The sequence below is a fragment of the Dreissena polymorpha genome, chromosome 7 (assembly GCF_020536995.1).
Source record: "Dreissena polymorpha isolate Duluth1 chromosome 7, UMN_Dpol_1.0, whole genome shotgun sequence".
In the NCBI taxonomy this organism is placed as follows: Eukaryota; Metazoa; Mollusca; class Bivalvia; order Myida; family Dreissenidae; genus Dreissena; species Dreissena polymorpha.
The window spans coordinates 51919794-51991882 of record NC_068361.1 but is presented as its reverse complement, the minus strand read 5'-3'; the positions used below and the strand labels follow the sequence as shown (position 1 = coordinate 51991882).

Sequence of the window (72089 nt, the reverse complement as noted above, 5' to 3'; positions counted from 1 at the left end):
GTCGCATAATTTGTTTAAAATAACAAGGGCTGTTTGTAAAACATGCATGCCCCCCATATGGGCTGTCAGTTGTAGTGGCAACCATTGTATGGATATGTTTTTTGTCAATGTGACCTTGACCTAGTGACCTGAAAATCAATAGGGGTCATCTGCCAGTCATGATCAATATACATAAGAAGTTTCATGATCCTAGGCCTTATTTTTTTTAGATATCATCAGGAAACCATTTCAATGTTTCAAGTCACTTAGACCTTGACCTTTGACTTTGTGACCTGAAAATTAGTAGGGCTCATCTGCCAGTCATGATCAATGTACCTATGAAGTTTCATGATCCTAGGCCTAAGCGTTCTTGAGTTATCATCCGGAAACCATTTTACTATTTCGTGTCATCGTGACCTTGACCTTTGACCTAGTGACCTGAAAATCAATAGGGGTCATCTGCCAGTCATGATCAATATACATATGAAGTTTCATGATCCTAGGCCTTATTTTTCTTGAGTTATCATCAGGAAACCATTTCACTGTTTCAAGTCACTAAGACCTTGACCTTTGACCTTGTGACCTGAAAATAAGTAGGGCTCATCTGCCAGTCATGATCAATGTACCTATGAAGTTTCATGATACTAGGCCTAAGCGTTCTTGAGTTATCATCCGGAAACCATTTTACAATTTCGGGTCATCGTGATCTTAACCTTTGACCTAGTGACCTGAAAATCAATAGGGGTTATCTGCGAGTCATGATGCAATGTATCTATGAAGTTTAATGATCCTAGTATCATGCCCTGCCCATGTTAAACAGTGTCACCTCTGCAAGAAGTGGAACCATTTCGCATCCGCATGCCGATCTAGGAATGTCAACGACATTAACAGTGCCGATCGAAGTGAAGATGTACAAAGTGATGATGTACATAGTTATGATGTGCTTTGTGATAGTGTTTATGTGGATAGTATTGAATCCAAAATTGTTGATGGACAAGTTTTTGCAGAAATTGGGGTAGGTCCTAAACAACAAATCATCAAGTTCAAGATTGACACTGGATCTCAGGTAAATATATTGCCATTTTCTCACTATCAAAGCATTGGTACCAAGGGAAATCTAAAAAGTTCAAATCTCCGGTTATCAACATACAATGGCACCCCGTTCAAGACTGAAGGCACTGTTAACTTACATTGCATACACGCACGTAATGGTCATTCTGAGAATGTTGAATTCCATGTAATGCATACGCAATCACAGCCTGAGCAAAAATACTACGTCATGAAGACGCTGCAGAAAGTGGACTATTTTATTGATTCATATACAATCTCCTCCGCGACACGTACAATGCAATCATTGTTTATTGATTCTTTTCTATAAAAGCACCGTTCGAAACTATTGAATTTAACACGATATAAATATCATGTTTCCATTTGTGAATGAATATAATTGGACAACTCAAACCTCTTGCATAAATTATACAACTCTTTCTCGCGCGGATACGCGTAGTAAGCGGGTATTGGGCTCCTAGAAGCTAAGCCGTATCGACCTGAATTTTTAACTAACCACCTTAAACGGTCGCTAAGCGACGATCTAAAAACCACAATCACGTCTGAAATTGAAATTGTGTATACCTCGCAATTAATGTTGCTATATATTTTCTTGTATGAAAAGTTAAATAATTGACGTATTTATATATAATACTATATTTATAGGTACCCCTATATACCTTAATTGGTGTTAATATCGGATATAAAAGGGTATGGCGATACATGTATTTAAACATGTATATATATATAATCAATCAATTTTGAATTATCTATTTTTAGAACTTTCCGCTGTCATGTCCAATATTGCATGTACAACCATATCTGTGTTTACAAGCCCCTGATGAAGACGAAAAGTCGAAAGCGCTAGGGCATATGTATAAAATATGTAATTAGCACTGTTTGAACAGCATATTTCTCCAATCTATTATTACTGCTTTCTGTTCTTGCATCCGTTTTTGGATCCAGTGTTTTAGAAAGATTCATTCGCTGGCATTTAATATTTTTTCTCAACCATATATATATATATAAATAAATATATATATATATATATATATATATATATATATATATATATATATATATATATATATATATATATATATAACGCTTCAATCTTTAAAACTGTATAAATGTACCGATGTGATTATGAGGGTCGTCGCGCATGCAGAATTATTGCAAAGGAAAATTCACTTAAGGGGTGTTGCTGCAGTTTTGTTGATTTTTTTTCCATCTAATAGATTTTGTTCAATTTTTTTTCAAGTACTACATACAAAAAATAAATGAAAAATGAAATAAAAACATAAGGTCAACGGCCTTGTTTTGATTTTATTCACCATTATATAACATTTTTTTTCATTAAAACTGAAAAATCTCTAATTGCATAAAAATGATTAATAACCTATGAAATTGGCAACATGTAGATATAATATAAGCTGAGATACATCATAAACCATTTAATTAAACCACAAACTTCCAAAAAAATGGAGAACACAAGTTAAATTTAAAGAAATTTATTATTTATTTTTTTATGTCACCCCCCAAAACGTCAATTTTTTACTATTTTAACCACAAAAATTAAATTAAAAGAGTTATATCTAATAACTTTCTGCGAAACTGCTCAAATACTTTCATCTACGTATTGTAATTATAAAACAAAAATAAAAAAGGGAGTCACCGCACTTGAAACAGAGATTGTGTTGTTGAACTATCCCTACCGTCTATGTCAAATTTCATAAAATGTAGCAATTTGGCTAAACCCAAGTACCGGTGCATAGAATGCTAGAAATATACATGAACCTTAGACATTGTTTATAATCTTAACTGGGATCTCAACAGCTTACCAAAAAAAATAATACAATATTAAGTCGCAAACATAAGACAATACGGTATCAAACTCGATAACTTACAGGGACTTGTTTATAGGTTTCGGCATGTTTTGAAGTTAGTGATAAATGCTTTGGAATTGATAAATGTAAACAACAGATCTAAAGAGCTCCAGTATAAAACAAGAATTAAGTAAAGAAAGAAAAAGAAAGCCGAACCTGGGATCGAACCACTGACCGTTGTTTTATGATCCCACTCTGCATTGCGTACACACCGAACGTAGTGACGTCACCATCTATGTATAGAATGACCCACTCTGTAATATGTGATGATTCTGATAACAAAAATATTAGGTTTTGATGATAGCGAATCGGTGTTGCTATAAATGTATCCTCGGTTAAATAAACTGCCGCAACACCCTTAAAGATGAATCGAGTTTACCGCCGCCAGTAAAATAAGGGCCTTTGGATGACTGTACCGGTGGCCGTCCGATATCCTGACGATAATATATGTTTCCCGGAAAAGGAACTTTTTGGAAAAAAAAACGCTTATCTGCAGGTACAAATAAAGCTGACCCATTTATAATCCTTTCTAAGTTACACACCGTATAACTATTTATTATTTAAAGTAAGCTATCTTTGTTTAATTGGTTGATATAATGGACCAGCGTTGTTTGTAACCGGGTGATACGTGGGGTTTCTAAAATCTTGCTTTTCATGTATCAGTCTATTGAACATTGCTTAGTGCCTTTCGTTGCATTATTTGTCGCCACGATCTTATTCAACATTGGGCAATGTTATAACAGTATATAACCTACGTCCGATCAAGTAAAAAAATACCATCGACGATCTGACAGTGTGCGTCCAAACTTAACAATCTATATCAATAGGTGTGTGTTAACGTTTAAAAGATTCGTTAAACTTCGACTGGAGCCATCGAAATATCATTCAGCGATTCTTTTTATATAATAATTTTATGATACATACGCTTTCAAGCCTAGGGTTAGGTCATAGGACTACAGTTAACGCAGATTTGAAATCACAAAATGTGTGTGTAAAATATTCCTTTTTTGACGATGCTGGAACAGCAGCGTCCAAGGTTTGAAAACCAGTAAAAAAAATCTTCACAATGGCGACCTATGTAAAAGACCGAGCCAGTCCGATTGAGATAACTCGATTTTTCAGTTACTTGCCTTGGCATTCGCCACTGCGTAGGAGATTGCTCGTTGATTTTCATTGATAACATTCTCCTAGCAGAGTTGTCGTTCGTGTTGATAAAGGTAAATATTCATAGAACAGCATATCCTGGGGAAACAGATTCAATAAGTGTATCAGAACGTTAATTTCAAATAAGTAATTTTACATCCATTTTATTTGTATGGACCAATGAAACAACTATATATTTTCTCTATTTTGTTTGATATTTGTTCTCGATTTAGTAAATAAATTGCGAATAAAAAAATGTAAAATTAACTTTTTACGTGATCACAAAACTAAAGAATGCGAACGATTTCGAACCTGCAAATTGAAAACGCTGCACTGCTATGATATATATAGATAAAACAACATTTTTTTCGCGTAAATGTCCGTCCCGCTAGCGCAGTGGTAAGGACGTTCGCTTTTTCACCTTTACGACACCGGTTCGATTACCGCTCCCGGCGCAACGTTATATTTTGTATGTTTTGTGGTCACCATTTCGGCCAGGTGTTTTTTTTTCCGGATACTCTCATCCCCCCCCCCGCAGCATTTGACCATATATAAAATAAAAAAGTATTTCAGTATAAAACAAATAGCTGGAAATTGCAGCTATCATTCAAAATTCGTCCCAACTGTCGTCAATCTAATCTTATTAGGTAGGAGTGCTGGAAACACTCCGGGTCCCAACATTATGCAGCCTCAGCGCGGAGGTAACTCATTACCTTGGAAAAACACACACTGGGTGCAGCCTAGGCGCCCATAGACTCAAACAAGGCAACAAACTCAAGTGCGGGCACAATCATTTAAAATTTACATATTGAATACGATATTCTAACAGAAATTACACAAACACCTAAGTGTACATACCATGTTTGATATTTCGTTCGATTGTTAGATTTCAGCATATACATGTATAAGGTCATTTCGCTTTTAGTTAACTTATCCATATGTTCGTGGGCGAACTCGGATAGTCAAGTGCTCATACGATTGAGCTCACATGGTCCGGCTATGTGCTCATACCTACTTTCGAGAATCATCATGAAGGTATTGCCATACTTAATGAACAAGAATGTGACCCGCCTCCCAGTTTCGCTCAATGGGTCAAGTTACCCATGGGTACTACTTCCCCGTACCCCTAAACTTTGTTTCGTACCAAAAATGTTTCGTACGCAAATTTTTTCCATACCAAATTTTTTTTCGTACCCAAAATTTTCGTACCCAAATTTTTTATCGTACCCAAGTGGTCGTATCAACATACACAATTGTAGGTGATATAGATAAACTTAAATTGATGTTTTATATCCATCCTCTTCAATAGCATCGTCACACCAGTACTGCCAGTACTTTGATTAATCATATATAATCAGTTCGACACAATGCTTCATTGTGTGAATAAGCTGATAATTGCTGTATTAAATACAATTGACAGTGCCCATCGTTGCACCACTACTTAATTTTTTATTTGAGCTAGTGGCACGATAAACCTTTCTAAGATGTGATCAGGTAGTTTATCAAGGTGTGAAACTTGATCGGGTTGATCAATTGTTGTTGGGATATTGAAATGAATGGATGTGCAGTTCGCCTGATTAGGTAAATATAAATGTTTATTGCTAATTACTTATTTGCGTGTGCTTTGCAATTGTGACAGTGCTTGTTTGTGTGATTAGTGTTATAAAGTTTGGTTGAGGAAACTGAAAAAAATACACATGTATGACGTAAAACGAAGAAAACACGAAAAAAAATTTTTTGACTAAAATACCGCTAAAGGTATTGACACAATGAGTATATTACCGAATTTAAGCAGAACATAAACACAGCATTTATATTTTTGTTGTTTTCACATGAAAGCGATAGCCATTTAACAATGCACGTGTGCGCCCAAATGTGCTATGAATACTTTTACGGAATACACTCCTTTTGAACTTTCAAAACTGACAGTTTTTATCGTAAATAAAAGATTGTCGCGCTGCCACTAATTTGGAAAAATTAAAACACATTGTGATCTGGAACACTTTAAAACTTTAATCAATTGATTTCGACAAAACATATTGGCGTCATGTCCTTTGTCTGTATTTAATATACGCAACGAGTGTCATCTCTAACATCTTTTTCGAACAGCTGTCCGTTTATTTGGATACAGACAGGAACTCGCGATGGGATCGGATACACCACTGCTGTAAATACAAAGATAAGTGATATCATATCTTTTTAAAATTGACGTTAGACAGGTATAATTAAAAAGCCAATTGCGATTTGCGATTGTCGTTGAGTTCCTATGGTAAGCAGTACTGCTGTTGGTACGCAGAAAGACAACACTGTCCATTCGACTTGATTTCTAGAGCTAGGACGTTTTAATGTTGTTGACGCTCTGTCTGTGTGTATGTCTGCTCAAACTCTGGCAAGGCTCCTCAGTTTTACTGCGAGGGACACACTATTTTGCCCGCTAGCGTAAACACTGACGCGGGTCGACGGTGCTGGTACAGCGAGTCCGAGTCGTGCGAGTCAGCGTAAGCAGTGTTAAAACGCCTTAGCTCTAAAAGTCTACTCGATAACGTTTTCGTTCTGTTATCAATCAGCAATACGGTTAACTTAAGGCAGTAACTAAGGTCTTACATCATCTTATCCCCTTTTTCAGTGCAGCTGTTTAGCGTAAATTCTGACATTTTCTTGTAAATGGACGTAATCTAATATAACTACCGGTTTATATGCTTATACGAGTTTATTTTATTTATCTGTTATCCCCTAAATATCATCGTTGATTAAAATGATACTAAAAGTGTATATTTTCAATAAAGAAGTGTTTTATTTATTTTCATTTCAGTTACTAGTTCGTGTCAGATGGGACTTGTTCACGATTCGGTTCCACTGCTGGAGAAGGACGGCGCATCGTTTACGGATGCCATGAAGAGATCTTCAATTTAGCCGGTGGTGTTGGTGCTGGTGGTGATGATGGTGGTGGTTATGGTCGTGATGGTGGTGGTGTTGATGGTGGTGGTGATATTGGAGGTGATGGTTTCGGTGATGGTGGTGGTTTGGTGACGGTGGTTGTGATGATGATGCTGATGATGGTGGTCGTGATTATAATGATGTTGATGGTGGTGGCGATGGTGGAAGTGGTTGTGGAAATGATGATGTTGCTGGTGTTGGTAGTTATGGTGTTGGTGATGATGGTGGTGATGAAGGTGGTGATGAAGGTGGTTGTGAAGGTGATGGTTGATGGTGGTGACGGTCATGATGGTGTTTGTAATGATCAACGCGGGAAAATCAGTTTCCACTAGGTCGCTTCCGGGGGATAACTTTTGAATATCCGAAAGGGTTCCACAAAAGTTCATACCCACTTGCCGTGGATATAGCGCACACTATGCTAAATAGGCTGTACGTGCGCCCCCCCCCCACCCCCTGACGCTGACCCTTATTTAAACCCAGGGAATAAACTATGTCAGCCCGACAAGCAGCCGACGGGAGATCAGCGTGCACAAGTCGCTTCCAGGGGGGAACTCTTATTTGTCCGAAACGGGCCCTTAAAGGTGCATATCCACTCGCCGTATATATAGCGCGTAAGAAACGCTTTATAGGCTGTATGTACGCCCCCATGAAGCTCACCCTGAATAAAACCCTGGGTCGAAACTACGTCAGCCCGAAAGGCAGTCAACTACGGATCAGCGTGCACTTGGTCACTCCCGGTGATAACTCGTGTGTGTCCGAAAGGGGCCCTTACAGGTGCATACCCACTCGCCGTAGATATAGCGCATAATATGCTAAATAGGCTGTTAAACGTCTCCCGGACAACGACCCTAATTAAAACACGGGCTAAATAAGGTCAGCCTGATAGGAAGCTGACCGGATTTCTGCCTTCACTAGGTCGATTCCGGGGGAAAACTCTTGTTTGTCCGAAAAAGACACTTAAAGATGCATACCCACTCGTCGTAGATATATCGCATAATGCGCTAAATAGGCTGTATGTACATCCCACTGACGACGACCCTTATTAAAAATCCGAGCGAAACTAGGTCAGCCCGACACGCAGCCAACGGGAGATATGATTGCAATAGGTCGCTACCGGGGGATAACTCTTGTGTGTTCGAAGGGGGTCCTTAAAGGTACATACCCACTTGTTGTCGATATATCGCACACTACGCTTGATATGCTGTATCAACGCGTCCCTGACGCCGACCCTAATTAAAACCCCGCGCCGAAACTAGGTCAGCCCGACACGCTGCCGACGGGGATAATTCTTGTTTGTTCGAAGAGGGCCCTTAAAGGTGCGTACCAACTTGTCGTTGATATATCTAATACGCTAAAAATGCTTCATGTAGGTTCCTCTGATGCCGACCATAATTAAAACTCCGTGCCGAAAGAAGGTAATCACGACAGGCAGCCGCCGGGAGATCAGCGTGCACTAGGTTGCGTCCTCTTGTTTTTTCCGGAAGGGGTCCTTAAAGTTGCATATCGACTTGCCGTAGATATTGTGTATACTGCGCTTAATAGGCTTGATGAACATCCTCTGACGACAACCCTAACTAAAACCCTGGGCCGAAACTAGAACAGCCCGACAGGCAGCCGAATGTAAACAGCGTGCGCTATGTACTTCCTTGGGATAACTCTTGTTTGTTCGAAAGGGGCACTTAACGGTTCATATAAACTGGTTTTGTAAATATTGAAAATGGCTCGCTAAATAGGCTTACACTTAATGAATGGCTTAACATATTCAATAAGATTGCAAAAAAAGCTAAATAGACTGCATAGGCTGATTAGGTTTTTTTCTAAATAGCCTAAATATGATGTTTGTTTTAACCTTTTTGATACACTTGTTGAAAGGCTGCTTAATAAGCTTGATATGCTAAATAGGATGTATTTTATAACAGACATGTACTAAACTTGCTTACTTCGCTTACTAGGCGAAAAATACTGGTACATATGCTTTTAGGATTTATTTTTTCAAAATATGTACTTAACCTCCCAAAGAGGCTGAAAAGGCTACTAAATAAATTAAATAGGCTAATTATCATGTATATTCCAACATATATGTACTGAACGTGTTAAATAGGCTAACTAGGCTAAAAGGTTGCTAAAAAGACTAAATAGGATGCATGGTTCAATCTATGTACTAAACTTGCCAAAAAGGCTAACTTCACAGACGTTGTTAACGTTTATAAATACGTGTTGAAAGTGGTTATTAGCTCACCTGATCTCTCAGGTGAGCTTTTGTGACCGGTCTTTGTTCGTCGTATGTCCGTCCGTCCGTCCGTCCGTTAACATTTGCTCGTAAACACTCTAGAGGCCACATTTCTTGTCCCATCTTCATGAAACTTGGTCAGAAGCTTTGCCCCAATGAAATCTCGGCCGAGTTCGAAACTGGGCTGTGCCGGGTCAAAAACTAGGTCACTAGGTAAAAAAAACATTGTAAACACTGTAGAAGTCACATTTCATGCCCAATCTTCATGTAACTTTGTCAAAATGTTTGTTTTAATGATATCTTGGTTGAGTTCAAAAGTGGTTCCGATCCGTTGAAAAACATGGCCGCCAGTGGGCGGGGCAGTTTTCCTTATTTGGCTAAAGAGAAACCTTGTAAACACTCTAGAAGTCACAATGTTTGCCCAATCATCATGAAAGTTGGTCAAAACATTGGTTCACTTGATGTCTCGAACGAGTTCGAAAATGATCGAGATCGGTGAAAAAACATGGCCGCCAGTGGGCGGGGCATTTTTCTTTATATGTATATAGTGAAAACATGTGAACACAGTAGAAGTCACATTTTTGGCCCAATGGTCATGAAATTTGCTCAGAACATTTGTTTACTTGATACGAGAGTTGAGTTTAAAAATGGTTCCGGTCAGTTGAATAACATGGCTGCTGGGAGGGGGGAAGTTTTCTCATTATGCCCCCCCCCCTTTCGAAGAAGAGGGGGTATATTGTTTTGCTCATGTTGGTCCGTCTGTCCACCAGATGGTTTCCGGATGAAAACTCAATAGCGCTTATGCCAAAGATCATGAAACTTCATAGGTACATTGATCATGACTTGCAGATGATCCCTATTGATTTTCAGGTCAAAGGTCAAGGTCACGATGACCCGAAATAGTAAAATGGTTTCCGGATAATAACTTAAAAACGCTTATGCCTAGGATCATGAAACTTCATAGAAACATTGATCACAAATCGCAGATAACCCCTATTGATTTTCAGGTAACTAGGTCAAAGGTCAAGGTCACGGTGATCCAAAGCAGTAAAATGGTTTCCGGATGATAACTCAAGAACGCTTATGCCTATGATCATGAAACTTCATAGATACATTGATCATGACTCGCAGATAACCTCTATTGATTTATTGATTTTTAGGTCACTAGGTCAAAGGTCAAGGTCACGATGACCCGAAATAGTAAAATGGTTTCTGGATGATAACTCAAGAACGCTTAGGCCTAGTATCATGAAACTTCATAGGTACATTGATCATGACTCGCAGATGACCCCTATTGATTTTCAGGTCACTAGGTCAAAGGTCAATGTCACGGTGACCCGAAATAGTATAATGGTTTCCAGATGATAACTCAAGAACGCTTATGCCTAGGATCATGAAACTTCAAAGGTACATTGATCATGACTCGAAGATGACCCCAATTGATTTTTAGGTCACTAGGTCAAAGGTCAAGGTCAAGATGACCTGAAATAGTAAAATGGTTTCTGGATGATTACTCAAGAACGCTTATGCCTAGGATCATGAAACTTCATAGGTACAATGATCATGACTCGCAGATGACCCCTATTGATTTTCAGGTCACTAGGTCAAAGGTCAAGGTCAAGGTGACCTGAAATAGTAAAATGGTTTCTGGATGATAACTCAAGAACGCTTATGCCTAGTTTCATGAAACTTCATAGGTATATTGATCATGACTCGCAGATGACCCTTATTGATTTTCAGGTCACTAGTGTAAAGGTCAAGGTAACAGTGCCAAAAACGTATTCACACAATGTCTGTCAAGGTCACGGTTAGTTCACTTAGAAAAATGGTTTCCGGATGATAACTCAAGAATGCTTACGCCTACGACCATGAAACTTCATAGGAACATTGATCATGACTCGCAGATGAAATAATGATGAAACTTGACCAGGATGTTTATCTGGACAATATCTAGGTCAAGTTTGACATTTGGTAAAGATTGAATGAACAGACTCCTCTCAGGTGAGCGAACTCGGGCCATCTTGGCCCTCTTGTTTTGGATATTTTTTTAAGATAAATTTGTTTACAGTTATATTTACGTCGAAAAATATATTATTAGTTTCAAAATTTCAGTAGAATATCGATTATTCAGCCATGTGCACCACCGTACAAATAACCATTTAATCAGTTAGTTATAAATATTATTTGGTACAGATTGATTCAGAATTAATCACGATTATTTTTCTTTGCGAAAATTGTAAACTTAACCGTTTCAGAATGAGCGTACCTTTACCTATCGGTATTTGATTAAATTTGCGCTGCACTCTGTATCAGGTGAATGGTTTTTAACATCTTACGGAGGATTCCGGAGATTGCTGATGTATCAAGATTTACTCGCCCTGCTGTGACTGCAAGTGTACCTCACCATTGCCCCTGTGTAATTTATTTCATGCTGGCGCGGTGACTTATTTACCTGACCCCAATTGTCACAATAACGGCATACGGATAATGTGGTTTTGTCCGGATTGGAATTGTCCATCTGAAACATGAAGTTTTCTGTTATTGTTTTAATTTATTCATTTGCTACATGTGTTGTTAAACGTTTGCAAAACTTATCGAGTGTGGTCATTCGCGTACTAAAAAGTTCTAGTTTGCAATTGTTGGCAATCGTTGCACAAAATTAAACCTCCTTTGATCTCAAAATCGACACTTTAACACGATTTAAAAAAAACCGGGTATGCGTGTAATCAATCAAGTGGTAAAGGACATTTGATTAATAAAGCATCAACATTTTAACCAAAAGTATGGTCGTTTACATCGTCGAATGAAAATTTGTCTTTAAATGATCTCAGGAAGTATAGTTCCTCGGGATACAAACAATATAGAAAGCGGAAATATCCCGATAGAAAGCGGGAATATCCGTGCATTCGGTGCAAAATTCCCTTTTTAAAGTTTAAAGTCCGATGTAGAAAGCATCGATAAATACCAATTTACCGGGGTACTCGATATTTCTGTCAAAGTATCAGTGGTCGTTCGCATTTGCTGCCAAGTGATATTTTTGTCCCCTCACATTAAGTCAAAGTGTTCGAGAACCCGGTACCATGATCTCTGGTGTAGGGCAAACGTGGTCTTCGTGTTTGCAGAGCAGACTTCTTACATCAAATAGAGTCAATTTAGTGTATGAAAGTTAAGGCCGGCTCCAGAATGTTACTTTTTGTTGGGTGGAGTTTGAAGTCAATGAAACTTTTGTCCCGTCCTGTTATTGTATACGTCTTTTTATTTTTTTGCGTGCATGCATACATTACTAGTAATTCATTTTGCACAGAAACTAAACGAATATTGCCATTCATATTTTGTTTCAGAACTGCGTCATCATTTCTGTCAGTTCTATCATCAACTACACTGACTATTAAAAAGAAAAGACTTGAACTTCTTTATATAAAAAAAGTTTAATACGCGGGATATCATAATTTGAAAATTCAATGTAAACAAAAAAAATTACCACTTAAAACGGTTCCGGATTAAACTCGGCACCGGCCATAAAGAGGAAAATACCAATATAGCCGAAAACGTCAACCACCCGAAGTGTGTCTAGGTCCAAAATAGACCCAGACCTTGCCGTAAAACACCCGATTCTAGCTCGGTACGTTTCGATGTCCACCATGATAAGAGTATCGAAATGTACAGTGCGACGCTTTGTATAATATACGGATTGTCCAAATCATTTTTGCTGAGCCATTTTGGCATCAATTGAAGATATTAAATTTAAATAAGTATCTGCCTCAACATGAACCACTTGTACTTAATGATGGTCTTTGTTTGTGAATATCATAGTGCCTAAAATTCATTAAATTGCCTCAATTTCTTATATAGATTTTATTCTTTGACATATTTTTTTCTTTTTTCCATTGTAATCTCAACATTGTTCTGCAAATTTTAGCCGAGGCAACTGCCTCGTTGTGCCTCAGCGTGGCTACGACGCTGCTTTTAAATGTTGTTATTGATATTATATTCAGCCGTCTTTCTCAATGCAGTTGCTAGCAAAAGTCCAAGATGTTTGCTATATATACAGGAAGACTTTGTGATTTGATTGTCATTACTTAATAACTCATTATTTTCGTGATTTGTTTTTCCAGTAAGAAGTACTAACAAGCTCCAGTTTTCTTCGGCTGTAGTTTGTTTCTTTTGAAGTTTGAAGAATCTTCTGCCATACTTTAAACGATTTCGGCGTCTCCCGGGGATTTGGCATTTAAAGTAATATCATACTCACACACATTGCATTTAATTGTTCATATCGAGCACCCGAGATATGCAGACTCCAAACGGTGTATAAGTGGTACATAAAGTTGTTTGTTGTTCCGTACTGAGCATCCCAGCCTTCCCTGACGCTGTGAGATTTCGAAATAACACCGTACTTTTAAACACGGACTCTAGATTACAATATACACTCCGTGTTTTAAATAAATGCACCCAAAGCGTTTTTATCCCACTTTTACAGCGAAATCGGTTGATTAAAGCCCCGTTGATTAAATTTCATCTATAATCAACGGCAAGGCTATAATCAATGGCACGAAATGACGTCATCAACTGCCGAACCGGGACTACTTTTTCCCACGCACCTCGTCACCTGTGTTTGCCAAGTGCATCAATAATAAAAACAATCTCAAATGTTTGTCAATCTTAATGACCTTAAAACAAAGGAAAGTAGCAAAAAAAACGTGTTTTTTGTCATTTATTTTTATTGAAACCTCAAGTATTAGGTAAATTTAACACTATGCAAATAGGTTCTGTTGTTGTTGCTCCCCTTTGAAGAAGTCAGTGCGAGATGCTCCCCTTTGACCGTAGAAAACAATCGTCTGGACCAAGAAATCCTGTGTTAATTTACAAGCTGTACTCGGATATGCATCCATCTGATTTTTCTTCAAAGCATCTTTTCTACCTGGCAATACGCACAAATGACACTGCATCCCGGTGATTCTTGCGTCAACAATTGGGTGTCAACAAGTTAGGTCAGATGCTGAAGGCCATGGCAAAAGACTCCGGCTTTCTCAAGCATAAGAGAATAACGAACCACTCAGTTCGCAAATTCCTGGTCCAAAAATTTCGAAATACAAATATCCACCCACTGAAACCATGGCAATAACAGGGCACAAAAATGTCCAGTCCTTAACCAATTATTCCAACATATCTGTTGAACAGCTGCAAAAGTGTTCATTCTTGCTCAGTCCAGTAAATGTAACAATCCAACAGTTCCTCTTGTACACCTTCACGCACCGAAACTATGGCCGAAATGCAGCCTAGACAACCACTGTCTACCGTCGAACAAGTTGATCTTGATGTTCGCGCCCACCCAGTCACTTCACGGTTCACCAGCGTTCGAACAACTTTGCCTCACAATTCTTTGGTGCCACTTTCAACATTCAAAATGTTAATGTATATAATTAGCTTAAATCCAAGTAATCTTTGTTATTTCGTCACGAAATAACCACATATTATAACAAAGAAGCAAATAATGTGCACCTCGTGATCGACTCGATAGTTTGATATCGAAAGTGAATTGTGTGTGGTGTTAGGCTACGTTGTAAACAAATGTAGTTCCTTGTATATAACAACTTAATGTCATATTGATATCATAAAACTTAAAGATTTGCAATTCAATATGATTAAAATTGTAATTAATAACGCTCGACACTTTGTTACAGAACGATATTCTGATTTAAAAAAATGATTATTTGGTCAGCGGTTAATTTTGGAACGCGGAGTAATACACTGACCTTGGTTACACTACATTCATTATCAAAGTACGACAAACACTCGTGAAAACTTATTTTGTTTAAATAAAAAAAGTTTACTGAATAAAAAGTGGGATAAATAGAATAATAGGTCAGTGTTGATTATAGATCAGGTTTATCATGCTCGGCACGAAAACGAAAAAGCACTCGCCAAGGCTCGTGCTTTTTGTTTTCTAAGCCTCGCATGATAAACCTGATCTATAATCAACACTAACCTATTATTCTCTATATCTTTGAACGTAGCCCCTATGATATACACTTAAATGTTGCAGGCACACATTGGACACAGGAAATAGCCACGCAAGCAAAGGTGCGATAACATTTAGAGTCTAAGTGCTTTTAAACCAGAAGAGAACATGAAGTATTTAAAAATAGAACACGGAGGAATGCAACGAATGCCAGTCAACTCGTACCTAAGTCAACCCGTACCCTAGTCAACTCGTACCCGATTTGGTCAACTCGTACTTTAGTCATGTTTCAGATTGGTCAACTCGTACCTTTTTAATATTTGTTCTTTATGGAAACAAATTGCGATGGGTGTTTGCATGCGTTAGATGTTTTTTATGTTTATTGCAGGTACGAGTTTACCAATTAGTTATATTTTGGCATAGACTAACATAATTTGTATGTTGTTGTTTTTTTTACCAGGGTACGATATGACTAATTAAAGTAATTACCTAAGTATATATATATATATATTATTCTTATTAATATGTCCAATAAACAAAGATTATATTATCTAAGAAATATATAGAAGTCACTAATCTTTCAAAATATATATTTATTAACAACTATCATTATCGATGTTAAAAGGAAAAATCTTACGGTATGAAACAGTAAAATATTTGTTAACTTTTTCCATTGCATGATTTTTATAAATATTACCAAATTGCAAAATAATAATTATCATTCATGTCGTTACACTTGTGTATTAGTTAATAAATGTAGTTGTTGTTGTTGTTGTTGTTAATATATATGCCTCAAATTACGGTTCGTCTCAAAATTGAGTCCATGATTTAATCAATTAATCAACACCTAAAATACTTATTAACACATTACTTGACACGGGTCGTTAATATCTAAAACGATTTAATCTGCACCTTTGTAAAAATGAAGAACACCTTTGAATCCAAACTAACAACTAACCAATCAATTAAAAAAGATTGGGATTATTGTGTAAAACAAACGGATTTAATGAGTATTTAGATGTTTTAGCATTCTTCAATAAAGTAATAAGATTTCCATGTAAATTTGAAACAACGGTCATAATGTTCGAATAATTTGAACATTAAAATAAAAAGAATGCAAGTTATTGTCTCTTGTGTTTTTATTTAGGCATTTATACAACACACAAATAACATATACTACATTCACATTTAACATATTTAGAATCTTTATAACAGAAATTCCTTAATTCGTGAATATTATTATATTTAAATTTCCTTAAAGAAACGTTTTGAGCTTTTGACAAATCGTATATCATACAAATATCGGTTTAGTTTGAAACAATGCATAGCTTCCCATGTTCTTCCCAACAAACCGTGATGTAATATCGTATATGAAATTAACCCATGTATGCCTAGTGGACTCTCCCATCCTAATTAATTGGATCAATTTATTTCCAAAAAAGGGGTGTCTAGTATATTTATTTCTATATTTAGAATATTTCTTACAGAAATTCCTTAAAGCATACAGCGCAGACCGTGATGAGACGCCACATCATGCGGCGTCTCATCTGGGTCTTCGCTGTTTTTCTAGACGCTAGGCATAAATGGGTTAAATCTGGATTTATTCCGATAATCCTTAACGTATCTTTTGGCAAGTGCATTTCGCCATTGCAAAGTATGATACATTAGTATATTGTATATTTAATTATAAAACAAAACAAATTATTCGTTCAGCAATCAAACCTTATACTGAACGACGCGCGCCTAGGGGCTAGGTCCATAGTATGTCATCGATTACTTCAAGTTAACGAGTTGTGTTAAATAAACGGAGGAGACGCGAACATTATAATCAAGCGAACACATTGGGTGTTTGCTTACACAGATATAAAATGGCAATATGTGATAAGATGGGGATTGCCGGTGAATTAAACATACTTCATCTTCAGGTTGTCAAGTTATTTTCTGTCCGTCTGCTAAGAATGTTTGCTATGGTCACGATGCGAAATGGTTCCACGAGCGGTACGCATATCTTGTAAGGCCATGACTCGTTTTATATTATGAATATTTCTATTTTGTTCAATTCAAAGACATATCGAGATTAGTTTTTATTGTGATGAAATAACCAAAAAATCCATGATGATTCTGTGTCCACAGCCCAGCATACAGATTACTTCCCACCCGACCTGAAAGAAAATGAAAACTACATTAATTTTTTTGCGCAAACTCCATAAATAAAACTATATCTGAAATTGATTTTAAAATAACCTACCATACACAATACCAGCCTACAATGCAAATATTTCAAAAAGCATTTTTCAGTGATTAAAAAAATACACATCTACTCTTGTATGATATTAATTTACGCAAATAATATGTCTATTTAAAAACGTTTAAGAAAAACAAATCTGACTGGAATGTAGGCGTTGGTCTTTTGACAGGTTAATTAGATAAGTACTTCACTTACGGTGCGGAGAAATTTCCAAATACAAAAGTAGTCCGTCCCGATCCCCCTCCGTTGTTTGATGTCAGCAGCGGTATTAGGAAAAGCAGCAAAATAATAGGTAATCCTGAAAATAAAATTAAGGTCCATTTTGCCTTCAACATTTTGGGTTCAATATTGCATATCTCTACATATGTAGATGTTACATTGAAAAACGGTATGTTTGTACTAAATTAAGATCGCTGATCAAAACTAACGCCAATGACCAGTTGACAAGTCAGTTGACATTTGCGTAAAATGAAGTTTTATTTGAAAGTTTTCCTTCATGAAACACATGTAAATTGTCATTAAGGTCGGAGACTACATGAGAAATGAGGCAGTTCGCGGTAAACCATCATCACCAGGAGAGAAGCCGGTAAAAGGATGGCCGCAGAACAGTGAGATTTGATTCGCTTCGATTTCTTTTTATCATAACGCATGACCTTTCTTTTGTATTGTTTAAGTCAATTGGCCTGGAATGCTCTTTAAGAATAGGTATGGTTATGAAGGTCTCTATGCCAAAACTTTCACATTTTTTGTTTACTTCATTGCTTTTAAATTGATTGACAAATAATTGTTAATTCCTAGGAAAATAATCACATTGATGTAATAATAATCACCTTTTTCAGTGTAACTTATTCGCCGAGGATATGGCTTGTAAATACATCATTTTTATATAATATTATACAGAGAATATTTATTATGGAGCGTGTCTGCGCGCATGTGTGTGTTTTTGTGTTTGAAATTTTGTCATGGCCTATATTAATACATGAACATCGTTCCGAACTTATCCCTTTCATAACGGCAACCTATTACAAGATAGTTTGCCATAATTCTTCTAGGTACCTAGCAATAGCCCCGACCCTTTGACATGGCCTCTGTTACAACATGAACATCGTTACGAACTAATCCCTTTCACAACGGCAACCTATTACAAGATAGTTTGCCATAATGCTTCTACGTACCGAGCAATAGCCCCGACCCCGCACCGAACTCTACTTGGGCGGAGGTAAACACGATCATTACAAACAGACCAAACAGGACGACGAAAACTTTTGTTGGAATCTGTAAAAATAAAATGACAACATTGAGTTTATGTAAAAAGCGAAAGTCAAATGATTTAATAACGACAACGAAAATTTGTTTTAAAGCGAAGCTTAACTGATTAAATGACGAAAAAAATTTTGATTTCGAAGCAAAACTGAATGAGTGGAATGACGTTAATGAATTTGCTTTCAATATGATATAACTGACCGACGACAAGGGATTTAGTATCAACGCGAATCTGAAATGATTGAGACCGACACTGTATTTGGTTTTAACGCAGCAAATTTGGTAAAAGATGTATTACAAGGAGTCCGAAATGATACAATGGTGACATTGTGTTTGGTTTCAAAGCTAATATAAAATGATTTAACGACGACAACGAATTTGGTTGCACAGCAAATATAAAATAATTGAACGACAACAATAAATTTAGTTTCAAAACGAACCTGAAAAGATTTAATAGGGATTGAATGGAGACGTGGCGTTTTGTTTTAAAGCAGCACATTTTACAATCAATGAATGGCAATTTAAATTTTAGTTTCTGAGAGAATCTAAAAGGCCTATATCTGAAAAATTCTTAGCTGTTACAATATAAATAAAATTATATAAATGGTTCAACAGAGCATTTTTGCTACAAAGTATGACATTAAAGTTTCGAAGCTGCCATATAATGATAGAGTGAATGTGCACAGCAAGTTACAAATTGAACAATGCGAGATGATTGCATGACTTGAAATATAAACATGATACTGAAATATTAGCAAAACAATATTGTAATTTCAATCAAAATATTAAAAACAGAAGAAAACAGGTAATGTATCACTGATTCGTTCTACACCACAAGACGTAATGGTACGAATAGATTTTGTCATAAACAGCTCGAGGGTTGTGGCGATTCTGCAATAAACAACTTTTTTAACCATCCTATATTATTCTTATTAAGAGAAATCTGGGTTTAATGCATGTGCGTAATGTGTCGTCCCAGATTAGCCTGTGCAGTCCGCACAGGCTAATTAGGGACGACACTTTCCGCCTTAACTAGATTTTCGTGTAGAAGAGACTTCCTTAAAACGAAAAATATCATAAAAGCGGAAAGTGCATTATGCCCAGTTTTCTCAGAGCGCGACTCATATGTAAGCGATTGTACGCGGTTACGGAAACAATAAAATATCATGTTTTTGTTGTTTTTTTTTCGATTGCATAACAAGCCTATGGCTTATATGAAACGCTCTCGAGTCCGTTTCCTTGGTGTCTATGGGGGAGATCTTAAGAACGCTCCCGCAGTGGGGATCGAACCCGTGACCCGTGATCGCTAGGTGGACACCATATCCACTACGCCACGGCGACCCCTGAATAATATATGTCGACAGTACGTCGCTAGACTAAAAAAAAAGTAAACTCGTCTTATAATTAGTATTTTGTCGTATTTTTCCGTATTCTGCAATGCATCATACAATACTTCACAGCTATAAAGTAAATATGTGTATATTTTTACCATTATAAAGTCCACCTTAAGTCCAATAACATGCGTGAGTCTAGCGTTCTATGTTCCCGAACGAAATCTTAAACCGCTAACATTAATAAAACTGAAACGTCTGTGGTCATATATACTGCTTTTGTGGCTCTTACGTCATATATACGATATATATATATATATTCATTACCCATACGACGGTTGCAAAAGCGATTGCATAAGAAGTCATTAAAAGGCCAGAAGGCTCTTCACGTAGTTCACGCTTTCACTTCCGCATCCATAAACACGTCGAGTTTTGCCGTAGCTTTTTAAGCGCCAAATCGCCCTTTTTAATGCTAAAAGTAATGAATATGACGAATTCTTACAAGAATTCGATCGTATTGAAAATCAGACCAGCTCCTATCCGAAACTTGATAAACCTTTTTCATAAGAAGAAGTGATCAAGCGTCTTAATTATAAAAAAGCGGCCTCACATGACAATATTATTTACGAATATGTCAAAGAAACAATCGATTTTATAGCCAGACCTTTAAAATATATTATTTTACTACATTTAAGATACTAAACTATTTAAAAAAAGTTGGTCGTCCGGAGTGATTCTACCAATATTTAAACGCGGAGATGTTTCCGACCCTTACAATTACAGGGGCATCACGATTAGAAGAATTTTTACAATTATTTGGAGAAATAAACATTTGTGAATACGAATGTTATAAATGGATGTGTCTGAAATAACAATGTTAAGAATCTTATCTTCGTGAAATATTTTAAATAAATTACTTAAAAAATTTAAGTAAATTACGTAATGCACAGTTTCATCGTATAATTATAGTATAAATTTTTTATCGTATAATTATACAAATCTTTTCTGTGTATGTTATGAGATATATACAACAACAACAACAACAACAACATTAATTCATTAATAAAGCTTATACGAGTATAAATGCAAAGGAGTTTTGGCTCTTAAACTCTGCACTTTTTTCGTTTATTATTTTATGAAATTTCATTTGAATCCCTATACTACTTTTTTAACCCATTTATAGCAAGTGGACTTTCCCATCGTTCTAAATTGGAGCAGTTTATTTCCAAAATTAGGGATGTCAAGTATATTTATTTCTATATTTAGAATATTTCTTACAGACGTTCCGCATCATGCGGCGTCTCATCTGGGTCTACGCTGTTTGCCAAGGCATTTTTCTAGACGCTAGGCATAATTTGGTTAATTATGATCTACAAAATACAATTACAATATTTTATTGGAGTACTTTTATAATACAAACGCAGTATGCCGAGGACAATCAATGCAAAAACATCGAAGAAGAAAATTTCATGGACCCACATTTTACCCCAAATATCTTTAATTGGTTAAGTCATCATGCGGTGTGTACAATCAAACAATTCATCAAAGAAAATGCCGACAACTACCGCGCGTGTCATTTAAGATGCACGACAAACAAATTGTTTAACAAATCGCCGACGGTCCTGTTGTCATAAAGGTCAACATTTTATCAAACAAAACGCCGACAAACACGCCGTTTATAATTATACACGTGTGAAAAATAATGAACTTGTCTACTTTTGAAAAAAATATCATATTTTTTGTATATCCTTTATCTACATTCATATCAAAAACATATACAAAAACGCTCTATGTATTGGATCTCCAGAGGGAGGAAATTATTAAAACTTCACACATTTACTCTTTTATTAAATATTTCGGCCAAAGGCCTTCTTCAGTAAACGATTATTAAGACAACTTTACATAGCGTTTTCTTCTGTCGATCATAACGGAAGTAAATACAAAAATAAAAACAAATGACGTAACGTTACCCGACGTGAACGTGACTTTACGCGCCAATATTCGGAAGTCGCTACATATTATGAGTTATACGCTGTGTATATATTATTATATAGATATTTTACACATATACCCACATATACGCATTTACACACATATATATACACATACATATACATAGATACATATACATATATACTATACACACACATATATATATATATATATATATATATATATATATATATATATATATATATATATATATATATATATATATATATATATATATATATAAACACACCTATACATATACTCACATACATATACACAAACATACATACATACATACATACATACATACATACATACATACATACATACATATATATATATATACATATACATGTTCACAATATACATATACATAACATATATAATGTCTATAAAATAAACATAAATACTATTATTTATTATAAGCATTATATGTTGTCTATTAATGTTGCCGACTGGAACACACTGTCTTTTACATTACATCCGAACGGTTTCATAGTTTTAAGTCTCTTTATCCACAACGCTTCTCTAATTACACGCTCTTGGCGTCCAGCGATATTTAGCGTCTCCAGGACCGAGAAGTACATATTGTCATCGCAGTGGCTCGAATCGAAGTGGGTAGTGATGGGCTTTTCTTTATGCAGGCGGACGTCTCGCAAGTGTTCACTCATGCGCTCACGTCTTTGATATATATAAATAATTTTTAGGAGGGTACGAGTTGACCAATTCGGGTACGAGTTGACTAGTGGGGGTACGAGTTGACCAAAAATCGGGTACGAGTTGACCAAATCGGGTACGAGTTGACCGAAGGTACGATTTGACTTAGGTACGAGTTGACTAGCTTCGAATGCAACATTTAAGTGTGATGTAACCTCTTGTGAAACAATCCAGTGGCCACGATTTCATGCCACTTAATGAACTTACGTTTTTTTGGGGTTAGTCTTCGTTAAAGTTGAATGACATCGCTCAAAATGGTTAGGACATTAATTTCATCGGCAATCAAAGGGGCTGAATGCTCAAAATACGAGGTACGAGTGATAATTTTCGCATTATTTACCGGTTTGTTTACATTCCTAATTCGTCACATACTCTTTCGTACCATTTCACTTTTTCCGTTTAGTGTTAAATTGAATGCTGAATGTAGAGATGAATAGACCATAAAATATGTCGTTTTGCATCACAAGTACAAAAAACAAGTTTTAACAGAATTCAAATTAAATAATTCCGCTTTGAGCTCCTCAAAAAGAAAGATTTTATTTATTATGCTTATTATGGTGGACGAACCAGTTATCGAACACCTAAGAATTTACGTTAAATTACATTAAAATTGAAACACTTAAAATGACAAAAACATTTTGTTTTAACAAATGACTAACAGTTCAATCATTGAATGATTTATCTGTAAAGTTTTCCAGCAAACTACCTTCAAGAATTTATAACAATGATTCCCTGATTATTGTCACCTCTAGCAGACAAAACAAAATGGCGGCCGATGTAAACATGACCTATTACCCGACACTTCATAAATACTACTCCAGTATATACAAAGTCACATGACTATCACGTGACCCGGACTCGGCGAAAAAATCTGCGTCTGCTGCAATCAAAATTGCAAACGGAAATATGCTTTTTGGTGTGTAAATGCACGTTTTGATAAATGCATTCAAAAAGTAATAGCAAAAAACACACAAACGGTGTAAATAACAATAAATGCATTCCTTTAACCTGTTTTCGGCGCATTTGTTTCAAGCTAAGTATGCAAGTAGCTCATGGACTTCATGTGCGACCATTTGTTTATCAATGTGACGTCATGCGCACTTTTGAGCATGTGCATACAGAACCAAAACAAAACGTCCGATAATAGGTGCTGTTCGATAACAGGTACTTACACGATAAGTTATTTAAAGGGGCCTTTTCACAGATTTTGGCATATTTTAAAGTTAGTCATTAAATACTTTATATTGATAAATGTAAACATTGGAGCTTAAAAGCTCCAGTAAAAAATCAAGAATAAAATTAAAAAAAAGGAAAAAATGTAGCCGCCACCAGGGCTCGAACCAGTGACCCCAGGAGTCCTGGAGTTAGGCTGGAGTAAAAACGCATTAGCCCTCTCGGCTATTCCGCCAAGTGTACTTCGTGGAAGTATTTTATACGTTTTATAAGCAATCTTCGTAGTTTCGTAAATTTAAACGACAACAACAGAACTCTCCAAATTATTTAATCGTTTCGCGTTGCAACGCTTAATAATTTTTAGGTTTTCAAATCTTCAAAATATACATATAATGGCTATATTAGACTATGGTAAATGTTCAGTAATTCACAAATATCATAACTAAAACAAAAATTTGCGAAGCTGAAACAACTTTTTTCAATTTTGTCAATTTACCAAACCGTGAAAAGATCCCTTTAATGTACATTATTCATGGGTTTCAATGGGTCAAAACAAGTGTTTTTTCATTAATTATCAACCCTTAAAAATTGGTTAAAGCAAATGTTTTCTATAATAATATTAATAAGAACACTTATTTATATTTATGGTCAAGGTGGTGTTAGTGGATGAGGTGTCCGCCTAGCGATTGGGAGTTTGTAGGTTTGCTCCCTATTCGGGGAGCATTATCTCCTCCATAGACACCAAGTACTGGTGCTTCCCAGGAAACAGACTTGAAAATGTCCATATCTGCCTAAAAGGGTGCATGGCAGGATACATAGATAGATACATATATTGACCCATTTCAGGAGTCAAAATAAACCTCAATATGGCCATGATTAATTAGAATAGACTCCATTTCTCTTGATTCAAATATTACATTTTCATTGTTTATAATTGGAGATAGATATTTAACAATGCTTTATTCGCCATGAATAAGAGTTGAATTTGGTCAGCAAAAACATAGACAATATCAAAATTTCACTTTACATGCAGAGTGCCATTGAATCAATCAAAAGAAATCTTAATACATGTATGTTAACATTACAATAATTGCTTAAATATCTTCATGTCGAAATTCATCATGATTGAGTACATACAGCATATTCATGCAGTGTTTTAAAGTTGAAAAATCACATACATTTATTGCCATAATTCAGCCTCCTTTTGGAAGTAAAAGAAACAGTATGTCGACATAAAAAGATGCTTTTTGTATGCATCTGTATTTTAATTTCAAAAATAAAAATGAACAAAACAAAATTATTGTCAACAAATCCAAAAAAAAAATCAATAGTGCTGATGTTGATTTCAATTGAGTGTATTTTTGCCTAAATAATTTAGTAGATAGAAGTGTTTTCTAATGTTCCTCCTTGACCATGTTTTTTGCAAGACTTGTTATATATCAAAATGAATACAAAGTCTGGTTTCATGATTCTGACTCTGTCAACAAAAATGAAATTGGCTGCAATATTTGGTCAACAAAAATAAAATTGGCTGCAATTTTTGTTTCTGTAAGTTATTAAAAATAGTAAGTTAATTAACTAGGTTTATCTGAGACTTTAAGTATTATAACATTGCTGACATCTGTGATGTAAAAAATAACATTTTAACCTTTAAGACTAAAATTCTTTGGGTTTTGGAATTAACATTTGCAATCACACATTGTTTTTGAGATGTTTTTTATTTTCTAATGATACATCAGAGATTTCTAGTAAGTGGAAAACGTAGCAGGAAAAAAGCGGGATCTCTGACAGTGTCCTTACTAACAAATTGATATTAATAATCCACTTTTTGCTTGATTATCACAAGTGGCACTGGCTTCAGTTGCATGTTAAATCAGTGTTCTGCCTTGGATGCGACCTTGTGTCATTGGCACACAAAAAAGATTTGTCCCCACCGGTTGACCGTATATGGGTCCGCGGGCCCACAGGAATTAAGAATAAAAACTAATAGATTCAATGTGTAAGTCGGTAAAAAAATAGAGTGAATGCCTAACTAGAACTAATTACAGGGTTTTTTATCTGATTTTGGGGAAAGGGCAGGGCACGAATTTAACTTTTCTTTCTACTAGCAAAACATTGCGAGCAGCTAAAATACCAGCTCGCAAAATCAAAAACATTCTCGAAATTTTGCTGGAAACATAAATTAAAGCAAGTTTGGACATTTCTACTATTAAAACTAAATAAAATATGACCTCAACCACAAGTTTTGGTGTTATATATGAAGTTCTTTTTCCCACTTTTTCACTATTTTAGTGGAAGAATTTAATTTCCGTTTTTTTCTCTCAACTCAACGGTTAACTTTGTTTTATATTTCGTATTGTTATTCCAATCTGTGGGCAAAAAGAAACTAGTTATTTTTCGCTTTGACGACATGACTGTTCAGGTTTTTTGTCTTTTATAGTGAACATGTGTGGATAATCGACTGTTTCATTATCTTTGTACCAATTCCATTCACATATATGTACTATAAGTATACCAGTCTACATACAAGGTGCGAGCTTCCGCATATGGGTATTCGGACGTTCTATTAATTGACCTGCGGTTTAGCATTCACAACGTCGAGCGCATTTAGCAATATGACTCTTTTTTTCACTATTTCACGCGCAAAAAAATTCCAGTGGCTTAAAACTTAACTCGCAATCGGTATTTTTCTCTCGCATTTTGCGAGTGTGCGAGTGTTAATATCGAGCCCTGAAGGGCCTGGCCTTTTTTGAGGGGAAAATAATCTTACGAAACGCTGGATTTTGGGGAAAAAATTGAGCGAAACGCCGGAGTTTGGGGAAAATAAAGAAGTCTTAAATAATCAATTTAACATATTTTACTGTTTTTAAAACAAATACAAGGCAACAGATAATTTAATTATGAAATATTTTTCTATTTTCTACGCTGGATCAGGTTGACTTATATATTAAAAGGTTAAAAAAAAAGGTTTTTTTTGGGAGTGGAAAATGAAATCTAGGAGAAAATTTACCAGCTGAGGGAAAAAAAATCCCAGGGAAAAGGGCCGATTGTCAGCGGGTCACAAAGAAGGACAAAAAAAGCCTGAATTATTTCATTGAATGTGACGTCATTTCGCAGCCAATGGTTAATTTACTTTCATAGCGCTTTCTTTCATATGTAAGTTGAGATTATAACAACCAATCAGATGTCAAGAAAATTTCCACAGCTATCAAAATGGCGGAAAGTGATCGGTCGAAGAAAACAAAATCGATTTTGATGTTTTTTCCTCTGTAAAGTTGAATTAGAAAATATGATGATAATAATAACACCCCAACTAGTCAAAATATCGTTCAGCCATGACGAAAAAAAGTCTGCCCCTTAACGTGAAAGCAAACTGGCTTCGACAATTTTCTTTGTTACTGTTTGACAACAAAACTACATGCCGTTTGTGCATTAAGCACTAAAAAAAGAAAACGCCTTTAAATTACTATCGGTAATTCTAATTTGAAAGGGAATTCCAAGCCGATGAAGACAGATTTAGAAGTAGACATTACATACCTGTAACTGTTCAAAATTTTTATAAAAGGTTGACAATTTTTCGACAGTTTAAAAAAGTTTTAAAACATTCAAGTTTGAATTAGAACGTTACATCCATTCCTGTGGGCTGACTGTAGGAAGAAATCAAGCCCGTTCAAGAGTGCATTTAAGAGGTTATTAGTTTCTGAAAATTTAATTCTGCTACAAATATATTCCTGTGTTCCAAGATCTTTCCCTTTTGTCCCCACTTTTTTAGCTTACCTGAGCACAATGTGGCAGTGCTCATGGTAAGCTTTTGTCATCGCTTTTTGTCCATCGAGCGTCATGCTGCGTCAACATTTGCCTTGTTAACTCTCTAGAGGCCACATTTATTGTCTAATCTTCATGAAATTTGGTCAGAAGATTGGTCTCAATGATATCTTGGATGAGTTCGAAAATGGTAACGTTTGCTTGAAAAACATGGCTGCCAAGGGGCGGGGCATTTTTCCTTATATGGCCATAGTAAAATCTTGTTAACTCTCTAGAGGCCACATTTATTTCTGATCTTCATGAAACTTGGTCCGAAGATTCATCTCAGTGATATCTTGGACGAGTTTGAAAATGATGTCGGTTGGTTGAAAAACATGGCCCCCAGGGGGCAAGGCATTTTTCCTTATATGGCTATGGTGAAACCTTGTTATTACTATAGAGGCTACATTCATTGTCCAATCTTCATGAAATTTGGTCAGAAGATTGGTTTAATTATGATATCTTGGATGAGTTCGAAAATGGTCAGGTTTGCTCGAAAAACATGGCTGCCAAGGGGCGAGGCATTTTTCCTTATATGGCTATACATGTATATTGCTATGGTAAAATCTTGTTAACTCTCTAGAGGCCACATTTATTGTCCGATCTTCATGAAACTTGGTCAGAAGATTCATCCCAATAATATCTTGGACGAGTTCGAAAATGATGCCGGTTGGTTGAAAAACATTGCCGCCAGGGGGCGGGGCATTTTTCCTTATATGGCTATTGTAAAACCTTAAAACTCTAGAGGCTACATTTATTTTCCGATCTTCATGAAAATTTGCTCAGAAGATTTGTCCCAATGATATCTTGGATGAGTTCAAAAAAGGTAACTTTTGCTTGAAAAACATGGATGCCAAGGGGCCAGGCATTTTTCCTTATATGGCTATATATGGCTATAGTAAAATCTTGTTAACACTCTAGAGGCAGCATTTATTGTCCAATCTTCATGAAACTTGGTCAGAAGATTCATCCCAATAATATCTTGGACGAGTTCGAAAATGATGCCAGTTGATTAAAAAAAAAACATTGCTGCCAGGGGCGGGGCATTTTTCCTTTTATGGCTATAGTAAAACCTTGTTTACACTCTAGAGGCCACATTTATTTTCCGATCTTCATGAAACTTGGTAAGAAGATTTGTCCCAATAATATCTTGTTATCTCAAGTGAGCGTCTTTGGGCATTTCAGGCCCTCTTGTTTTATTTGAAAAGTTCCTTTTAAATAGAGTCACTGGAAACTAAGCTTTTAGGTAGTTACCCTTCTAGCGGACACATTTATCATTCATTTGTGATGAAACTTGATTAGAATGTTTATCTGGACTGTATTTTGGTTGAGTTTAAGTCTGGGTCACATGCTTCCAAAAATAAGACCACAAGGTCAAGTTTTAGAATTAATGTGTTAACATTTTAGGTACAGCATGTTTGACTAGATTTTTGATGAAATTTGTCAGACTGTTTATTGAGAGAATATCTTGGCTGAGTTTGACACTTGGTCACTTGCGTAAAAAATTATGTGTCCAGGTCAAATCTTAAAAACCTTGTTACCTATTTATTTAGGACTCAATTTTATTGAAACTTGTACAGAATGTTTGTCTTGACCATTCTAGCCCTAGTTTCAATCTGGGTTTAGTGTGAACAAAACTGGGCCACCAGGCAAACTCTTAGCAAAACCGTGTTGCATGTACCACACTATAATAACATTTATTACTATATGTTGATGAAACTTGATTCATAATGTTTATCTTGATTTTTTTTTATAGTTCAAACCTAGTTCATAGCACTTAAACATTAGGTCACATGGTGAGATCTTTGAAAAAGCTTTTAACCACTAAAGATGCATGATTTATAATTCAAATTTTAAGAAACTGGGCCTTGGCAATATATGGGCTTTATTGTCCCCGCCTGGTTTCACCGGAGGGGACTTACGGTTTTCGCTCTGTGCGTCTGTTAGTGTGTGAGTCCGTCTGTTTATCTGTCACACTTTTCTAGATCCTGTGATAACTTTGAAACTTCTTCATATTTTTCATGAAACTTGAAACATGGATAGATGGCAATATTGACATTATGCACGTCATTTCATTTTGTTCCTACGTCAAAAATTCTGGTTGCTATGGCAACAAATAGACCAGAAATACTGCTGAAAATGGTGGTTTTCTGGATCCTATGATAACTTTAAAAGGTCCTCATATTTTTTCATGAAACCTGAAACATGGGTAGATGGCAAAATGGACATTATGCATGTCATTTAATTTTGTTCCTATGTCAAAAATTATGGTTGCTATGGAAACAAATATAAACAAAATTGACAATGATGGAATTTCAGACTGTAATGGTGGAGCCTGTAGGGGACATATATTGCTTGGCAATAGTCTTGTTTTTATCTGAGTTATGTGCATACAAAACTAGGTCACTAGGTCAGGTCTTAGAAAAACCTTGTTACCACACTTAAGGCCACAGGTATGATTCCTCATCTATGACAATCTTGACAATATCTAGAATATGAGTTAAAATCTTGGTATCTTGCATCCAGCCACTTAAGAGTGAAATTGACTTTACTCTACTAAATGAAAAGATTGTCAGCACAAGTGAGACATTTAATTAAACATTTTATATCTTCCCAACAAAAGTATGGCAAATAATTTATTAACGCAGGTATTTCCTTAGTAACAGGCCAATTCTAGGTGGGCACCCTAGCAACCCTGATGTGTTGGCATCTTTCCTATCAATCTGTTCAGTCATCATTTTTATAGGAAAACATAAAACTTTTAAAGAAATTTGGATATAAATCAATAAATAAATATTCTTTTAGACTAATAAACACAAAAATACTGTTAAAACGTGAATATTTGCATAATTATTGGTATTTACTTATTTTTTACCTGAATTTAATTTTTCCCTAACAAAATAATAAATTCACATGTTTTTAACCAAAATACAACATCTATGTTATAGATTTTTTTAAATAAGCATATCTAACCTAAGCTTTAAAAAAGCCCCATTTTCCCTGAAAGCAGCCTATATAATTATACATATTGCTTTGTAACATTAGTGTGAGCAAAGCCACTCAAACCATGTTTGGGATTAGGTTGAACCGTTGATTTATGCAAATAAATATTTTAATATTGTGGTGGTAGTTGAATTATTCGATATAACTTAAAAATGTGTTATACATGTATAATATAATGTAACTATTTGAGTTAGTGGGTCTAACCAAATATAAAATGTATTGGGTGCTGGCATAATAGTAAAGTTATCATGTTAATATTTGAGTTTGTGGGGCTAACCTTATAAAATGAATTGGGTGCAGGCATAAATTAGTAAAGTAATCCAAGGAAACAAATAAATTCAATTATCTTTCTCATAGTATACCAATCAAATTCTGGTTCTACCTTGAAAGGAATACTTAAAGTAACATAAGTACTCAAAATCAACGAATATTTCGCAAAGTATTTTTTAAAATAAAGTTTACCCATAAACAATCAGTGTTCCTTATAGCAATAGCCAAAATTTCAACGCTTGATGTGGTATGGTAACATAGATTTAACGAGATACAAAATGCTCATGTTTGATTTTTTGTGGCACTACATGTATATATATTCAATTTTAACATCTTGCAATGATATCTATTCATACAACACAAGAGCACTAACTTGGTACATTAACATGTGTTGAATATATTGTCCCACAAAAAACAAAAAAGCATTTTGTATCTTGTTAAATTTAAGTTACCAGACCACATGTAGCGATGAAATTTTGGCTATTGCTATAAGGAACATTGATTTTTGTGTGCTAACTTTATTTTTCGAAATATTGTAGGGAAATATTCGTTAAATTTTGAATGTTCACGGGCCTTTAAGTGTTTAAAATGGTTATGGCTTACAGAACAATCAAGCTTGAAAATTATTAAATAAATTTTTAACTTTGAAATAAAATAAATATCTATTCATGCTAAGATAAGTATAAAGTTCAATACTCTTTTATCACCTTTCATTTTAACAAATGATCCACACTTTTCGTAGTATTGTGCCCTCGACCTTAGCCATGAGCATGGCAGAATGTTCTAAAAATGTATAAAGTTGTTTTAAAATGTCTATGATTAAAGATCGAAATATCTATCACATTTCTCAATGAAGTTTGTATTAAATCGAAACTTGCGGGTTGTCACTGTCATGAAGTTTAGATGACATAACCAGTGATTCTTTTGGCCCAATTTGGAAAAGTACCGGTACCAGCCCAATAGGAAAAAATTAGTACAAACAAAACAAAAATTTGGAAATTCTTGTCATGGAATGTTCAGATTGGAAAATAGGTGTTTTTTATTTGTTGCTAACAAATACTTTAAAATTGATAAGTAAGTGCTGTAAAGTTGTCAAATATTATATTGACTTAGGTTCAAGCCATATAGAGCTGCATTAGGACATTTACTTAAAGATGCATTTTATTTTCTCACAAAAAATAATTGTTTGTTTTTTTTAAATCTTTAATCGGGATTTTTTCTCTGACAGCAAGACAATCGTGGAAAATTTTTAGTTTTTTTCCCCATTGGGATACAAATGTTTTTCTGTACTTAATAAAAAAAAGAAAAAAATCGCTGCATAACGTTTAAGACAAGATTTATTAACCATTTCCTGATTAATTTGCCCTTGAACATAGATTATTTGGAGGTAGAGTCATGTTTATGACAAGCTCTTGTTTAGTTTGAAGCAGGATATAAAGCATCATGTATGCATGTTGAGGAATATAGCCGGATGTTGTTGTACAGAAACATGTTTTTAGTATTATGTAACTTCTTTCTCGGTAAACAGGATTCATTTATGTTAACTCTACATACACTCCCCATGTTTGTAATGACACTTTTATCTCTGTTAACTTGTGTGAACTGTGCTGATGGAGGGTCCGATAGACAAATAAAGGAGATTGAATGTAGATTATTAAAACGACAACTGCAGTTATAGTGATCTTCTGCACATTATTATAAGTGTTATATTTTGTCTTGCAATAATGTCACATTTATATTAATTTCAGTCCTATCAATGTTTTATTCTAATTTTTGTTGTCTTTTCAAAATATTTAAAAAAAAATGTTTTACTCTGTTGATGATTAAGTTGGAATGTGTCATGATTCAATGCATGCAGCAATTAACAAATACCAGTATGAGAAATAATACTATCATGGTCATTTTTTACAACGTAAATGAGAACATCACAATCACAATCAAGAAAAAGATCAGCGTTTATGTTAGCCAGGGCTTTTTTCTTGATTTTAGGATAGGGCTTGGCCTCCTTTTTTTTGGAAAAAATATGGACAACACTGAAAAATGCAAAACAAATCCACATAAAAGTAAGCTTGAAATTAGGGGAACTTGGATCATTTTAAAAGAAATTCTCTAAAGGGGAAAGGGCCTGTTGAACACCCTGTCCTGCTAGCTGCTGCTAAATGCTCTGGTTGAGGTAAAGGTCTCCAGGCAAGTACACTGTTATTTTCTGTGTAGATTGCTAATATGTGAATTTAGTTCACCTAAATTTATTTGAGACAGTTTTGATAATCTAATTTCTTGGTATGCTGGTCAAAGTTCTTGTTTTAATGTTTTAATGTAAACATTATCAGCTGTTAGCTTACTTAAACTTATTATACTGCACATATTTAAACTTCAAATATGTCTTTGTGATTTTTAACAAGGTTTTTCGAAGAAAAACAATTTGTTATTAGATTGGCAAAAGTTGGCGGGCGGGTGGGCTGGTGGGCAGGCGGGCAGGAACAAGCGGACCATAACTTTGTTGTTCATCTGTGAAAGATTTTAAAGCTCTTGTTCTAGATATTAAAATTAGTGTAGATTATTCAAAATTGGTAAATTTATTGTGAAATGATGACGCTATGATTTCCACAAAAATGTAAATCCATTTAGAAATTGTTCTGAAAAGGTGAAAAAGCTTTAAATGAACCAAAAAATGTGTTTCTTTTAGGTAAATTATCAATTTTGATCCACTCAGAAAAATTAATTTCTCTTATCACTTCTGAATTAAAGTGGATAATCTACCAAAACCAACCAATGTCCTCTGTGAAAAGGTAACCGTTGATAGGTGGTTAGTTGTATCCTGTTTCATCGGGCTTTCTTACCTATATAATCACATAATGTTCACAATCTAGAATGCTTCATTTGGTAAACACATTGTTGACAGTGGGCTTGAATATCTTAAATTGATAAAATGAGTTACGAAGTAAGTAAAATTTTATTCAACACATAGCTTCTTTTACATTTATTTTTAAATTTTAATAGCTGTACTTTGATTGTATTTGTATTTAAATTGTTAGAAGTATACCTATCTTGAATGAACGATTACTGTTACACTTAAGTTAAGAATAATTAACATATAAATCAGTGATGATGTGAAGTTAGTTGTACTATGAATTAGGTTAGAACTTATTATGTGTTTAGATTGTTATTCTCTTAAGCTGTTATTTTATTAGTCTGTTATTTAGAGACCTTTTCACAGATTAACTCTTTCCCACTCCTGGGCACAGTAAAAATGGCTATGTGCAAACAGCACAGAACCAGAACAGCCTGCGAGAAACTCACAGCCTGTTCATGTGTTATGCTGTTTGCTGTTTCATCCGTATCCAAGGCTTGGATATGAAGCCTTTAAAACTTGAATCTTGTAAGAAAATTCTATAATTAAATGTAATTTCTAAGGGACTACAAAGTCGTCAAAATATGTATCTAAGTGGTAATGGGTTAACACTTTGAAATGTCTTAATTAGAACATAATTTATTGATTTAACAGGGGATTACTGAAGGATTTGACATCCACTTGCTTAGAGGTTCAAGCGTAATTACAACTTATGCATAATTTTTTCCAAATATTCTACATGAATAATTTAATATGTTTTATTAATTTTAGGATCAGTTCCAATACTTTTACTCTAGAATGTTACAATTTAGAATTAGGGGAAAAAAGCTTCAAAGAACTGCTTTTGCATGATTCAACAATGTTTATATTCTATTCTGTCCAAACACTATTTTCATCAAAATAGAGGCTTATTAAATTCACCGTAACTAATGATAGTGTTACCTTTTATTCTTCTTCCAGCATTGTTTTCATGAGGTTCAGAATGTTAATTTGTGTGGTCCTTTTTCTACATCTCTGTCAATCAATGCAATTTGGGCTTAATAAATGCAAGTTTGGCAAATAAATATTAGAAAAACCATTGTCTTTTGTTTGTGATTCCATGTTCACCATGTAGGATTGATTTCTTTACAGACCACAGTTTGATTGGCTAATAGCATACACATTAAGAAACTAAATCAAATGGTCAAACATTGATATTTACCCATAGCAGATAATGACTTTTACTTCACAGAAAGGAACAATTATAGTAATGTCACTATGATAAAAGGATTAGTCTGACATGCCACCTGCTTGTGAAAATAACTTGCCCTTAGGAATTTTAAGCCATCATAGACAAGTGGGCGCCCACTGAAGTAAGTCACTGTAAAGCTCCATTCCTATACAGATGCTGAGTCATTACACTGATCATATCTGGTACAATCCGGCATATGAACCGTGTAGATGATGTGAAGCTCAGTTTTGATCCCTGTAGGTACTGGAACCTAGGAGAATGGCTTTGAGGCTTCGGGAGGCCAACACAGCAGCTTTGAGAAGCTCAAAACTGCTATGTTGATCTGTGATTTTCTGGGAAGATGGCAGAATGGTTTGTGCAGCTGCAATATAGCGATCGGGGAGTATCTATGCCTTGGTTGCGACTGTGTACGTCTTGCCAGTATGGAAACAAATTTTAGACAGCAGGCAGGTATACGGTTTTCTCAAGACTCAGGATTTCAGTGGAAATTTGAAATTCACTTATTCACTTTTGTCTGGGCTACCAATAATACAACATAGACAATGAGATGACAAATGAGGACAAGCTGCCATGGCGATGAGATGCCAACTTATACTGAACATTAAGCTCAGGTTGTAATCAGTATCCTGATTGCTAAAATGAAGCTACAACAGAGAATTAGGGAAGTGGTGAAACAGATTGTAAATACGAGGGTGAATAGAATGAAAAGGCCAACCATCTGGGTCAGAAAATGGCTCACCAGAAGACCAGGCCTGGGTCGATGTGCACCACTGAAGGACAAACTGAAGAAAGAAGCCAGTATGGGTTTCTTAAATTTGCTGCACATTAACTATCAGATATGTTAAGAGATCTTGACATGCATTGGGCACAGAATTAAGCCAAAGAGGTCAAACTACAGGAAGCCTCTGACAACTGGCATGAAGTGGGCAATAACATTGTGGTATCTAGCCACAGGGAACAGCTACCACTCTCTGATGTATGGTTACCGGGTTGCACACAACACCATCTCCAAGATCATCCGTCAGGTCTGCTATGCGAATTACTTGTTGACTTTGCTGACAAACTAGTTCACTGTCTTGAAACACCAGACGAGTGGAAAAACGTTTCCAAGTAGTTTGGCAATGGATTGCAGCTGCACAACTGAGCTTTTGCATAGGATGGTTTCTATTCCATAATTCTCATGGCCTAGGTAATGGTCTACAGAGGAAGTAAGAACCAATAGATCAAGTGTTAAACAACAGTGAGCTGAAGAAAACCATCAACAATAGAGTGTTGGGCATACCTGATCCTCAACCTTTACAGAATGACAAATAACCAATCCCATTGTACATTATTAAGGATCAGACAGTCCCGCCTCGTGCCAAATACACAATTTGGGACGACCTTTTGTTAACTGGAAGGCCTATTATGACATGACATTTCATGTTGGCTTGCATTTTGATGTTTTAGCTTTGTACACAAAATATGAGGCTACACTTTTTGGGTCTGATTGCAAAAAGATGGAATCACCAAAATTGAACCTTATTGCACACAGTCTATTGGTACTCTGGGGAAGATCGTCTTTGATCAGTATGGCTGCTATGTTCGCCTGTTTTGTTTTCTTGTAGGTCCAGGATGGTGCATGTAGATGCCATTTTGGTCTGTTTTTATCAGGTGCTGCTGGTGTCTTTGCTGTATTGGTCTGTTATTGTACATAACTGTGTTGGAAATGTCCTGGAAAGTCTGTGTGGTCACTGTGATTGCATTCTTCTGCTCTTTTTAGCTCAACTAAGCACAACGTGCTCATGGTGAGCTTTTGTGATCGCCTTTTGTCCTTCGTCAGTCGTCCGTTGTCAACATTTTGCCTTGTGAACACTCTAGAGGCCACATTTATTGTCTGATCTTCATGAAACTTGGTCAGAACATTTGTCCCATTGATACCTCAACTGAGTTCGAAACTGGGTCATGCTGGGTCAAAAATAAGGTAAAAAAAAAGAAAAACCTTGTGAACACTGTAGAAGTCACATTTGATGCCAAATCTTCATGTAACTTTGTCAAAATGTTTGTCTAAATGATATGTTGGTTGAGTTCAAAATGGTTCCCGTCCGTTGAAAAACATGGCTGCCAGGGGACGGGGCAGTATTCCTTATATGGCTATAGAGAAACCTTGTGAACACTCTAGAAGTCACAATTATTGCCCAATAATCATGAAACTTGGTCAAAACATTGGTTTCATTGATATCTCGGATCAGTTCGAAAATGGTCCAGATCAGTGAAAAAACATGGCCGCCAGGGGGCGGGGCAGTTTTCTCTATATGTATATAGTGAAAACATCTGAACACTCTAGAAGTCACATTTTTGGTCCAATCTTCATGAAATTTGGTCAGAACATGTGTTTTCTGGAAATGACGGTTGAGTTCAAAAATGGTCCAGATCAGTGGAAAAACATGGCTGCCAGGGGGTGGGGCAGTTTTCACTATATGTATATAGTGAAAATATTTCAAGTTGTGATAAGCCATAATGTTAAAGAAAGATAACCTGTACATGATTTCTAATAGTTAACTCCCTTGTATAAACCTGGGACTTCTTTTATAAAGTGTGATGTACATAAAGACAGTAGTTTGCATGCAATTTAATAAACCTATGTCATAAAATAACTGTACATGTACTAATGCACTGTAGAGCCTTATCTGTGATCTTATCTGATAAGCCAAGTTAACCTACTGTGTTTTGGTGTATTTAGCAGACTACTGTGCTATGAAACTTTAACCATTGCAACCTTGTTATTTGGCATTTTCTAAATTAGAAAGACTCTTTTGATTGAAATAACTTTTGTAAATTCTTCTTATTTTTACATTTGAGTCACTGGAGTTTTCCACTCTCCATAAATTGTGTTCTTTAGATTAAGTAAGACTTATTTTATAAACTAAATTTTTGAAGCAACTTCTAGACTAACAGTAAATAATATTTAAACGAAGTTTAGGGGGGTATATAGGAGTGAGCTTGTCGGTCCGTCGGTCTGTCGGTCAGTCTTCGTCCGCTCTCTCAATTAAATAGTTTTCATCCGATCTTCACCAAACTTGGTCAGAAGTTGTATCTAGATGATATCTAAGCTAAGTTCGAACATGGGCCTTGCCGGGTCAAAAACAAGGTCACGGGGTCACTTAGTGCGTTTTAAACATTCAGCATGTTGTCCACTCTCTAATTCAAGTAGTTTTGATCTGAGCTTCACCAAACTTGGTCAGAAATTGTATCTAGATCATGTCTAGGCCAAATTCAAACATGGGTCATGGCAGGTCAAAAACTAGGTCAAAAGGTCTCTTAGTGCGTTTTAAAATTGATAATGGTGTCCGCTCTCTAATTCAAGTAGTTTTCATCTGATCTTCACCAAATTTGGTCAGAAGTTGTATTTAGATGATGTCTAGGTCAAGTTTGAATATGGGTCATGCCGGATCAAAAAGTAGGTCACTGGGTCACTTAGTACGTTTTACACATTCAGCATGGTGTCTGCTCTCTCATTCAAGTAGTTTTCATCCGATCTTCACCAGTGCATATTCAGTGTATCTAGATGATGTGTAGGTCAAGTTTGAACATGGGCCATGCAGAGTAAAAAACCAGGTCACGGTGTCACTTAGTGCATTTTAAACATAAGGCATTGTGCCTGCTGTTTTTTGTGAAGACAACATGCAAAGTATTCTGTGTCAATGCGGCATGTGGGGGTATTCGTAAGTCTGTGACAAAGCTCTAGTTATATCAGTATTTTTGACAGATTGTGAACTTCTTTTTACATTTATTAAGGTATTTGCTATATGTTCATTTTAATGATGCGTAGATTCTTTAGACTAAAGTTAGTTATTTTCATTAAAGCTGCTTTTGTTTTCACTTATATATTAATTCTTTGAGTGTTATCAGGCGTATCTGACTGGACGCCTTTAGTTAATTGAATTACAACCAGTAAGTGTGTTAGAAATAAGCGTTCTTTAATTAGGCTCTATAAATATTTCCGTATAACATAAGTTCTCACAATGTTACATAACTCGTAACTGTCCCGTGACCGATTCACTTGCGTAAGCAAACGAGACAGCACTACCACAGTTGTTTATAGTAAAGCATTGTGAATACTTTAGTCATAGTTTTAGTTCAATCTGAATGACACTTGCTAATCTTCACACATGGTGACAATCTTTATGAGCATATTTTTTGCTCATGGTGAACTTTTGTGATCACCTTTTGTCAATTGTCTTGTCTTCCGTTGTGCGTCATGAATATTTGCCTTGTTAACACTGTAGAGGCCACATTTATTGTTGGATGTTCATGAAACTTTGTCAAAGAATTTGTTCCAATAATATCTTGGATGAGTTCAAAAATGGTTCCAGTCTGTTGAAAAACATTTCCGCCATGGGGCCATTTGTTGTTCATTCTTCATGAAACTTGGTTAGAACATTTGTTCTATTGATATCTTTGGCTGCAAAGAACAGGTCATTTCTTTTTATCTCAGGTGAGTGACTTGGCCTTTCAGGCCCTCTTGTTTGTTTGTTGATGCCTTGTTGTCACCAGGGTGATATTCTTTAAAAGTCTGTTTACGCCAAAGCATCCCTGAATTCCACAGATGGGCCCTGATCATGCTCTCGGTGTATCCGAAGGAGGCGGGACTGCCAGATCCATCAGTGCTTATTTGTCCATGGGACTGGAGCTTTAAAGTGCATCTAAACCATCTCAATATCATCCATGATTCAACAATCAACTCACCTGAGTCTTTTTGAGAACATTATTTTAACAGGGCCCTCAATCTATTAAATCTGCCGCCGAAAATCGGCGGCAGTCCCCCACCTGAAAAGTATACTTTTTTCCCCTTTTTGGGGAAAAATTCCCCCCCCCCCCAAAAAAACCCCTTTCCCCCAAAGAAGTGTGAGGGCGCTGTTTTAACCACCGGTCTTTTTAATTTATCTATGACTATGAATGTGAATCAAAATAAAAAATGTTAGTTTGGTTTCATCCATTGAATTTAGTCATTTGCAATTGGCACAATTGCTTAAAAAGTTTCATGGATTGTTCATTTTGATATGAAATGTATGCATTTAAAAGTTTTATTAATCCTACGTAAACAATTCCTTAATTTATGTCACTCTTTCAAATTAAAATTTCTTTAACATGATTATTTCTTACCACAAGCTGTAGCTTTTAAAGATAACAGGTAGATTGCAGAGCATACGTTTTGTTGTCCAGGATGCCGTGAAGATGTTGAACACGCTGCAGACCAATGCACAGACCATTGAGAAAATCCGACAGGAACGAGACAAGAATGCCCACCTGAATATTCCCCGTATGCTGAACTACGCCTCACGTGTTGGAATACAGGTAACTAAATATAAGGTCAAGGTCGTGTGGTGGGTATGGTTTCAGTCTTGTAATCATGGATTTAATCCAAACACTGGGAGTGTTTTCAAGATCTCATTCAAAGACATTATCAATTATATGTGTTTGTCTCACAAACAAAGTCTAGGTAAAGGGAAATGTCCAGTGTTTTTTTGCAACATTTGAGGATTGGGCTGTGGCCCTTTCAATCAGAGGGAAAAAATCGTGCAATTGTGACGTTTGGCAGATTTGTGTTGATGTTTTTTTGCTAACAAATACTTTAAAATTGATAATGTGCTTTTAATATTGTATTTAAGGAGGTTTAACTTATACAGTCAGATAGGGAGATTAACTAAAAGTTGAGATTGATTTAAAAATTAATACATATGCCATTGAGAAATTTAGCTAGTGAAAAAATATCCTTTTTAAGGTTGGGAATGGGGTCAAATTTTGGTCCCAAATTTAAAAAAATCCAAATCCTATCATATTCATCGAAGTTCTTACAAATCAAATTGTCAATGAAGCAATTTTTAGCTCGACTATTATATATGAAATATATATAGTGGAGCTCTCCTTAGTAACTCACCCTGGCGTCACTGTGCAAATGTTAAAGTTTGCGTACCATGCACCCCCATTATTTCCTATGTCCCTTGACATATTGCTTGAATATTTTGCATACTTCTTTACCAACATGACCCCAACCTATAAACAAGAGCAGACAACTGTATTTAGCATTTTGTAAGATTTATGGTCATTTTTCACTTAGAATTATATTCTATGTTAAAGCTTTTCCATATAGAATATGCATATTATTGTTAAATCTATGTTAAAGTTTGCATACCATCTAAAATATTGTCAATGTCCCTTGAAATATTGCTTTCATATTTTGCAAACTTCTTTACCAATATGACCCCAATCTATAAACAAAAGCAGACAACTGTATCAAGCATTTTGTAAGAATTTTGGCCCTTTTTTGTCTTAGTAACTGAATATTTAGTTAAATTTTGTGTTTACATCCACTTGACTTCTAAAGTATCAAAGCGATTGCTGTCAGTCTTAAAATATTTACTTATTATCACGAGGGTACTGTAACTGGCAAGTTCAAGTGACCTTTGAATGACATTGGCTCTCAAGGTCAAAATATTAAATTTTAGTTAAATTGCCATAACTTCTTTATTTATGATCAGATTTTATTAATACTTTGACAAAACAACACAACACTTACATGACCACAATGGACTCCACCAAAACAATACCCCAAGCTCCAACCCAGAATCCCTGCCCCCCCCCCAAAAAAAATAATTTTTGAAAATATTTATTAACTTTATTTTTGAAGGACCATCCAAACTTCCAACCCAAGCTATTGCTATCAAACTTGAAATAAAATCTTATTAGTTTGTTTTATGTCTTGACAAATGTTCAATAGATTGTAGAAAATATACTTTAACTATTACCGTGACCTTATTGAATAATTTGAACTATTTCCCCATGATGGCTTACGTTATACTGTCAAGCACTCAAATAGTCGAGCGCGCTGTCCTCTGACAGCTCTCGTTATCTATTTTATCCTTATGATCATTCAGGAGACGCCGGTTATTTACTTTGAAAATTTCCCGTTCCAGTTTCCAAACTTTTCAAAACAACAACCTGTAAAGTAAAATACTCATGTTACCGTATAGCTGGCCTCGCGCAAGCCTGCGGCTTGCTCTTTGAGCTCGCTATTATACCACCCTTCACGGGTAGTCCATATTAATGTACTCCCATATGCACCCTTTCATAAATGCAATCGCAGTTCTGTGCAGAGATTCCTTGAGCATCACTAAACAGATATCATTCATTACCAATTAAGGAAAGCGATGAATTAACTTCAAAAACACATTAAATTTACCTGAATGGCAGCCAACGGTGGTTATCCTGTGCATGTAATCTACAAAAGCATGAAGATGTTTCAACACTCTATTCTTGCTAATATTTTCATTTTGAAAATAGGAACAGTGTAAATGTTTGACATCGTTATCAACTTATGTTACATCAAATATCACTATGTGCAAAAGATTGGTGTTCTGCGACCTAACCGATAGTGACACTTTTAGTGGACAACATTACCACAGTTTTCCAATATGGTGGATAGAGCATAAGCAAGAATAACAAAGTAAATAAAAAGCAACTATTTCTTGCTTTAATGGTACCATTTGCATGAGTTTGTGCTTAAGACAGGTAAACGTTGATAAGTCTTTGCACACTGTGTCGTGCTCAGCGCAAAGGATGTATCATTAAGAAATTTCGGACTACTCTCTATATGTTCAAATGACACAAATTGTTTCCCAGTTATAATTACCTGTTAAAATCCAACTCGCAGAATTTCAGGGTCAGTACTCGTTATCTAAATCGTTCGGGGGAATATATAATTAAATATTGACAAACACTGTTTTGCTTTCAAGATGAGAAAACAAACAAATAGAATAGTGTCACAAAAAGAGGAAAATCGTTAAATTATCCAACCACAAATGTTTGCCGTACATGGTCAGCACGTCTAGAAATTGTTCCTAAACGCCTGGATAGGCTGCCGTTATTTACAAGTTTGCTAATTTGAATAGAATTTTGTGCTAAAATTTGCTATTTACAATTCGCGATGAGATTTTTAATGACCCTTGTCATGCAAAAATGGGTCTTATCCCATATGCGCCCATCTTATGTGTTGTCGACTCAGCCTGCGCATCTCTCAGACTGGGTAGGAGATACATAATGAGACCATAACACATTGGTTGATTTTATAACGACAGCATCATCTCTGACCAGACTGCGCAAATGCACATATTGGTCTTAAGATTCGATGGCCAAAACGCGTTTGACCAATTTTCCCATGACGCGGCTGTGAAAGTGTGATTTAAATGTGTCAAAAGAAAACTGCGTGTAAATCAAATATTAACATACGATATATTTTGATGGTGACGAAATATTCTCATAATAAAGCATGTGAGGACACATATGATGGGCACTCCCATAGTATAATTTTTAGCTCACCTGAGCACAATATGCTCATGGTGAGCTTTTGTGATCGCTTTTTGTTCGTCGTCCGTCGTGCGTTGTTCGGCATCAACATTTGCCTTGTTATCTTGGATGAGTTGGAAAATGGATTAACGTTTGCTTGAAAAACATGGCTGCCAAGGGGAGGGGCATTTTTCCTTATATGGCTATATATGGCTATAGTAAAATCTTGTTAACTCTCTAGAGGCCACATTTATTGTCCGATCTTCATGAAACTTAGTCAGAAGATTCAACCCAATAATATCTTGGATGAGTTCGAAAATGATGCTGGTTGGTCAAAAAACATGGCTGCCATCAGGGGGCGGGGCATTTTTCCTTATATGGCTATAGTAAAACCTTGTTAACACTCTAGAGGCAACATTTAATGTCCAATCTTCATGAAATTAAGTCAGAAGATTGGTCTCAATGATATCTTGGATGAGTTCGAAAATGGTAATGTTTGCTTGAAAAACATGGCTGCCATCAGGGGGCGGGGCATTTTTCCTTATATGGCTTTATATGGCTATAGTAAAATCTTGTTGACACTCTAGAGGCCACATTTATTGTCCGATCTTCATGAAACTTAATCAGAAGATTTATCCCAATAATACCTTGGAAGAGTTTGAAAATGATGCCAGTTGGTTGAAAAACATGGCCGCCAGGAGGCGGGGCATTTTTCCTTATATGGCTTTAGTAAAACCTTGTTAACACTCTAGAGGCCACATTTATTGTCCAATCTTCATGAAATTTGGTCAGAAGATTGGTCTCGATGGTATCTTGGATGACTTCCAAAATGGTAACGTTTGCTTAAAAAACATGGCTGCCAATGGGCGGGGCATTTTTCCTTATATGGCTACAATATATGGCAATAGTAAAATCTTGTTAACTCTCTAGAGGCCACATTTATGATCTGATCTTCATGAAACTTGGTCAGAAGATTCATCCCAATAATATATTGGACGAGTTCGAAAATGATGCCGGTTGGTTGAAAAACATGGCTGCCATGGGGCTGGGCATTTTTCCTTATATGGCTATAGTAAAACCTTGTTAACACTCTAGAGGCCACATTTATTTTCGGATCTTCATGAAATTTGCTCAGAAGTTTTGTCTCAATGATATTTTGGATGATTTAAAAAATGGTAATGTTTGCTTGAAAAACATGGCTGCCATCAGGGGGCGGTGCATTTTTCCTTATAAGGCTAATTATGGCTATAGTAAAATCTTGTTAACACTCTAGAGGCCACATTTATTGTCCGATCTTCATGAAACTTAATCAGAAGATTTATCCCAATAATATCTTGGATGAGTTTGAAAATGATGCCAGTTGGTTGAAAAACATGGATGCCAGGGGGCGGGGCATTTTCCTTTATATGGCTATAGTAAAACCTTGTTAACACTCTAGAGGCCACATTTATTTTCCGATTTTAATGAAACTTGGTAAGAAGATTTGTCCCAATAATATCTTGTCATCTCAGGTGAGCGACTTTGGGCCTTTCAGGCCCTCTTGTTTATTGCGTTGTTTTTATACCAAAAACTATTCAGGTAAGAGATTGCAAATTAGTCGAGTTGTATTTTATTTAAAGCAGAGAAAGGAAAGTACATCACTATACAATTATTGCACATTACTTATCATGCCCCCCTTCGAAGAAGAGGGGTATATTGTTTTGCTTATGTCGGTCCGTCCTTTGGTCCGTCCGTCTGTCCGTCCACTAGATAGTTTTGGCTCAAGAACGCTTATGCCTAGGATCATGAAACTTCATAGGTACATTGATCATAACTTGCAGATGTCCCCTATTGATTTTCAGGTCACTAGGTCAAAGGTCAAGGTCACAGTGACTCGAAATAGTAAAATGGTTTCTGGATGATAACTCAACAATACTTACGCCTAGGATCATGAAACTTCATAGGTATATTGATCATGACTAGCAGATGGACCCCTATTGATTTTCAGGTCACTAGGTCAAATGTCAAGGTCACAGTGACTTGAAACAGTAAAATAGTTTCCGGATGATAACTCAAGAATGCTTACGCCTAGGATCATGAAACTTCATAGGTACATTGATCATGACTGGCAGATGACCCCTATTAATTTTCAGGTCACTATGTTAAAGGACAAGGTCACAGTGACTGTTAACAGTAAAATGGTTTCCTGATGATTTCTCAAGAATAATTTAGCCTCGGATCATGAAACTTCACAGGTACATTGATCATGACTAGGAGGTAACCCCTATTGATTTTCACGTCACTAGGTCAAAGGTCAAGGTCACAGTGACAAAAATGTATTCACACAATGGCTGCCACTACAACTGACAACCCTTATGTGGGGCACGCATGATTTACAAACAGCCCTTGTTACAGAATAATGTTTCAAAATCCACAAGAAAATTCTGGTAAAGTACTAGGGTTTTTGCAACATAAGAATTTTCAAATATCAGGGAATGGCTGCTATGTGCATTTGCATATACGTTTATTCAAACCAGCTTGTATTAAACCTTTTCAGGCATTGAGGAAGTCCTAAATGTTTTTTTCAGCAATATAATTTTTACAGTTTCTTTCTTACCAGGATCATGTAATGTTGAGTTGGAAAACGATGTCCTGATACTTTCGCATTTTCAGGAGCACCCTAATGGAGACATGGTCAAAGTGCATTTGTGTGTGTACTTCCACAAAATGGGGAATGTTTTTGTTTTGCATTCCAGGAGAGCGACATGAGTCGTCTGAATGTGATTCACATCAGCGGCACGAAGGGCAAGGGATCAACATGTGCTTACTGCGAGAGTATACTGCGTCACCATGGCTACAAGACTGGTTTCTACAGGTATTTGTGGTTATGGTTTTCGGAGTTTTGTCCTTCTGCAACAAAGTTTCGTACTAATTACTTGTTTTATAAAGTGTACAAAAAATGTATTGAACAATGTTTCATTTGTTAATTAATGATAGTGCTTTTAAGTCTTGACAAAATGGAAATATTTCAGAGATACGCTATAAATTATTTAAAACGTGAATATACCAAAAAAATGTAAAGATCACAGTCTTTTAATTAGGCAGCATAACATTTTGTGTAAACCTAGAAATGAGAATGTTGATAACATAGTGATTGTTTATCATTTCAATGTTATCCTAAAACTTTCTTTGCTGTTTTAATTTAATGTAGTAATATATAGAAATTAAACATTTTAAATACACACAGATGTTAAAAAAATATTTTGGTATAATCTGTGCTCTACTTATTTTGCCAGTTCACCACATCTTGTCGAGGTCAGGGAGCGGCTCAATGTTGGAGGACAGCCGATAGAGTCTGAAAAGTTTGCCTCATATTTCTGGGAAGTTTATCATAAGCTGGATTCCACAAAGGTTTGCAACAATCATATGAGCCTCTCTCTGGGAAAACTGCTTAATGCATGTGCTTAAAGTCGTTCTAGATTAGCCTGTGCAGTCAAAATAGGCTTAGCATGGACAAGAGGTTCTGCCTAGACTAAATGTGTCTTGTACTGTGAAAGCTGGTCATAATGCATGTGCGTAAAGTGTCGTCCCAGATTAGCCTGTGCAAGCCGCACAGGCTAATCAGGGACGACCCTTTCCGCTTAAACTTGATTTTCGGTAAGCAGAGACTTCCTTCAAACTTAGAAAAAAAGCGGAAAGTGTTTCCCTGATTAGCCTTTGCGGACTGCACAGGCTAATCTGGGACGGCACTTTACGCACAAGCATTAAGCCCAGTTTTCTCAGAACAACACACATATTTTCATAAAGACTGCACAGGCTTATCTGTAAAAACACTTAACAAATGTGCAAAACTGATTGTTATAATCTTATGAGTGTAATTTTGTTCCAAAAAGATTGTACTGGTCACATTTGCATGTAATCAGTTTGATGGACGTGATGATATTTGTATGCCCCCCACAGTGTGGGATGCGTTAAGTATCGCACTAACCTGTCTGTCCATATGTCTTTACGTTGTTGAAGCTTGTGTTTTTCAACTCCTCTTTAACTATTGGGTTGATCTCACTAAAACTTTCCTGGGACTAAGAACCAGGAATTGATGTCTTTGGGGATATTGAAAGAACGCTCCCACAATTGGGCTCAAAGCTGTTACCTCCAAGTAGATAGGCAGACACTATATCCACTACACTCAAACTTTTAAACTTGATGACTTGTGATAATAAAAAATACATCTTTCACTTGTGGCTGCGCCACTCTTGAAAATATTATTTTATATGATCACTCGTTATATAAAACAGATATTCCATCGAATCCAACAAATATCCTCTATATAGTTGATATAAAGATTTCCCATTTTGTCCTCATATTCAATGTTGTTCAGTACAATTCTCTCGTCGTGTCATGTGACCACCCTACGTCACATGACTTGCTAAACCGACCATCAGCATTGTTGCTGCTCAGTTCTCTCCTCCTGTCACGTGACCATCCTACGTCACATGACTTGCTAAACTGACCATCATCAATGTTGCTGCTCAGTTCTCTCCTCCTGTCACGTTACCATCCTATGTCACGTGACTCGCTCAACTGATCAGCACATCCTTGATTAAGACTGTGACATAGTTGAAATATTCGAGTAAGCAAATATTGCTCTGAGTTATGGAATTTATTGACTCAAATTATGAATCCAGAGCAAGATAACAACCTTCATAGTTTTAAAGTTGATTGTTTTATGACATATGATTATAAAGCTGATTGCTATGTAACATAGGAATATGAAGTTGATTATGTGACAGGAATACATGTAAACAATGATTGTTATATGACATATGAATATACAGTTGATTGCTGTGTGACAGGAATATAAATTTGACACTAAGTTGACATAGGAATATTAAGTTGACTGTTATATGACATAGGAATATAAAGTTGACTGTTATATGACATAGGAATATAAAGTTGATTGCTATGTGACATAGGCATTTATATTTGATTGCTGTGTGACACAATAATTAATATTTGACTGCTGTGTGACACAGGAATATTACGTATGAGACATAGGCATATACAGTTGATTTCTTTGTGATATAGGGATGTACAGTTGATTGCTTTGTGACATAGGAATTTAAATTGATTGTTATGCCATAAGGATGCTGGTGATGGAACAATGCCCAACTACTTTGGTTTCCTGACTGTGATGTCCCTGTATGTGTTTCTACAAGAGAAGGTGGATGTAGCTATCATGGAGGTGGGAATCGGAGGGGAGTACGACTGTACCAACATGATCAGGTAGGGAGGTGGGTTTTCATGGTTTGCTATGTTATCATTATTCCCCCGAGGAAGGGTTCATAACTCCTATCCTATATTATATTTTATTTATGAGAGCATGTTTGTTTGGTATAATAAATAAATATTATAGCCGTATTTCTGGGTATAGCTATATTTCTTCCGAGTGATGAGTAATGTCAACTTTGGCAGACATCACTCTCCTCATGTTTGCAATATTTACTATACCCATGAACTAACTATAATGTTTATTTAATATGGAGTTCTTAAAAGTAGGAATTAGATAAGAAGATTTTAATCAATTTGCAATTTACGTCTGTATGTGTGCAAATATAGTTTAGATCAATATTTCTTAGCTGCTGATGTTAAATAACGTCCCATTTTGTTCAGGAATCCCGTGGTGTGCGGAGTGACATCTTTGGGGCTTGATCACGTCTCCATTCTGGGGTCAACTATAGACAAGATTGCCTGGCACAAAGCAGGCATATTCAAGGTATTCTTGGGACCATTGCTTTCAGATATGAGCCTTTCGGGAAACTGGGCTAAATGCATGTGAGTTAAGTGTCGTCCTGATGAGCCTGTGCAGTCGAGCCTTGCATCGACCTCTACCTTTTGATGAGGTTTGAGGTCACTGGGGTCAAGGTCACCGAGGCTAATGATAGATTTTTCTGTCACGCTTTTGTTACCTTTTCTCATAGCGCCTTCAATACTTTACCGTTCTCTTACATATTTGCCTTGTAGGTACCATGCATGGACCGCTACCTTTTGATGAGGTTTGAGGTTACTGGAGTCAAGGTCAATGAGGCTAATACTAGATTTTCCTTCATGCTTTTGTTACAGTTTCTCATAGCGCCTTCAATACTTTACCGATCTCTTACATATTTGCCATGTAGGTACCATGCATGGATCTCTACCTTTTGATGAGATTTGAGGTCACTGGGGTTAAGGTGAAGGTTACCGAGGCTAATAATAGATTTTTTTTAGGTGGTTATTAACACATAGATTGACATCATCGCAGCGCATCATCGGGGAGCATCCATCAGTTTCACTGATATTCTTGTTTCTTGATGCTTTTCTCCATATATTATGGATATTAGATAAAAGTATAACTAATTATTTGTGAAAAGTGTGAAAATGCATTCCTTATTAAGTGTATATATTCATGGAAAATATTGTTGATGCACCCATTTAAATCTTGATGTATTTTATTATATTCAGCCTGGAGTCCCAGCTTTCACTGTTCCGCAACCTCCGGAAGCCATGAGAGTGCTGGCGGAAAGGGCACTGGAGAAAGGGGTACGTTGTCTGTTAGCTCACCTTTATGTGGTTGAGATTTAAGTTCGCTTTCAAGATGAAATCCAGAGCTTGAAGGTGTTAAAACTTCACTTCTGTCATTTGAGAGTTTATTTATGGTCACTATTGGAGATCCATAGCTATGTTTTGTCATAAAGCAGCATTATTTCTCTTGAGTATGAACTAAAAATATCATTGTACAATCCAAATTACACATATCTTTGGGATCATTATGTGTGGTTACTGAAAAAGGCCCATAACTCTGAAGTGCAATTTGGCAGACAATGCCTATTATAATCCCTAAAGTTGCAGGTGTCTGACTGTTTACAAAAAAACTACATAACATAGAAATATAATTAAAACTTAAAATATGTTCTATGGTTTTATTTTAATTCACAGAAAACGTTTATTTATTATCAAAGTGGAAGAATAGGCCTGCAGAATGTCATCAGACAAATCTAGTTTAATGTTATAAGAAAGTGGCGATATTAAAATTTTCACTCAATATAATGTGCCGCTCTATCTTCCATAGACTGTATTGCATCAGTGCCAAGACCTTGGTGCATACAACCGGATCCTGAAGCTGGGAATCAAGGGGTCAGTCCAGACACTGAATGCAGCACTGGCCCTTCAATTATGTCACACCTGGATGATGAAATACAAAGGTATGAGCGTTTCTATAGTTGCTTCCTTTTAATTTCCACCAATTTAAATATTGTATTCACTGTATTCATATATCCACCTGTATTTTTAGATTTGTTTTATTGTGCTTTTCTTTATTTGTTGTTTGACTTTCATTATAGTATGTTTTTGACAGAGATGTGTAGCATTTTTCAAACACCATTTAATTAAGGCCTATTATATATTAGCCTTTATATGTTGTTTTAGTTTTAAGAAATTATGTATTTAACAGAGAGGTGCATCACTAATGAATCACGACCCCAAGAGCAATCAGATATGAGCCTTGTACCAGAGTCCACAGCTTCTATCACAGCTTCCGCCAGCCAGATGGACATCCCCACTGTCTCCCCGATAACTCTTACACAGAATGACATTAAAGGTAGGTTTTAAATTTATCTGATATCTTTATGTTTAATAACATTGAAACCTTTGGCTTATATAGACCGCTCGAGTCTGCTTCTTTTTTTCTTGGCAATACTTCATCTTGGAGAGTAAACAGAGTATGGATTGAACCAGTTGCGAATCAAGCATTGTAGTCATGTATTCACTCAATTTTTAGCTCACCTGAGTTGTGCTCATGGGAAGCTTTTGTGATCGCCTTTTGTCTGTCGTGCGTTGTGCGGCATCAACATTTCCCTAATCTTAACTCTCTAGAGGCCACATTTATTGTCCAATCTTCATGAAATTCGGTCAGAAGATTGGTCTCAATGATATCTTGGATGAGTTCGAAAATGGTTACGTTTGCTTGAAAAACATGGCTGCCAAGGGGAGGGGCATTTTTCCTTATATGGCTCTATATGGCTATAGTTAAATCTTGTTAACACTCTAGAGGCCACATTTTTTGTCTGATCTTCATGAAACTTGGTCAGAAAATTTGTCCAAATAATATCTTGGACAAGTTCGAAAATGATGCCGGTTGGTTGAAAAACATGGCTGCCAGGGGGCTGGGCATTTTTTCTCATATGGCTATAGTAAAACCTTGTTAACACACTAGAGGCCACATTTATTTTCCGATCTTCATGAAACTTGGTCACAAGATTTGTCGCAATGATATCTTGGATGAGTTCGAAAAATGTTTTGGTTTCTTTAAAAACATGACCATCAGGGGGCTGGGCATTTTTACTTTTACGGCTATATATGGCTTTTATAAAACCTTGTTAACACTCTAGAGGCCACATTTATTGTCCAATCTTTATGAAATATGGTCAGAAGATTTGTCTAATTGATATCTTGGATGAGTTCGAAAATGATTTTGTTTGCTTGAAAAATATGGCTGCCAAGGGGCGGGGCATTTTTCCTTATATGGCTATATATGGCTATAGTAAAATCTTGTTAACACTCTAGAGGCCACATTTATAGTCCGATCTTCATGAAATTCTGTCAGAAGATTTATCCCAATAATATCTTGGACGAGTTCAAAAATGATGCCGGTTCGTTGAAAAACATGGCCATCACGGGGGCGGGGCATTTTTCCTTAAATGGCTATAGTAAAACCTTGTTAACACTCTAGAGGTCACATTTATTTTCCTATCATCATGAAACTTGGTTCGAAGATTTGACCCAATGATATCTTGGATGAGTTTGAAAATGGTTTAGGTTACTTTAAAAACATGGCCACCAGGGGCGGGGCATTTTTCCTTATATGGCTATATATGGCTATAGTAAAACCTTGTTAACACTCTCGAGGCCACATTCATCGTCCAATCTTCATGAAATTTGGTTATAAGATTGGTCTCAATGATATTTTGGATGAGTTCGAAAATAATTATGTTTGCTTGAAAAACATGGCTTCTATAAGGGGCGGGGCATTTTTTCTTATATGGCTATTGTAAAATCTTGTTAACACTCTAGAGGCCACATTTACTGTCCGATCTTCATGAAACTTGGTCAGAAGATTCATCCCTATAACATCTTGGATGAGTTCAAAAATGATGCCGGTTGGTTGAAAACATGGCTGCAAGGGGGCGGGACATTTTTCCTTATATGGCTATTATAGTAAAACCTTGTTAACACTCTAGAGGCCACATATATTTTCCGATCTTCATGAAACTTGGTCAGAAGATTTGTCCTAATAATATCTTGTTATCTCAGGTGAGCGACTTTGGGTATTTCAGGCACTCTTGTTTAAAGAATGTAACAAAACTTAAAGATCGTAATGATGCAAAAAGGGCATTAGATATTGAAATGTATAGGTTGTTCTTTGTCCTTTTGCTGATCCCTCCCCCTTTTATGTTCGTCTCTCTGTCCATCCGTCTGCACAAACTTTATTAACAAACACTGCAATAACTCAATAACCACATACCAGTATTTCAAAATAACACAAAAACAGAAATTTCATGTATTACTATTTAGAGATTTACAACTTATTAGCATTAAGTGATTTTTTATGACCTAGTACGATTAAGTGCATTATTTTGACTTATACAATTTTGAGCATTATTATGACATATTACCATTAAGAGCCTTACCACTTGTTACTATCATTTGCATTGTAACTTATTACTGATTGGTGCATTATAAAATATTACAATTTAGTAAAGTGTGTTGCAACTTATTACCATTAGGAACATTTAAGTTATAATAATTAAATGTATTACAACTTATTTCTATCATTGCAATCTAAATAAGTGCATTCTAACTTATTACCATTATTTGCATTCTAACTTTATTACGTTCGATGCATTCGGACTAATCCTGACTTATTACCGCAAAGTTAATTACATTTATTGTCCATTGTGTGCATTCAAACTTGTAACAGTTTAGTGCATTATAACATATTACAATTAAGTTATAAGTTATTGCCAATAAGTTCATTACAATTATGTTCATTATAACAACTGTTGGTTGTTTGTGTCACACAGGCCTGGAGGAGTGTGTATGGCTTGGCAGGAACCAGGTGATCAATGTCTCTGGTGTCTGTTTCTACCTGGACGGGGCTCACACGGTAGAAAGCATACAGGTACACTTTGAAACATGCTGTTCATATTTAGGGGGAAATCCTTTCAAATAAACCTTTCAAATGAATTGGTTGTCCTATACTTATATTCTTGTTCTTTTGCAAAATCAAGGATTATGTTACATATTCTTGCCCAATATTTTTCAAACAAAAGTTGAAATCGTTATTACAGTTGACCCTCTTGTATCTCTTCAGGAAATAGTAGGGGTGGGGAAAAATACATATCTTCTTCCTCTCATTGATTACAAGAAGAAAATGTATTGGTATCATTGAGTTCATGTTTACTTTCAGCAATGTGTGGAGTGGTTCAAAACAGAAACAGAGGCGGAAAAAAGCAACTACAGGTTAATAGCTGGAATCAAATTTAGCCGTGAATTTGTTGTATATTACACAAAAATGGCACTAAACTATTAAAGTTACTGACTTGAAAATAGGAGACATTATGCACCTCGACTTTTCTATCGTAAGATATCAAATATTTCCAGAGCTTGCAAGTGACGTTTAAGATAAATAAACATCAATTTTGAGTTCTGATGTGTAGAAAGTGAAAATCTTATCTCAAGAGATTTATTTGTTTAATGACAAATTACAATTATAACATGACTGGTCAATATTTTATGCAATTCTAAGCTTTACAATATTTTGCATTAAAGGAACTTTTTTTTCAATTATTGGCAATTTAACAATAGAATTGTTTTCCCTAAGAAATCTGAGGCGTCCTGATAGAAATCATGTGTTACTACAATATCACAAATTTCCAGTATTTATTTATCTTGTTATAATTCTTGGTTAAACCCTTGTTTCAGGGACGGTGTCTATAGGATTCTCCTATACAACTGCACTGGTGACCGGGATTCCTTCACTCTGATGAAGCCATTAGTGGTATGTAGCGGCTTTTGAATTCAAACTTCTGTGTAATTTTATTTTCTATCTAAGAAATAAAAATGTTTTTAGTTTGTTTCTTTAACTTAAACAAACTTAAATTGAAATTGAAAATCAAGAAAAAAGAGTAAAGATTTTGAGTGAAGGAAACATGAAATTGCACATTGCCTCTCTCGCTTCATTTGATATTGTTCTATATATATATATACATGTAAAGTTTGTGTGTTAATTTGTCAGTATTGGTTGTAAATGCGTTGTAGCCTGCTTATTGAATAAGGGGTTTGGTAGCCTGCATAAAAAAGTAGGTCGCACAATTTTTCAATTTTCGAAATTACACTACTTTAACCAGCTACTTTTATGAACTGTTAAGTTTGACATGTTGTTTTTCAGTCTTGTGGTTTTGATGCAGCACTGTTTTGTCCTAATCTGGCGTATGAAATTGCTCTCAGTGCAGGTAAAGTACATGGTTAAATAAAGTAGCTTGTAGAATAAATTGTATCGAAAAGAACACTGCTGAGTTATTATTTAATATGATATGCTTAAACTGGTGATTGAATATATATGTTCATTTACATTTGTTGTGACTGGAGCCAAAATATCTAAAATTATTTATTCTGTTGTTATGCAGCCATGGAATGGAAGGCATAAAGCATTCCACTAGTCTATAGCTACAAATGTCTGTATGACTTAAAGCTGGAGTTTTGTCACTGAACAGTATTTAATGGATTTGTGCAAGCATGTTTTGTGGAAGCATCAGTTTCTAGTTAATGCTGTATTGTCTACCATTGTTTGGGAATAAAATAATGACATTCTTAGCACAGCATGTAGAATTGGATCATTCTTTTGTATTAATAAGATCTGTATTTACATAATGTGTTAGTTAAAATTATCTTTCATTAAATTATTATCAAGTTTCCTTTCATTGGTAAGTAGCAGTGTCTAATGTTTTATTGTTTCAGCAAGAAATATGGCTTATTCACTTTTTTCAGATCAAACAAACAATACGGTCACCAAAGAAAGCCAGTGCAAGCGCTGTGTCACCAACAAAGAAACTTTTGATGATCTCTTACAACAACAGCAGAATATAGGTGGTAGTAACAACTTGGAGATGGGTACCACAGGCAACAAAGCGGAATGTCAGTCTCTAATTTTCTCGTCCATTTCGGAGTGTATAAACTGGATATGCAAACGAAAGTGGGAGGAAAACAGGGTAGTGAGTGAAAAGCTGAGAAAAGGCGATTTACTCAACAACTCCAAAGTTTCTATAAACAGGGACTGGACAGATGAGCCAGTTATGAATGGAACCTGTATCTCAGACACCAAAGTGACCAATAAAGTGGAGTCTGGTCAGGGGCTTCAGAATAGTGATGAGGGTGTATACAAATATTCAAATCATGCGTCTGGAGATGCTGACAGACGACATGTGGAAGTCTTGATCACTGGAAGCCTGCATTTGGTTGGCGGAGCTTTAAGGGTCTTATGGGATAGGCAGCTGGAATGAAGCCTTTGAAAAGTGATATATTTTTTATTCTTGTGTTGTTGTTTTTTGCTCAGGAAACTTTAACAAATTACGAAGTAATTATAACAATACAGTTGATTGCGTTAACATGTATTTGAGCATACATTCGATGATCGCAGGTTCGATCGCTGGTCCTGCAATGTAAGTTGTGTGGGTATTTGTCATGAAATTCTTTCCACGACCAATATTCCCCTACATGTGGATCAGGATGGACAATTGTCAATTACTGGTATAATAATGTGCACTTAAAACTAGTTAAACCAGCTAAATCAGGTGTAGTGGAAGTCCGTTAATTTACCGGCGTGATATGACTGAAGTGCTCTTGAAAACGGCCCCCCACAATTTTATTTTATATAAGAGTAATAAAAAACACACATTTACAAGTGAGATAGATACCATAGTAGTTTTGTGACATTGTTTACATACTCACCGAATTTTGTAATGTGGGTAATACGTAAATTGAATAAATTAAAAATACATGTATCTAATTAATTTTGTTATATACATAGCATACTTTATTTTTATTGGGTTAACAAGATTTGATTAAGTTTGCAGGTTTAAAGATAAATACGAATGTTCCAATTGCGCAACGGTTTCTTTTTTTTAAACAAAAATAATGTTTTATGTAATTAAGTATATGCACACACGTTTTAAAAAGTCTTAAGCTTTTTATTCAATCTGTAGTGCATGGAAAGCTGAATACATATTGAAACGCATTAAAGTCCGTTCCCTGGGTAGAACCAGTACTTGGTGTCTTTGGGTGATATCTTAAGAACGCTCCCGCAGTGGGAAATGACCCAGTGACTACCCGGTCACTAGGCAGACACTAAATCCTTTATGCCACGGCGACTAATAAACATCTTATTCAGATATCAGTTACGACATATATTTTACACAGCAAATTATTGTTCTAAGAAGCTGATTTTGTCAACACGTTTTACTAACCAGAGGACAGAGTCTAAATGTTAACGGTGCGCCTGATGTCACTGATCAACTTGATAAGCACTATCGAAAATTATTTTGTTTCAAGGAATTCGTATGGTGTATATAAATCAGTTATTAAGGATGTATACACCTGGCGGTTGTCTGGTTAGCGCATTGATTTGTAAACAAAATTGCCACCTAGGCGACCCGAGTGACATCCCAGGTACCGGTACCATTAGTTTTGTTTTCGAATTTCATACCTGACAGGTGGGGTTTCACTAAGCCAGGTGGAGAAAAAATTAACATACAGCGTTAAACTTAATTAAATGAAACACGTAATTAAATTGCAATGCTGAGCCAAGAAGGACTTTTATTACTAAATCGTATAAATTATCGCTCTGTAACATAACACACTGTGAGTCTGTGACTGAATTGTGTTAAGCTGATGGTGATTTGGTTTAAGTCAAACCTTTACTATTCTGTGCAAAATAAGCATCGGGTACCAGAATACTTCTTTCCTACCGGTTGGAGGCAAATACAGATATAACTACTGCTACTACTGCTGTCCACGAGGACTGATATAATGCCCGGTAATGGCCTTTCCTGTCCTAGCTCATAGACAGCTTTACAGATGGCATTTTTGAATCGCCAATCTTGCCCTTCCCTGTCCTTACACATCGACTCCACAACTTTCCAGAAGGCATAGTTTTATACCCAGTCTTTCCAGTTCATGTCTTACCACATGGACTCAACAGTTTTCCAGAACGCCTGATGTAATCTCCAGTGTTGCCCTTTCCTGTCCTAGCCCATGGACTGGGCAGTTTTATAGAAGGCATAATTAATAAATTGTTCACTGGTGATCATTTACATAAAACAAATGTTAATAAAACAGATCGGTTTGTACAAAAGTGTATTAGCTACAAATTTTCTTCATATGCCATAATATCACATATCTGTTACAAGTATAGCAATATTTGTAATCAGTAATACAGTTCACAGGTGGAAGTAACGTACACTGGATAGTATATGGGCCTAGGAGCCCAATATATTTAAATAAATATATATAAAATCGCCCCATTGGTGCAAAAAGGTGTCATTTGCCTTCTAATTTCAATGTCACATGGTACCCTTTTGCACCAAGGGGGCGAAATCATGTGTAATGAGAGAAAAGTTGACAAATAGAAATGAAAAAAATCCCCACCCTCTGAAATTGTAATCATAACAAGGTCATTAACTAGAATTTATCATAGACCTGTCTTCACGGGCTGCAAACATGACAAAAATAGCTTAAATCCAAAGCATCTCTTGCTCCTCTTATGGACAATTGGACAACCTTTCAAAAAATACTTAAAAGAAATCTGTCCAGCCGTTTACTCACAGTCGGCCGATAACCAAGCAATATTTCGAGCCCGTTTGTCCATCCGAATAAATCTTGCACAGACTTTTAAACAATATGTTTTTGAGTTTTCTTCCCTTAGTCGATAGCTCGCGTCCTATTCCTTTAAAACAACGAGGCTTGTCACATAATGCATGCTTCTGCAACCACTGACCCCTTAACACTAATTCCAAAAGTTTATATTTTCTTTGCTTGGTTTTTACCCTAAATTTGATTTACTTGAAAACGAAAGTCGCCATTCTGTTCTGTTCTGTTAATCTTCACCGCCAGAAATGACGAACCCCAGCAGTTGCTGTGAGTATATATCCAATATGAATATTCCACCTTCACCCAGAGTATTCACTATTTACGCAGCTTTTTGACGACATAGTACATCACAATACACGTATATACACACAACATTTACTACACAACAGTAACTATAGCGCAGTGTAGAAAAGAAAAATAACTAAAATAAAATAAATTGTCTAGACCACACGTTGTTAGCCGAGAAGTCCATGGTTTCCGGACATTTGTTTATATCTTTCAGTGTGTAGAAAGAAGAACAGTCTTCTCACGTGAAATTCCAGATCACTGTTTCTCTCTAAATCGGGATTGATTTGGGTCAATAGTTGACCAGTCAATAAGAGCCTGGGCCAATAGTGTAGGGGAGTATATGTGTGTGGTTGCAGCAATAGAGTTCAAAATAGTCCATATTTCACACATAACTGGGTCTCTCACACGCAGGACACTGTAGAAGAAAGTGTTCAACTGTTTTGTCGGCCTCTTTACAGTTCGGGCACACTGGATCAATGGCGTATTGGTTAAAACGGCTCCTGTTCACCTGAAGTATGTATGTGCCAGTTAGTAGCCTAAGCCTCACTGGTAGTCTGGTAACTTCAAGTGCAGAAAGACATCCAACTTGTAGCACAGGGTGAAGCTTGCCATGGGTGTATTCAGTGTTCATGAATTTTACGGTGGTATAGGTGGATGGAGAGTAAGTTGGTTCCTTTTTCCTAGTTCCTTATTCCTTATTCGAATAAGGAATAAGGAACAGTTCCTTATTCCTTATTCACGATTCCTTATTCGAATAAGGAATAAATAACGGTTCCTTATTCCTTATTCACGCTTAACATATTTGACTAAACTTTTCTAAGAAAAATAATGCAAACAATTCTCAATTAAATCAAAGCTAAATAACAAGAATACATTTAATTTGTGTATAACGATTCATATTCATGTTTCTTCTCAGCGTTTTAATAGGATTTTTTGAATAACCCGAGCCGGCATTATCTACTTCGAATTCTAACTTCAAATCAACCAAACCTTAAGCCTGTATACTTATTTAACATTTATGTGATATAAAAATGCAATCTAGTACATTTCCTAATTTTTGTTTTCATTTAAACTCAATTTCCTTTTTCGCGGCCGAATAAGGAAACGGGAACCAGTTCCTTATTCCGTATTCAAGCCGAATAAGGAACCTGCATTTTTTTACTTAAACATCAATGAAAATGATCAAAATTGTTCAACATATAAATGAACATCATTATATACATGTGTATACATAGGTTGGATATTTAAAATACGCATTGCAATACATTTCTACTAAGTTTTAAGTAATGATAAACCAGTTCCTTATTCAGTTTGAATAAGGAATAAGGAACTGGTTCCTTATTCCTTATTGAAATCGAATAAGGAACTGGAATGTACTTACTATAAATAATAAATCAAAATCGAATAAGGAACGGCATTTTCTTACTTAAACATCAATGAAAATGAAAAAAAAGTGTTCAACATATAAATGAATATCATTATATACATGTGTATACATAGGTTGGATATTTAAAATACGCATTGCAATACATTTCTACTAAGTTTTAAGTAATGATAAACCAGTTCCTTATTCAGTTTGAATAAGGAATAAGGAACTGGTTCCTTATTCCTTATTGAAATCGAATAAGGAACTGGAATGTACTTACTATAAATAATAAATCAAAATCGAATAAGGAACGGCATTTTCTTACTTAAACATCAATGAAAATGATCAAAATTGTTCAACATAAAAATGAATATCATTATATACATGTGTATACATACGTTGGATATTTAAAATACGCATTGCAATACATTTCTACTAAGTTTTAAGTAATGATAAACCAGTTCCTTATTCAGTTTGAATAAGGAATAAGGAACTGGTTCCTTATTGAAATCGAAAAAGGAACTGGAATGTACTTACTATAAATAACAAATCAAAATCGAATAAGGAACGGCATTTTCTTACTAACAAAAACATAAATAGGAATTAAAGAGATCAATAAGTCAATGAAAATCACTGTAAATATAGGTTGGGTATAACAAATATTTATTGAGGTACATTTCTATTTATTTTTTTATAATTATAACCCAGTTCCTTATTCGATTTCAATAAGGAAAAAGGAACTGGTTCCTTATTCCTTATTCAAATCGAATAAGGAACTGCCATTTTCTTGCTAAAAAGATAAATTAAAGTGAACCAAAGAGACCAGTACATCAATGAAAATCATTATAAATGTAGATTGGGCATCAAAAATATGTATTGTAGTACATGTCTACTATTTTTATTTAATTTTATCCTTGTTCCTTATTCGGTTTGAATAAGGAATAAGGAACTGATTCCTTATTCTGTATTCAAATCGAATAAGGAACTGGCGATTTCTTAATAAAAAATAAGTGAAAATGAATCACTGAGATCAATAAATCATGAAAACCACTGTTAATGTAGGTTGGGTATAATAAAATAGTTATTGAAGTACATTTCTACTAAGTTTTATTTAATTATTACCCAGTTCCTTATTCGATTTCAACATGATGAAAACATGTCTGATACTCATCTATCGGATAGTCTTGGCCAAAGGTAAGGTCCAGATGCTAGAATGATGCGATTAAAGTATCCGAAATTATGGCCTCTGAATAAGGAATTAGAAATAAGTTAGTTCCTTATTCCGGAGCCTGTATTTCGGACAATCACTTTCGGATATTTTATTTTTTAGATGTGTGTGTTATTTAAGCTTGATTATGTTATATAGATATATTCTGTCACATTTCTTTGTTTATTTTATTTTACGAAATACGCTGACAACAAATATTATTAAGACGATAATAAGGAAATGGCATTGTCTTACTCAAACATAAATTAAAATTAACCAAACAATACTACATGTCAATGAAATGATGGTACACGTAAAAAAAATTTATTGCAATACATTGCTGCTAAGTTTTATTTAATGAGAATCCAGTTCCTTATTCGGTTTGAATAATGAATAAGGAACTGGCTCCTTATTCCTTATTTAAATCGAATAATGAACTTGCGATTTCTTACTAAAAAAATAAATGAAAATGAACCAAAGAGACCAATATATCAATGGCAATCATTGTTTTTCACGTTGTGTATCCAAAACTTTAACTGCTGTACATTTCTTCTTAGTTTTATTTAATTTTAACCCAGTTCCTTATTCGATTTCAATAAGGAATAAGGAACCAGTTCCTTATTCCTTATTCAAACTGAATAAGGAACTGGTTTATCATTACTTAAAACTTAGTAGAAATGTATTGCAATGCGTATTTAAATATCCAACCTATGTATACACATGTTTATAATGTTATTCATTTATATGTTGAACAATTTTGATCATTTTCATTGATGTTTAAGTAAGAAAATGCCGTTCCTTATTCGATTTTGATTTATTATTTATAGTAAGTACATTCCAGTTCCTTATTCGATTTCATTAAGGAATAAGGAACCAGTTCCTAATTCCTTATTCAACCTGAATAAGGAACTGGTTTATCATTACTTAAAACTTAGTAGAAATGTATTGCAATGCGTATTTTAAATATCCAACCTATGTATACACATGTATATAATGATATTCATTTATATGTTGAACAATTTTGATCATTTTCATTGATGTTTAAGTAAGAAAATGCCGTTCCTTATTCGATTTTGATTTATTATTTATAGTAAGTACATTCCAGTTCCTTATTCGATTTCAATAAGGAATAAGGAACCAGTTCCTTATTCCTTATTCAAACTGAATAAGGAACTGGTTTATCATTACTTAAAACTTAGTAGAAATGTATTGCAATGCGTATTTTAAATATCCAACCTATGTATACACATGTATATAATGATATTCATTTATATGTTGAACACTTTTGATCATTTTCATTGATGTTTAAGTAAGAAAATGCCGTTCCTTATTCGATTTTGATTTATTATTTATAGTAAGTACATTCCAGTTCCTTATTCGATTTCAATAAGGAATAAGGAACCAGTTCCTTATTCCTTATTCAAACTGAATAAGGAACTGGTTTATCATTACTTAAAACTTAGTAGAAATGTATTGCAATGCGTATTTTAAATATCCAACCTATGTATACACATGTATATAATGATGTTCATTTATATGTTGAACAATTTTGATCATTTTCATTGATGTTTAAGTAAAAAAATGCAGGTTCCTTATTCGGCTTGAATACGGAATAAGGAACTGGTTCCCGTTTCCTTATTCGGCCGCGAAAAAGGAAATTGAGTTTAAATGAAAACAAAAATTAGGAAATGTACTAGATTGCATTCTTATATCACATAAATGTTAAATAAGTATACAGGCTTAAGGTTTGGTTGATTTGAAGTTAGAATTCGAAGTAGATAATGCCGGCTCGGGTTATTAAAAAAATCCTATTAAAACGCTGAGAAGAAACATGAATATGTATCGTTATACACAAATTAAATGTATTCTTGTTATTTAGCTTTGATTTAATTGAGAATTGTTTGCATTATTTTTCTTAAAAAGCTTAGTCAAATATGTTAAGCGTGAATAAGGAATAAGGAACCGTTATTTATTCCTTATTCGAATAAGGAATCGTGAATAAGGAATAAGGAACTGTTCCTTATTCCTTATTCGAATAAGGAATAAGGAACTAGGAAAAAGGAACCAACTTACTCTCCATTATAGGTGGAGGCTATTTTGTCAATATATTGTTTCCAGTATCTGACTATAGTTCTATGTATTTTCGATCTCCACTGGGACTTGTTAAGGGGCTTTTCTAGATACTCATCAGCCTCTCCTAGTTCATACTTCGCAAGCAGAGGTCGCACACAGTTAATTTAGGATGCTGATTTTCCTTATTTCACAGAGAGCTGTCTCAGAAGAATTAGCCGTTCAGTACTTGTCTCACTTTGACCACATATATTGTTAAAAAAGTTATGGATTTTCAAGTGGTAGATAGCTTCAGTTGGCAAAAGCCCTGTCAAGATAAACACACAGAGGTCAGCAGTGTTGTTTGGAAGAGACAGTAATTGTTTAATTGTTTTTCGTTTGAAGAGTTTAAGCTGGTTAATTAAAGTAATTTTTGGGGTAAATATTTCTATGCCATATGTGAGGACAGGTAACACGAAACACTTGTATATATCCAGCATCGACTTGTGGTCCAATTCATTCTGACCATGCAGACCAGCTCCACAGAGACTGTACAGTGCTCGCCTTGCCTTCGAAATGTTTCTTTCAATATTCACTTTAGCAGTATCACATACTGATGTTGTTCTAGTTATTCCTAGATGAATCGACGAATCTACTGAATCTACTGAATTGAGGTTTTGTTCTCCCGGTTTGAAGTTAATGTTTTGTACTGCCGCAGCTGTTTTTTTAGTATGTTTAGAGCTACAGTTTTGGTGGGTTGGAGAAGGTAACGTTCTTTATTCGCAAAAGTGTGGGACATGTCTATCAAGAGCTGCACATCTCCATGGTCTCTACCCATCAGACATATGTCGTCTTTGCATGCAGAACTATTGACAAGTACAGTTCCGATGCGTCCACCACGTCCAGTGTCCGCTAACCTGTCTAGCAGCGGATTGACATACAGTTTATAGAGTCCGTTGAGAGGATCCCTTCTTGTCGTACGCCTTGGGATATACTGAAGGGTTCACTAATGTGGGACTTGTACTTGATAACACTGGACGAGTTTTCGTGAAGGGATTTCATGAGGAGCCAGTGTCCGTCGCTTTTACCTGCATGGTAGAGTCTTCGCAAAAGTTGTGAGTGATCTACCACGTCGAATGCAGACTTAGCGTCAAAAATCACAACATGGGCTGGTGTTTTCATGTCTGTACACTCGCGGTAATACTCCTCAAGAATAAAGGCAGCATTTATATAAGCAATCTTCGTAGTTTCGTAAATTCAAACGACAACAACAGAACTCTCCAAATTATTCAATCGTTTCGCGTTGCAACGCTTTATAATTTTTAGGTTTTCAAATCGTCAAAAGATACATAAAATGGCTATATTGGACTATGATAAATGTTCAGAAATACTGTTTCCTCACAAATATCATAACTAAAACGACAATTTGCGAATCTGAAACAACTTTTTTTAATTTTGTCAATTTACCAAACCGTGAAAAGATCCCTTTAAGACCTTTCTTATACTTAGATTCTTATACATTCTCTGTACTTATAAAGTAAACGTGTATGTTCATCAATTGAGAGTTCTGCAGGTTATACTGAATTTTTACAGACCATTATCTGACAAGCTGCCTCTTACTCTTTTATGTATGTTGACTTGGCAATGTGTATTAATGTGATTATAAGATTGGTGGTTTCGCCAAATAAATAACCTATGGACAGATTGATTACAAAAAACCCGAAAGTTGTTCTCTCACCATTAAGAATTCCGATTACACGTAGTATTCATTTGCCGTTAAATTATAGACAATTAATTTTTTCTAAACCTACAGTCAAATTAAGTTTACTTCGAACATCTTTCATTGGAGGTACAATGCGGCTGGGTTCTAGTTCGCAGCGTAATTTAGCTCCGTGTAATCGGTATCCTACAATAAATAAGTGCAACTCCAGGAAGTGTTTATGTTGCAAGTTTTTAAATATGTCCTCTTTTATTCTTTCATCGGTTAATAACCGAAAATTTTCAGTTAATATAAAATCCGATGTGTCATGAAATTCTATGCATGTGGTTTATGTTATTACTTGAAATGTACCCTGTTGTGGTGCGCAATACGTTGGGCAGACGGGTAGATCACTTAAAACACGTTTTAGGGAACATTTTTTTAAAATTAAAAATAATAAATTTTATAACTTCATTTACCAGCACTTTAATAAAACAGGTCATAGCGTAACAAATATTTCAATTCAACCTGTGGAGCAACTTATTTTTAATAATAGTACTTCAAGTCAGTGCCAATTAAAAGCAAGGTGCATGTCAGAATTTGAATGGATTAAACGTTTGCAATCAGCGTACCCACTTGGATTAAATGATAATATTCTAAATGTTGGAACAATTTCTAAAAATAAATCGATTAATTCATTTTCTCTGTTTAGTAAACGTCTAAGAAATAAACGTTCACATGGCATTAGGAAAAATGGTAACTTAAGGCGTAAATTTAAACGTCTGCTTTCTTTAAATGATTGCTACACATTATTACAAAATGGGGGTAAACATAAATTACTAAGTGCACTTTGCTCTCTTTCTGTTTCTTCGTTGGCGCATATTGATAAGGAATGTAAACTTATTTTACTTCAATCTGACCCTCTATATGAAGAGGCTTGTATTATTGAATCTTTCACTGACTACTATCTTAAACCTTTTATTGAAAATGTACTTAACAAAACTAGAAATCGTATCAAAATTGAGTTTTGTAACAAAGTTCTTGATTTAATTGACCTTCCTAAAATATTCAATGATAAAAGTGTACGTCGGTTGATTCCCCCTTATTTCCGCAATACTGAATCACCACTTATTTGCTACAAATATAGTAAACCTGTAAGAAGTATCGTTTTTAATTATAATTCTATTTCCACAGATATAAATGTAATAAGAAATTGTCCTACATTATGTGACTGTACTAGTTCTAAATATATTTATGGTTCAGTTGGACATGTTATTACTGGGGACCTTAATTTCATTCAAAATAAAAGCCTTAGAAATTTGCTACGCAGAGGCCCTAAGTACAGACTGCCTATTCCTGTTGATTTTGATGACTGCATTAACACGCCGGGTATGCGAATACTTCGTTGACGGATGGCACTTTACTTACAGAGAACAACAAAAGCCAAGCGCGAGAGGTGAGTTCTTCAGCTTTTTTGTATTTATGTTCTGTTTATTTGGTTTTTAGACACAGAACATTGTTTGGGTGATTAATGTTATAGCACTTCGTATTGCGAAGAAAGAAATTCGCGGAAAAACGGTGAATTATAAAAAAAAACGATAAAATTCCATCGATAATCAGCATGAATTGAATGATCAGTACATATTTTAACAAAATAAACATACTTGGAAATAAATCAAGAACGTGCTTACTATTCGAAATAAAAGATCAATATATCCAGTTATGTTACAACATGTTACATTTTAGTTTACTAATGTATTTGAGAAAATTCAAATGTTTTAAGAGTCGCATGCACATTTTTCATCTGCACTTCGTTTACCGATCATCTAAAAAACAATGGCACTTCGTTTCCCGACATCTAGACACTTTTTTCCAGATATAACACACTCGTTTTTTGTGAATCAAAAATGCAGAATTCGCTGTGGAATACTGTTAAAGTAAGCAGGCAATAAATAAAAATGTATGTACTTAGTACGCAAATAAAAAACGAATTACCGAAGCATGTTCTTATCCCTTTGAAATATGATTATGATTTGGTATAAATGTGAAAGATAAATGTTAAACAAATTGGATATATCTAATGAGTAAAATCTATATGACCATATATTCTAAATTACGTTCTAAACGGCTGATCTAAAGCATTTATCTTCATGTCCAAATAAAGGTACTAAGGCTATTTACTTATATATTATATAATATGTCATGAATAATCACTCTGCTTAAACTGCCTCTCAGAGATTAATATCAGCAGCGATGCAGGTCCGAAATTCTATTGGAACTTTTTGGCTCAATGCCAGTAAACGAAAATAGCAATAAAAGAACGGGCGGGGTCGATTTAATCACACGACAGTGGTGTAAAAAGTTATGCATATCCGTCTTTGTTTTTAATATAATCAGCGACAACACTTTCCGCCTTAACTGGATTTTCGTCAAGAAGAGTCTTCCTCTAAAAGAAAAGTACAATAACGGCGCAAAGTGTCGTCACTGATAAGCCTGTGTGTATTGCACAGGCTAATCTGGAACGATACTTTACGCCCATGCATTAAACCCCTTTTTACAGAGCGAGGCTTATATATATGTATATATAAACATGTATGTGTGTGTGTGTTTGTTTGTGTGTGTTATGTACACATTTATTTAATACTAAATATTATCTCATTTGAAAATTGCAATTATAATAAACATAGTATAAATTAACAGTAATGTGATTTTTGAAAAATATATTTTCAAAATGTTACGTATGAATAGCCATAATATAAATAAATGCATTTAAGGTAGAAGATAAAACTCAGTTATTAGAGTGCCCGCTTTGTTGAAAGTCTCCGTAATCTGAAGTGCCCTTTATCGGTAAACAAAGTGCCTGCAACTTTATGTATGCCACCTATTACAACATGCACTATCTTTGTTTATATTTCATTGAATACTATCAAAATTTCAGTATTTGAAGCACAGTGATTACTCTACATGCTGGAATAGCAAACAATTTCTTGCAATAATTCTAAGTAGTTTTATTTTGTTAAAATGTTTACTGTTCATCCAGTTTATGCTGTTTTCCGATCGAATTTTCTATTTTTTGGGCAAAACTGTACCATTCTTCCGTGAAATTGTGTATTCCCAATACAAAAGGATACACCATTTATCAACTCGACCATGTGTCTTGTCTTAAAAACTAACTATAGGATACAACTTTAAATAAAACAGAGGAACTTACCTCTCGCGCGTGGCGTTTGTTGTTCTCTGTTAGTGAAGTGCCATCCGTCAAGGAAGTATTCGCATACCCGGCGTGATTAAGAATATCGTAACATCCTTACATGATTATTGCACTAAATGGTGCAGGAAGGAAAATGCTGAAATTACTGCACTCAATGATTGGAAAACAAAAATATTTAGTATGGCCATGAATAAAATATGTTTTTATGATACACATCCTTTGGCCCTACCACATTCACCTAAATTTAATAAACAAAATCTCTGTAAATTGCTTGAAGACTTAAAATCTAAATTCGTCTTAGTTCCTGCTGATAAGGCTGCTAATAATGTTATCATAATATGACGAGTGTTTTATGTTCAAACTATATCACAAGAACTTTCACAAACTACATCATATTGTGAGTACAATAAGCGACCTAATGAAATTATTACCGACCATATTGCCCAATGCATAAAGTTAAATGTAATAGTCAATATTACTGACAAGAAATTGCCATCACTTTACTGGATACCTAAATTACATAAGACGCCATATAAAAGTCGTTTTATCGCTAATTCAGTGTCTTGTACCACCAAACAATTATCAGTGTATCTTACATCTGCATTGAGTGCTATTAGATATCATATAGCTAAATTTTGTAATAAAGTTTATGAAAATAGTAATATTAACCTATTTTGGTCAATAAAAAACACCGTAGTAGTTATTGATAAAATTGAAAATAAAAAATATAAGGTGTCACAGGTAAGTACTTATGATTTTTCGACACTATATACAACGTTTCCTCACGCTTTAATAAAATCCAAACTTGTTTCTTTGATTGAAAAAACTTTTGCTAGAGAGAAATGTTTGTATCTAGCTTTAAACACTAAAACAGCTTTTTTTACTAATCAGATATTAGATAATTACATCATTTGGACTGGTCTTGACTTTTGTGCAGCACTTACTTTTCTTTTGGATAACTTGTTTGTTGAATTTAATGGTAAAATATTTAAACAAATTATTGGCGTTCCTATGGGTACTAATTGTGCGCCACTTATAGCTGACCTTTTTTATATTGTTATGAAAGCGAATTTATGTTAGAATTATCTAAAACTAAGCAAGTAGATTTGATTAATTGTTTTAACCTTACTAGCAGGTACATTGATGACATACTTAATTTAAGAAGCAAATGAATAAAAATGGTAATTCCATTAAAGCGACATTATTGGAATCAAACAGTATATAGGTGTTTTGACAACTGAAGACAGAAATGATTTGAACAATATATTTACAAAATCTACCCAAAAGAACTAGTCTTAAATAGATCGTGTATATCCAATACAGACGCTGCGTATTTAGACTTACATTTAACTATTAATAATAATTTGATCAAAACTAGTTTATATGACAAACGGGACGATTTTAACTTTGAAATTGTGAATTTTCCGTTTCTAGATGGCAACATTCCTAAAGGACCTTCCTATAGTATTTACATTTCGCAGTTGGTACGTTATGCCAGAGCATGTTCGTGTATTAAAGATTTTAATGATCGTAATCTAATATTAACTAAAAAATTGCTAAAACAAGGCTTTTTGTATCATAACCTAAGAAATAAATTTGCTAGATTTTACTCTAAGTATGGTGATTTAATTTCAAAATATAATGTTTCTTTTAAATGGGATTTAAATTATGGAATCTCCCATCCATCATTTTACGGAGATGTTTTAAAGCGTGTCCGCAAATTAAAATATGTTAAACCACATGTTCATATTAAACTTTTCAATTTAATTAACTTGTTTATATCAAAAGGATACGATGCTTATGTACTTAAAAACACGTGTTTGATGGTTTTCGATCCACTGTATCTTTCTTCCCTTAAAATTTGGAATCATTAGTGATATTATAGGCATTTTTCTCTGTTGAATAAAATTGTGTCATTGTGTCGTATGAACAAATCTGCATGAATACTACATTATAGGCATTTTTCACTGTTGAATAAAATTGTGTCATTGTGTCGTATGAACAAATCTGCATGTAAACTACATTTGGACTCAAATCGTACATCAAATCATTTCTGTCTTCAGTTGTCAAAACACCTATATACTGTTTGATTCCAATAATGTCGCTTTAATGGAATTACCATTTTTATTCATTTGCTTCTTAATATTAAATCACGTAAACTTGTTTTATTAGTAGCACAGCCCCATTAATATTTTTATTTAGTATTGCCCTTGGAATTTGTTCACGTCATATCATTATGGATTTTTGTGACGTCATACGACCGACTTTCCCAGTTGTAATCTACATGCATAGGTCATTGGGTTTATAACGTTCCATTTTATTTATATTTTCTCTCTGATAGGCGTTTCTTGTTTGATTTAATTATTTTTAATTTGTTTAGCAGTCACATAAACAACCAAGCTATGTTATATGGAATTTTTACACCCATTATTGCTGCTTCTTCCTGTATTTGCGCGATGATTACCTGAGATATTAACTCTATGATTCTATATTCTCAAATCTTTTCTATAAAGAAGGAATGTAGTTGACAATTGTTAATAGTTTTATTTGATCGTTCGTCAAAAAGTTGTAATTCTGTTACTCTTGTATCTTCAATGCAATTGAGTAATTAAATAGTAATTAAATTGAATGCGTTTTAATTCCCTTTTATTATTGTTTAATTTGAGTTACAATGCTATGACGTTAAATTTTATTTACACTTAAATGTATTATGAATATTGCTGGGCCAAGTGTGAGGTTGAGCGCTCTATAACCAGGTTTAAACCCCCAATGCTTTGCATTGACCGTTCCAAGGCGGTGACCCCAGCTTTATTCATATTTTGTGTTTATGTTGGTTTGTATTGTGCTGTATTGTGCTGTTTTGTACTGTTTGGGCAATCGGTCACTTGCCTTAAATAAAGGACCAACTAATTGTTTTTAATGAAAATTCAATACTGCTCCAGCAGCTGGAGTTTCACTTCTTTATATTGTACTTCTATTGCTACATCACGCATTATGTTACAGATTTCAGTAGATGCCTTCTCTATCGACATTGTCTTATCAGTGACCTCTTTATCCAGCTTAGATGCGACCAGTTCAGCGTATGCTTGTTTGTCCAAATTTTCCCATTTTACGTTTGCCACAGTAGACGTTTTGGTACTTTTAGTATCATTTGAAAGTTTATCTGTCAATTCAAGTTTTATGGTAGCTAAGATTAGCACAAGGTCCGACACATTTGACACTACTGGGAAAATTTCTTTCTTCTTATACAGAAAACTGTCTGACTTTGTGGTTAAGAAGTAGTCTATTTCTGATTCAGATTCGCCACTTGGATGAAAAAAGATGGATCCTACACAAGAGAACTCTAACTCGAACTCATCAATGAAATTGTTAAGGTAGGAGCGTTTCCTATCAAAAGCTTGCACGATATTTAAATCTCCCCCTATCAAAATGTAATGGGAGTTTCTATACTTGGAGGCAATTTCAAACAGTTCATCGACAATTCCACAGAAATCATCAGTACTTGTACTGTACCCACGATAGGGCATGTAGACGCACACAATAAGTGTTTTCATTTTACGAGAGTTCATGTCACAGATTTCCACACACTGGATTCGTTCTGATCCTTCTTAGAGGGGTTTAACGAAACAACATAGTATAGCCACACCACCATAGCCATGGGGTAATTGAATTGGTAACAGGGGGTCTTTAAAGTCTGTTGCTTTACATATTTAGTCCAATTTATTCGAAATTTCACTTAGGAGTGCAATTTGTTTTTGGAATAGCCAGTGTTCTTGTAGCAATATTATTTGACACTTTTTTAGACATTTCTAGGATAGCATGTGTGGACGCCTTCACATCTTTACAGTTAAAGGAGCCAACCTTTAATAACATGTGGTCTTTACTTGTTAAATTTTCAAGTCGTTTGAGGCTGTTCGTCGAAAATGTTGGGGTCTAGAGCTAG

The 72089-nt window shown here is 35.2% G+C and overlaps 1 protein-coding gene and 1 long non-coding RNA gene across 5 annotated transcripts; one reads left to right on the top strand and one right to left on the bottom strand.

The window, feature by feature from the left end:
* The first annotated feature begins 15243 nt into the window (after positions 1-15243).
* LOC127837512 (folylpolyglutamate synthase, mitochondrial-like) lies at positions 15244-56467 on the top strand. Of its 3 annotated transcripts, none has more exons than XM_052364665.1 (14): positions 15244-15303; positions 40270-40401; positions 46125-46243; positions 46665-46779; positions 48512-48651; positions 49039-49141; positions 49867-49944; positions 50474-50606; positions 50855-51001; positions 53484-53581; positions 53870-53922; positions 54385-54460; positions 54851-54914; positions 55450-56467. In XM_052364665.1, the coding sequence occupies exons 2-14, from the start codon at positions 40282-40284 to the stop codon at positions 55959-55961; spliced, it is 1758 nt and encodes a 585-aa protein (XP_052220625.1). In that variant the 5' UTR covers positions 15244-15303; positions 40270-40281; the 3' UTR covers positions 55962-56467. The 3 variants fall into 3 exon arrangements, with proteins under 3 accessions (XP_052220625.1, XP_052220622.1, XP_052220624.1); XM_052364662.1 differs by lacking the exon at positions 15244-15303 and adding an exon at positions 22886-23043; XM_052364664.1 differs by lacking the exon at positions 15244-15303 and adding an exon at positions 33803-33923.
* LOC127837518 (uncharacterized) lies at positions 16416-21943 on the bottom strand. Of its 2 annotated transcripts, none has more exons than XR_008029326.1 (4): positions 21926-21943; positions 18605-18704; positions 17625-17727; positions 16416-17343 (listed from the first exon to the last, which is right to left on the bottom strand). It is a non-coding gene; the product is annotated as an uncharacterized LOC127837518 (long non-coding RNA). The 2 variants fall into 2 exon arrangements; XR_008029325.1 differs by having other exon boundaries at positions 21864-21938.
* Positions 56468-72089: the final 15622 nt, after the last annotated feature.

Coding starts and splice junctions, on each gene's coding strand:
- LOC127837512 (XM_052364662.1), top strand. CDS start 22,972: ATGACATCGCTCAAAATGGTTAGGACATTAATTTCATCGGCAATCAAA. Junction 23,044..40,269: donor CTGAATGCTCAAAATACGAG/GTACGAGTGATA, acceptor TTTGTTGTCCAG/GATGCCGTGAAGATGTTGAA. Junction 53,582..53,869: donor ACACGGTAGAAAGCATACAG/GTACACTTTGAA, acceptor GTTTACTTTCAG/CAATGTGTGGAGTGGTTCAA.